At 40.9% G+C, this 72,089-nt stretch overlaps 1 protein-coding gene and 1 pseudogene across 4 annotated transcripts; both read right to left on the minus strand.

Annotated features, from left to right (window-relative positions):
• Positions 1-3,776: 3,776 nt before the first annotated feature.
• LOC117068317 lies at positions 3,777-4,872 on the minus strand (annotated as a pseudogene).
• A 9,756-nt stretch (positions 4,873-14,628) lies between these two features.
• On the minus strand, positions 14,629-55,668 carry ZNF334 (zinc finger protein 334). Of its 4 annotated transcripts, XR_004431264.1 has the most exons (8): positions 55,337-55,668; positions 54,043-54,101; positions 46,343-46,469; positions 45,940-46,032; positions 42,941-44,823; positions 38,744-38,989; positions 27,536-27,675; positions 14,629-14,805 (listed from the first exon to the last, which is right to left on the minus strand). XR_004431264.1 is itself a non-coding variant. In XM_033186627.1 (5 exons), the coding sequence occupies exons 2-5, from the start codon at positions 54,055-54,057 to the stop codon at positions 43,004-43,006; spliced, it is 2,055 nt and encodes a 684-aa protein (XP_033042518.1). In that variant the 5' UTR covers positions 54,058-54,101; positions 55,501-55,668; the 3' UTR covers positions 41,343-43,003. The 4 variants fall into 4 exon arrangements, 3 of the variants coding, with proteins under 3 accessions (XP_033042518.1, XP_033042517.1, XP_033042519.1); XM_033186627.1 differs by lacking the exons at positions 14,629-14,805; positions 27,536-27,675; positions 38,744-38,989 and having other exon boundaries at positions 41,343-44,823; positions 55,501-55,668; XM_033186626.1 differs by lacking the exons at positions 14,629-14,805; positions 27,536-27,675; positions 38,744-38,989 and having other exon boundaries at positions 41,343-44,823.
• Positions 55,669-72,089: the final 16,421 nt, after the last annotated feature.

A 72,089-nucleotide genomic window follows, 5' to 3' on the forward strand; every position in this document is an offset into this window, starting at 1 on the left:
TTCAGACAGAAAGTTTCCTCACAATGCGATTCGGTTACACATTTCTTGGCAGGAATCCTATATAAGGAATGTTGTGTTCTTCTTGGTATATCATGCTAGGTCAGTGAGATAATGTCGGTTTATCCCACTTCTGGTAAAAAAAATTTTTTGGCACAACTCTCCTTTATTAATCTACCCTTTTGGTAACAATTCCTTGATCACAAATCTCGCACAGGTAGCTGAAAGATACAAAAGTACCATAGACTTTGTATTGACTCAAGTTGGATGATGACTTTTACGCTAAAATTAACACATGCTGAAGAGATAAAAAGTTCTCAACGTTTACACATGTATAGGAATACAAAGTGAGTACAATTTTAAATAAAGGATGATTACTTTTCAAAGTATTTAAAGGGAAGCCTATCTTCAAACACCCTAGGAACAAGCCACTCAACACTACGTAACCTTGGAAGGGCTCTGAAAGAGTGTATTTTCCACCAGCAAACCAAAACACACACCAATTGGCAGTAGACAGATGCATGTCTTTTTACTAAGAAATGGATATTACACAAATGCATAATTTTACTTCATGTGAATAACTGCTAAAGCATGACACCAGGCGGGCGCGGTGGCTCAGGCCTGTAATCCCAGCACTTTGGGAGGTCGAGGTGGGCGGATCACGAGGTCAGGAGATCAAGACCATCCTGGCTAACATGGAGAAACTCTGTCTCTACTAAAAATGCAAAAAATTAGCCGGGCATGGTGGCGGGTGCCTGAAGTCCCCACTACTGGGGAGGCTGAGGCAGAAGAATGGCGTGAATCCAGAAGGCAGAGCTTGCAGTGAGCCGAGAGCACACCACTGCATGCTAGCCTGGGCAACAGAGTGAGACTCCGTCTCAAAAAAAAAAAAAAAAAAAAGGGCATGACACCGTATGAAGTAATGGTAAATAATGAAAAGCTTATTTAATGAATAACATAAATAAATTGAAACTAAGAAGTGCAAAACTAAAACGTAATAGAAAAATAATTTAATAAAACATAGTTAGAAGAATTACAAAATACTCTTCTGAATACCTGCTATGAAATTATCTACACCCATGAAGAACAGGCATTTTCCAATATTAAATTGGTATATTGTGGTCATACTCCATAATAGATACTGAAAAGCATCATCTGTAAAAATGATTTTTTGTTTTACCTGGGAAATGTGCTTCTTACAAAAGGGCGGCTGCCAAATACAAGAGACGTTGGCAACTGTTCGTCCAAACTGCACCATTTTGTAAGCCCCCTGCCATTTCGCAGACCTTGGTCAAAGTGAAACATTTCATGGGGGTTCAGGTCATGAGAAATATTCTTATCGTACCCTGACGGGCAAGGGCCCAACTGAAGAGACATCCCTATCATATCCTGCTGGACAAAGGTCCAAGGAACATCTTATCACATCCCACTGGAAAGAGGGCCGAACTGCTTGACCATAGGTACATCTTACCAATATCCTGCCGGGCAGCAAGTCAGATGGCCCAGACCCCTCCTGCCCATACCTATAAGTACCCCAGCCTGTAAGCGGTCAGACTCTGGCTTTAAGCTGACCCCCCATCTCTGCAGGTTTCTGCAATAAACCTGTGTTGCTGTTGAGCCCCCCCACCCTCTCTGTGTCTTTCTTTAACCCTCACCTTCCCTTCAAAGCCAAACAGCAACAATTACTTGTTTTTTACTTAAAGAACGAGTGGGATCCAAGGAACCAAGGGGTAGACCAGGAGCAGGTCCAAGTTATTTTCAGGAAACACAGCAACAAAGCACAAAGGGAAAATTTCTAATAGACATTCTTTTAATAACTTAGCTTGTCTCAGGGATTACCATCTCCTCCCCTTTAGCAGAAAAGTATGACTTATTACTGTAGACCAATTACTCCACTACAGTAAACACCTTAGAATGTAGTTTTGAATCACATCTGTCTACCTGAAAGCTCAGAGGTGGAATTAAGCAAATACCCACAAAAACAAACACAAAAAACTCAGTAACAAAACATCTCAAATGGGGACAAAGGTTTTTCAAAAAGTGCCTGGACTAGAAAGCCTAGATTGTAAACAGTAAATACAATTTTGTATCCAAGCCCCAGTTTGTGTTAATATGTAGGATAACCAGATAGTTTCAACTGTATGGCTAAGCCATTTCTTTATTTATGTAGACAGACAGAGCTAGCATTGCTTTGTCCTTTAAAATCTATCTGCCACACAAGGCTTAAACCGCTAAACCAAGTTTCTCTACTGAGGCTAAGAATACTGCATCTATGCAGGGATGAGAAGCTTATCACATACTCACACTCACACACACCAAGCTCTTGGGAGTCAACTTTCAACTCTCCATTGATTTTATGCCCCTCTATCTTTTATTTGCATTCTTTCTCAACTTTCCTATCATACAAAACATGGTAGGGCTGGGCACGGTGGCTCATACCTGTATTGCCAGCACTTTGGGAGGTCGAGGTGCGAGGATCAGCTGACATCAGGAGTTCAAGACCAGTCTGGCCAACATGGTGAAACCCTGTCTCTACCAAAAATACAAAAATTAGCCAGGCAGCCGGGCGCGGTGGCTCAAGCCTGTAATCCCAGCACTTTGGGAGGCAGAGACGGGTGGATCACGAGGTCAGGCGATCGAGACCATCCTGGCTAACACGGTGAAACCCCGTCTCTACTAAAAAATACAAAAAACTAGCCAGGCAAGGTAGCAGGCGCCTGTAGTCCCAGCTACTCGGGAGGCTGAGGCAGGAGAATGGCGTAAACCCGGGAGGCGGAGCTTGTAGTGAGCTGAGATCCGGCCATTGCACTCCAGCCTGGGCGACAGAGCGAGACTCCATCACAAAAAAAAAAAAAAAAAAAAAATTAGCCAGGCGTGGTGGTGCATGCCTGTAGTCCCAACTACCCAAGAGGCTGAGGCAGAAGAATTGCTTGAACCTGGGAGGGGGAGGTTGCCGTGAGCCGAGATCGTGTGACTGTTCTCCAGCCTGGGAGCCTGGGTGGCAGAGAGACACTCCATCTAAAACAAACAACAAACAAAACACATAATAGAAATCTCAACACATTCGCACCTGGTTCTGGTTACCCAGGTGTATTACTTGTGTACAACTAAGCAAGAGACCAAAATCACAGAGCAAGTGGACAGGGTGGGAATCACAGGGTAGGGAACAGATATAAAAACATAGATGTGCAGATTTCAGCAGAAACCTCAAGGATCCACACCCTGTGTTGGAGCAGAAGATTCTACAAGCGCACATCCCTTCAGCCATTGTTCCTATCCTTGGACCGGAAAGCAGGGCCACCGCTTTTGCTTTTGAACCTAGGGTCCTCAAAATGAGGGTGTGGAGTCCATAAATACAATCTGGCTGAAAACAGATGACACAACACACCTACGTGAACTGACTGTTAAATTCATGTTACAAAACACTAACTTCAGGATTTATTTTTGAATCTTTTTTCCACAGAGAAAGTAACACACTTCTTGGGGAAAGGTCATAGATTGAGAAGACAGGCCCTGGGTAAAAATTAAGACAGCACCTGGAGCTGACAGGCCTGCCTAGGAGAGAAACACGGGCACTGTCACACTGCCACAGGGGACTGCTGCTGAGGTCAACAGGCCAGTCCACATGCCACACAAGGTGGCTATTGAGCCAAGTCATAAAAATCTTCCAAATCAACATGGAACAAGTCCCACTCATTTTCAAAGTCTGTCAGTTCATCGTCCCCATCTGCCACGAGCATAAGCAACATCTCACCCAGCTCCAAGGTGACAACCTCTTCTTCATTGTTGTCAAAGGGGTCATTGTTCTCTCTTTCCTCAATGAACTCCTAGAAGTGGTTCCTTCACTAGGCCCAGTATCTGCTTGCCTGTCTCTGTGTATCCTTTCTATGGCCATCAGGGAATACCTGCTTGTAAAAACACATCCCCCAAGATAGGCAGCTCCCCTGTCCTTCATCAAAATCGCTGCACGCCTGGCTGCTCATTGCCTCCTTGACTTTCTGGATGAGTTTCTGCTTCTCTTCTTTCTCCCACCTGGTACTCACTGGGAATGACAAAGCTAGATGTGATCCGGCATTCTGGGTAGGACACTACAATCTTGCTCTTAAATAGCTTAGTGCCCTTCCACTTGTGAATACACTTGAGACAGTAGGTGTGGCTGCAGCTGGAGAGGATCCCAAAGCCACGCTCACTAGTGCTGGCTTTCTCACAGGCCACCTTCATGCAGATCCCACACACCGTATCCTTGCTGCACTGCATAGCCAGTGAGAGCTCTATTTCCTTCTCATGGGCCTCAGGGCAAGATTTTTATATGCTGTGGTCTCTGGACAGCATCCATTGGAGATAGGACCTGCAGCTTACATGATCATGACTCTCTGTGGAGATACACACAGTTCTACCCATTTCCTTCTCTCCCACTGCAGCCTAGGGGCAAAGCGGCTTCTTTGTTATCACAGCTGTTTGCTCTTTCTCTGATTCTTCCTTGGCCACTGCAGAAAGGGGCAGTACGGCTGCAGTAGAGTTGCCTGGGAACAAACTCAACAGTATCCACCAGTCCTCTGAACACGCTCCTACAGTTGCAAAGTTTGAATTGGACTCAGCTTCGCCTGTATTTGTTTCAACAAGCAGTCCAACTATGAATGAGAGACTTGAGGAAGCAGCAAGGGATGATTTTGTAGTTAGATCTGTAGCAGTTGCTTCTTTCCGTTTCAGTGGCTTGCTGAGTTCACATCTGCAGCGGCCTCCATAAACACAGTACCCTCGCTGAAAACACGTGCCCACTACGCCATGTGGACTGTCAGAGAGGGAGTGCAAGTAGCGACAGTTATCTCCTTCCTTACAAATCCCATGCACAAAATACCAGTAGGTGACCTGTTTAGTTCAGCCGTTGCTGCAGCTACTGCCACTCCTTCTTCCCAACCCCAGGGACGGGGGTGGTGACTGTGGGATAGGGGTGGGATAGCTGACAATGCAGGTCCTGCTCCTGATAGTGTGGCTGTTGTTTTGGGAGCTGCAGCATCCACTGTGACTGTTCATCCCACATTCCCATTTTTGGCAAGATTAACTTTGATCCCATGGTTAAGATGATGTGTAGGTCAATATACTTTTATATCAATTGTTTCTTTTCTGCTGCTGATGATAATAATAACTTTAAAATAGTAAGCTCCAGCCAGGCACGGTGGCTCAGGCCTGTAATCCGAGTTCTTTGGGAAGCCAAGGCAGCAGATTCACTTGAGACCAGGAGTTTGAGACCATCCTGGGCAACACAGTATAACCCCCTCTCTAAAAAACAAAACAAACACAGAAACACTAGAAAAAATTAGCTGGGCATGGTGGTACACACCTGTAGTCCCAGCTACTCAGGGAGCTGAGGTAGGAGGATCACGTGAGTCTGAGTGGTCAAGGCTGTAGTGAGCTATGATCGTGCCAGTGCACTCCAGCCTGTCCCAGCACTTTGCGAGGCTGAGGCAGGCAGATCATGAGATCAGGAGATTGAGACCATCTTGGCTAACACGGTGAAACCCCATCTCTACTGAAATACAAAAAAAAATTGCCGGGCGTGGTGGCAAGTGTCTGTTGTCCCAGCTTCTCAGGAGGCTGAGGCAGGAGAACGGCATGAACCCGGGAGGTGGAGTTTGCAGTGAGCTGAGATCGTGCCACTGCACTGCAGCCTGGGTGACAGAGCGAGACTCTGTCAAAAAAAAAAAAGCTGGGCACAGTGGCTCACGTCTGTAATCCCAGCACTTTGGGAGGCCGAGGCAGGTGGATCATCTGAGGTCGGGAGTTTGAGACTAGCCTGACCAACATGGAGAAACCCCATCTCTACTAAAAATACAAAATGAGCTGGGCATGGTGGTGCATGCCCGTAATCCCAGCTACTCAGGAAGGCTGAAGCAGGAGAATCGCTTGAACCCGGGAGGCGGAGGTTGCGGTGAGCTGAGATCACGCCATTGGACTCCAGCCTGGGCAACAAGAGGAAAACTCCATCTAAAAAAAAAAATTAGACTATGAAAAAGATGAAATTTCTGGGTAAGAGGGGGAAATCATGTCAGGAAACTAGAGGTGTTGGTGGGAGAGAGGATTATCTGTCTAGCACATACACCCTATAACACATAAATTTCATGTAGACTTTTGGCTTAACATTTTTAACAGTAAACCAGCAGGATTCTAGAGAAAATATAAAAAAAATTTCTTGCCTAATCTCCAGGTAAGAATACCAAGCCATCAAAGGCAGTGGCCACAAAAGAAATGACTGCCGAATTTTACTCTAGACAAATTTAAAATCTTGCTTTTAGAAAAAAACAAGTAAAAACACACTTAGAAAACACATTTGTTAAGTATATGAAAGAAATGGTTTGTTGACTTCATTTAATTATCTCTTACACATTTATAAGAAGATTACACTACCATAAAAATGATCTATGAATATGAAGGCTAAGTAATAAAAGGGAAATGCAAATGAAGAATAAATATGTGAAAACAGCCCATAAACTACAAATTAAAAATGCAAATGTTTATTTATTTACTTTTTTTTTGAGACAGAGTCTCGCTCTATCACCCAGGCTTGAGTGCAGTGGCTCCATCTAAGCTCATTACAAACTCCGCCTCCTGGGTTCATGCAATTCTCCTGCCTTAGCCTCCTGAGTAGCTGAGATTACAGGTGCGTGCCAGCAAACCTGGATAATTTTTGTATTTTTAGTAGAAATGAGGTTTTGCCATTTTAGCCAAGCTGGTCTTGAACTCCTGACCTCAGGTGATCCATCTGCCTCAGCCTCCCAAAGTGCTGGGATTACAGGCGTGAGCCACCACACTTGGCCAAAAATGCAAATGTTTACATACACTTTTTGGCCTTTATAGTTGGCAGATTATAAAGAAAAATGATATATAGGATGGGTATCAGTTTGGGAAAATGTTAATTCTGATAATTTTTTTGGAATATAATTTCTAAAACCAATTATATTTGTTGGAGGCCACTCCACACCAAGTTGGAGACCACTCCACACCAGATTTAAAACGAGCATACACTTTAATAGAGCAATTCTATTTCTATTAATGTGCCCTAAGGAAATAGCTGTCCAAAGATATGTGCGTAGGTACCTTTCTCACAGTTCATGTTAACAGTAATACACTGTTAAAAAACCTAAATGTGAAAAAAGGATAAAATAACTTGTAGGAATCTATAAGGTGAGATGCTAGGTACCCATTAAAAATTATAATGCAGGTGACTTCCTGCTGACAAGGATATAAAAGAAAACATATATAATGTAGGGATACTCTAAGTGATATGGGTGGAGTTTACAATATTTTTAAATAAAATATACTTTACACACAAAAATAAGGCATTGGTTTTTTTTTTTTTTTTGGTAAAAATAACGCATATTTCCTAAGGGTTTAAATATATATGTAAATACTAAACACAGGGAAAAAATTGAACCAAAAGAAAAATTAAAAATCGCCTTCATCCTCACACATAACAATAGTGCAGTCTATGCCAGGATTTTGTTTACAAAGGCCTAGGAATTTCAAAACCTGTATCATTCAACACTATTATCCCCCTAGGAATAGACATGGAATAGAGAGGAGGCATTCTCAGGGGCATAAATTTACATTATTTGTGGAATACATGCACGCTAATGCTGCCTTTTAAATTTTCTCAGCTTTAGATCTGATGTTGTATTGAGTGTTCTCCACTAAATTAACTGCACAGTGCATTGTGGTGTTGGTTTAAGCATCTTTGTAGTATATTATAACATCTAATTTCCACTTCAAAGTAATTGATCTTCATGAATTTTTTTTTAAACCCTCTAAAAGCTCCACTATTTAATGAATATTTGGATGGGACTGGTGTAGTAATTAAAATACTTAACATTTTAATAAAAGTAAATGTTAAAATAACTACGTTACAAAATCATTTAGAATATTCTAAAGCATTAGTAACAGTGTGTTCATCACAGGACACTAGCAGTCATGGCTCTGATTGTTAAATGAGTCTATTGCAGTTTATATGCTAAAGTGATATGGCCAAGTGTCATTGACGTAACCAAAGTTCACAATTAGTGTTCTTTACTGCTTATAAGTGATATGACTCCTTACAAATTTTGGAAACTTTGGGAGATCTGTATGATATTGAAATTCGTATTAATATTGATGTCGGGCAGGCAAGCCCCCAGATTAGGGCTTAGCCCGGGATGGTTTTTGGTGAGCTGGTGGTGTTGGACAGCAACTTTTACTGAGGTGGTGGTGCACAGCTGCAGCAGAAATACTGCTCGTGGAGTGGGGTTCCCTGATAGATGGTGTGCGCAGAGTAGCAGCTCAGGGGCACTTCCACAGTTGTGTTTATACCCACAGTTTTGTTTTTTTGTTTTTTTTGAGACAGAGTCTTGCTCTGTTGCCCAGGCTGGAGTGCAATGGTGCAAATCTCGGCTCACTGCAACCTCCGCCTCCCAGGTTCCAGAGATTCTTCTACCTCAGCCTCCTGAGTAGCTGAGATTACAGGCACCCGCCATCATGCCTGCTAATTTTTTTTTTTGTAGAGACAGGGTTTCAGCATGTTGACCAGGGTGGTCTTGAACTCCTGACCTCGGGTGATTTGCCTGCCTCAGCCTCCCAAAGTATTGGGATTATGGGTGTGAGCCACTGCCCTGGGCCTATACCCACTTTTAATTATATGCAAATTAACAGTCAGATTATGCAGAGATATTTAGAAAACGGGTGGTAATCTCCAGGTTGTCAGGCCGTTGCCATGGAAAGAGGCTGTAACTTCCAGTGTTGCCATGGCAACGGTAAACTGACATGGCACTCACTGGTAGGCATGTCTTATGGAGAGGGGCTTTTGCTTCTTCCCTGTTTCAGTTAGTCTTTAATCTGGACTGCAGTCTGAACCTGCCTCTGGAGTCAAATCCCACCTCCTACCTCAATATGAGACATAATTATTAATATGATCATTCTTTGGCCTCATTTCAAATTTGTAAAATTGAAATTCCTGTACTATAGATGGCACTGTACTAAGTATTTTCCATAGTTTCATTTGAAATGTATAGATACAAATACTTGGAAATAAAGTCAAGAATACACGCTGATCTAATGACAGTACTTATTTCTCTAGAGATGATCAATGTAAATGGGACTTCTTGCTAATATTTTACTCTTTTTATCAACAAAAACATGTACTCATTTTATTTGATACATAATTAAAAAGTGACCATGTGAAAATAATGGTATCAGTAGACAACACTATACCTGTAATAAGAAAAACCCAGAATCATAATCGAAAACTATCCCCCAAACTGGGAGGGAGCCAAGAGACCAAAAAATGAGTTAGGCAAGTCCGGTTTGGCAAGTAGATGAGTTTATTAGGACTTACATATGAGGCACTCCTGGACAGCAGTGGGACAGTTTTAGAGATCCACCCTGCCTTCCAGCCCTAAGCTACTTTTTTTTTTTTTTTTGAGACGGAGTCTCACTCTGTCGCCCAGGCCGGAGTACAGTAGTGCGATCTCAGCTCATTGCAAGCTCCGCCTCCCGGGTTCACGCCATTCTCCTGCCTGAGCTTCCCTAGTAGCTGGGACTACAGGTGCCCGCCACCACACCTGGCTAATATTTTTGTATTGTTTAGTAGAGACGGGGTTTCACCGTGTTAGCCAGGATGGTCTCGATCTCCTGACCTTGTGATCCGCCTACCTCGGCCTCCCAAAATGCTGGGATTACAGACATGAGCCACCGCACCAGGCCCCTAAGCTACTCTTAAGCAAATTTTCTGGCTCTTTGCCGACCATGTGTGCAATAAGACTGTTTTCTTGTAGATTCTTACTCTCTGGGATGCTTGGGTTCACAGGGACACCTGCTCCTTGGCTGGGCACCATGACCTTGGCTCACTGGCTGGCCTTCAGGGTTCAAGCAGCAGACATACACCTTTAAGCAAACTGATGGGGGACCCATCACACTAGAGTACCACACTTGCTTAACCATATTATGAATTGGGTTGGAGAATTCTAAGCTGTCTTTGCCCTTGGCTGGTGACTTCTCATATCTCATCCTCACAATTGCTACCCTTAAAATAGGGACAAGATTCACCTCACTCAGGCTTTTGTATTTAAAATAGTAGAGCTCCCAGAGCTCCTAGGATAATGTCCATCTAATATAAAATAGATGCTCCACAAAAGACAGTTAATTTCAACTTCTCTCATTTTACAGAGAAAGAAACCAGGGCCAAAGAGGGACAGTGAGTTTTTCAAGGCCCTACAGTAATTTTTATGAGCTAAGGCTGAAGCGTAGGTCCCCTGGCTGGCTGCCAATTCCCTCCCACTAGGAGATCTCCCACCACCCCCTTATTGGCTCCATCTTTCCTCCTCCTACCTCGCCTTCCACCCAAATGGTCCTTCAAGTGAAGCAAGCACTAATTCCAGGTCTCGGTTATTTCCTTCCATTTTACCAGAGAGGAACCCAAGGGACAGAGGCGGTTGAGACAAGTCCAAAGATAAACATTATCCTTTTATGCCAATTATATTTTACCTTTTCTTTACACTTTAACCACCCAAGCATGCATTCAAAAACACTCTATTTTATGCATCTGTAAACACTCTATTTTAGCTTTGCCTGTTACTTGAAGTCCAGGTACATGGAAAAACACTTCCCATGTTCCCTTGTGTCTATGTTTGTGACATTTGTTCATGTTACCATGTTTAGCATGTTATTTTTACTACTGTACAATATTTCAGTATATACTGCCATGTAATTATCCATTCTACTTCTAATGGATGTTTGAATTTTTCCAGTTTATAGACATTATAGTGCTACTATGAACATTCTTGTACACAAATTCTGGTGAACAAAAGCATGAATTTCCGTAAGATATTACCTATGACTGTAATTGCTAAGTTATAGGGTACAGAGATCTTCAATTTTAGTAGATAATGCTAAAATGTCTTCTTTTTGGAAACTGTAAAAATACACTCTTCACCAACAATGTGTGTGATTCCAGTTGTTCCACATTCTTGCCAAAACTTGGTATTGTCAATCATTTTAGTTTTAGCCAATCCTTTCAATTTTAGGTGGTTGTGTGGTACCACGTCATTTTGGGATTAATTAGATTTCTCACAATTACTGATGAGGTTGAGCACTTTTTCTACACCTACTGTCCATGTTGATATTGGGTGTGTGTGACGTGCCTATTCAAGTATTTTGCCGATTTTTAAAATTGGGTTGTCTGCTATCAATTCAAAAAGGTTTTGTGTATATACAGTGTAAGAATATCGTGTCAGGTGTATTTATTGCCAATACCTTCTTCCATTCTTTGGCTTGCCTCTTTCACTCTTAATGGTGTCTTTTGAGAACAGGAGTTCTTAATTTTAATGTAGTCAAATTTATCAATCTTTTCCTTTTTGGTTAATGTGGTTCTGTCCTATTTAAGACACCATTTCCTACTTCAAATTCATGAAAATATTGTCCTATTATATCAGCTAATGCTTTGTTTTACTTTTCACAATTAGACATAAATTCACATGTGATTGATTTAAGTATATGGTGAAAGGTAGATTTATTTTTCTCTCATATAATTTCCCAGATGACTCAACACCATCTATTGAAAAGATCATTCCTTCCTCACTGCTCTGCAGTATGGCTTTTTTCATAAGCTATATAGGTTTATTTCTGGGTTCTATATTTTGTTTCTGTCCTTTGGTTATCTGTTCTTATGCCAATACCATACTTAATTACTGTAATTTTAAAATAAATCTTAATAGCTGGTAGTATAAGTCTCTTAACTTTGTTCTTCAAGATTGGCTGGGCTATTTCTTGGCCTTTTGCATTTCTAGGCACATTGTAATGTCAGCTTATCAATTTCCACTAAAAACTTTGCTAGGAGTTTGATAGGGATTGCACTGAATTTATCAATTAACTTGTCAAATCTTGACATCTTTACAATATTTAGTTTTTCAATTCATGGACATAGTAATCACATTTATTTAGGTCTTTAGTTTTCCTAAGCCCTCCAAATGCCCACTCATGTCTTTCTGGCATAATAGCAAAGTCCTCACTTTGACTTATGGGGCCCTAAATGATCTTTTTCCTGTTAACTCTTTTGATCTTCTCCCCTGCTACTCCACCCCTTGTGAATATAGTCCAGCTATGGTGGCCTTATTGCTGTTCTAGACCCTGAGGAGACAGCAGTGAACATATGCAAAAAGCTCTCCCCTTACGAAGTTCCCCATTCCAGTGAGGAAAACAGATAACAAACCATATCAATAAATAAAATAGATAGTAAGTTAAATGGTGATGTGTAGAAGAGGAAAACATATACAGTAGGGAGAAGAAATACAAAATGGCAGGAGGTTAACATTTTAGATAGAGTGGCCAAGGAAGGCCTGAGAAGATGGCTTTTAAGTCAGTATTTTAAGAAAGCGAGAAAAATAACCATGTGGATTCCAGGAGGAAGGGTCTCCCAGGCAGAGAAATCAGAAAGTGTAAAAACTCTAGGACAGCCTAAATAGCTCCTTGTGTTCAAGGATTGGTAAGAAAGCTACTGAAGCTGAAAAAGAAGAGGGCTAAAGGATTAACAGGAGAATAGCTCAAGTAGGTAGGGTCTCATAAGGAAGAGTGAAGATTTAGGCTTTTAATCTGGCTCACGTCGGGGCCACCAGAATGCTTAGAGCAGTGAGTGACTCTGTCTAAACTCTGTTTTAAAGGGTTGCCCTGACTGCATGGTGGCAAGGGTAGAACCAGTAATCCAGATGAGAGACGATGGTGGCTTGGATCAGAGTCGTATCAGTGAAATCATAGGAAGAGGTCAAATTCTTAATGTATTTGGCAGGTAATCTGACAGGATTTGTTGATTACTAGATGTGGATATATTAGAAACAGAGAAGTCGGGGTTGACGCCTCAGCCTAAGCAACTGACTTAATTCTTTTGGTAGTTGTAGAGTTATTCATATTTTCTATTTCTTTCTGGATCAGTTAGTCAATTTTAGTAACTTTTATTTTCTAAAAGTTTATTTGGTCCACTTTTACTGGCATAAATTTTTCATCCCTCTCTTTTATGATATTTTAAATGTATGCATCATTTATAAATAAAACTTATTTTCATTTGAAAGGATTCATTTCTTCTGTTTATTAGGCTACCCTCGTATTCCAGTATTCATTATTTGTACCTTTCCTCTTCTGTTCTAAGTAAGTTTCAATAGTGTTAATTTTATTAGTCTTTTTAGTAACTGAATTTTGACTTTGTTGCTTCCTTGCATTGTATGTTTTCTATTTCAGATTGCTATTTGGTATTCTTTGTTTATACTTTGTTTTGCTGTTCCAATATCTTGAGATAAGTGTTTCGTTATTACTTTTTTCTTGTATTCTTTTCAATTGTATGCATGTAAGATGATAAACTTCTCCCTAAGAACAACCATCCTAGCTAACACGGTGAAACCCCGTCTCTACAAAAAATTACAAAAAACTAGCCGGGCGAGGTGGTGGGCGCCTGTAGTCCCAGCTACTCGGGAGGCTGAGGCGGGAGAATGGCGTAAACCCGGGAGGCGGAGCTTGCAGTGAGCTGAGATCCGGCCACTGCACTCCAGCCTGGGCGACAGAGCGAGACTCCGTCTCAAAAAAAAAAAAAAAAAAAAAAAAAAAAAAAAAAAAGAACTGCTCTAACTGTACCTTGATAGACGGTTCTTTCTTATGATTCAGTTCAAGCTATCTTTTTATTTCCTTTAGTCTGATAATCCCATTCAAGATCATTCATTCTTCATCTCCTTCTTTCCTCACTTTCCCAGATTTTAATCATGCATTTAAAAATGGAGAACATATTATCTAAATACAGGCTCCTAGCTGCTAAGGATACATTTGTCAATGAACAAGATAGACAAATCCTGGTCTCTCATGGGGTGTACATTCTAGTGAGGAAGACAAACCAATTACAAATGTATAGGGTAGCTATAAAGTTGGGAAACATGAGTAAATATTTTACTTTATGTGAGCATGTTTTATAATCAATTAACACCTGCACTTGACAGGGTAGGGGAAGGTCACCCAAAGTGAGTCTATTGGGATTGTATGTTACCCCATTATGCCAGAATGCAGAGGGACTGGTTTGATGATTAATTTTCAAAGATGGATTAGGTGATATGGCCACATGGAATTGGCTGTGCATTCTTCAGATCTTAAGCTCATCAATTACTTCTTCTGAGGGATGCTAAATGCACTGGTGAGTCTTGTGAAAATCAGAGTCAAGGACGGGCGCTGTGGCTCATGCCTGTAATCCCAGCACTCTGGGAGGCTGAGGCGGGCGGATCACGAGGTCAAGAGTTCGAGACCAGCCTGGCCAACATGGCGAAACCCTGTCTCTACAAAAAATACAAAAATTAGCTGGGTATGGAGGCATGTGCCTGTAGTCCCAGCTACTTGGGAGGCTGAGGCAGGAGAATCACTTGAACCCAAGAGGTGGAGGTTGCAGTGAGCCGAGACCGTGCCACTGCACTCCAGCCTGGGCAACAGAGTGAGACTCTGCCTCAAAAAAAAAAAAAAAAAAAAAGGGAAATCAGAATCAAAGCACACTGAACCACACGTTGCTAACTAGGGAGAAGAATCTGAATATATTGTAACATCAGTAAACAATTATAGATATGTATATACTCACCCATATCCAGGATTTATGGCCATCATGTAGACTGATGAGGAGTCAACGGCCAGAATAATTTGATCATGCTGATTCAAGGCCACATCTGTAGGAGTTTAAAGTCCTGTATAGAGGCCTACCACCTCTGCAAGATGCCTTGAAGTCTTTTTGCTCAAATTCTCCCTTTGCATGTTGGGGCTAAAGCAAATCTAGAACAAAGAATTACTGTTAAGGTTAAGTGTAAAGTATGTGAAGTATAAAGAGTAAAATGCTAAACAGACAGTCTTCAATAGATACAATGACTGAATAATGTATTGCTCTAACCAGGGCACCTTTGGGGGCAAATCGGGGTGCAAATAATTTCATTAATTGGCACAAGCTTCTATCACCTTGGTTAAATTAGGAGCTATAGTAACCCACATCAAAAATGGTAGTTTACTGAGAGAGATAGAGAGAAGAGAAGAGGGGGGGAAGGGACAGAAAGGAACAGAAACAGAGGCATAGATAGATTATCAAAGCTGACAGGAGCTTCTAGTATCATCCAGTACTTATTCTCACCCTGTGGTTTATATGCCCTAAGGAAACTGTGGGTCTATTCCAACAAGTAAAGGAAACCACAGGATTAACTTGGCATATCTCCTTGCAGGACAAATTATACTTAATGTCACATAATAGAAGCCATTACTATTCTATGAAAACTACAAATATGGAGCAAATCACAAAATCATTTATTTTAAAAATAAAAACTAACCTTTTCAACAAATGGTGCTGAGCAATTGGACATCCATAGACTTAAAAAAACAAACCTTGACTTAAACCTCAAACTTTATACAAAAATGAACTCAAAATGAATCAAAGACATAAATGTAAAACTATAAAACTTTTAGGAAAAGTAAAAATCTTTAGACTGGAAACAAAAACATGATCCATAAAAGAAGATATTTATAAATTAGACCTCATCAAAATTAAAAACTTTTGCTCTGTGAAAGACAAATGAAGAGAATGAAATGACAAACTACAAAGTGGGAGAACATATTTGCAAACTACACATTTGACGAAGGGTTGGTATCTAATATATACAAAGACCTCTCGACACTCAATAGCAGGCCAGGCGTGGTGGCTCATGCCTGTAATCCCAGCACTTTGGGAGGCCAAGGCGGGCAGATCACAAGGTCAGGAGATTAAGACCATCCTGGCTAACATGGTGAAACCCCGTCTCTACTAAAAACACAAAAAATTAGCCGGGCGTGGCGGCGGGCGCCTGTAGTCCCAGCTACTCTGGAGGCTGAGGCAGGAGAATGGCATGAACCCAGGAGGCAGAGCTTGCAGTGAGCCGAGATCCCACCACTGCATTCTAGCCTGGACAACAGAGTGAGACTCTGTCTCAGAAAAAAAAAAAAAAAAAAAATCCAATTAGAAAGTGGGAAAAAGACATGACAGGATATTTCACTGACAAGGACACACAGATGGAAAATAACCACATGAAAAATGTTCAACATCATTAGCCAGTAAGGAAATGCAAATTAAAACCATAGTGTGATATCACTACCTGCCTATCAAAATGGCTAAAATAAAAAACAGTAACACCATTAAGTGCTGGCAAGGATGTGGTGAGACTGGATCACTCACACATTGCTGGTGGGAATGTAAAATGGTACAACCACTCTGGAAAATAGTTTGGCAGTATCTTATGTGCAATTACTCTACAACCTGGCAATTTTACTACTGGGCATTTATCCCAGAAAATAAAAACATACGTTAACACAAAAACCTACACACTAATTTTCATAGTAGCTTCATTTGTAATAGCCCCAAACAGAAAGCAGCTCAGATGTCTTTCAAGGGTAAATCATTAAACAAATGGCATACATCCGTACCACGGAATACTTCTCGGCAATAACAAGAAGCAAATTATCAATACATATAGTGACTTGGATGAATCTCCAGGGAATTATGTTGATGATAAAAACCAATCCCAGAAGTTATATACTGTATGATAATATTTATATAACATTCTTGAAATAACATTTTAGAAATGGAGAAGAGATTAGCAGTTAATTGGGACAGGAGAGAGGGTGGGGGGACAGTGGGTGTGGTTATTGAAGAAGCAAATGTGGGTAACACCAGAGATCCTGGAGGTGATGAAAACGTTCTGTAACATGACAATGGTGGTGAATACTAGAACCTACACATGATAAAACTGTATAGAATTAACACACACATACAAATGAACTAAAGCTAAGGAAATCTGAATAAGATTGGAGAATTTTATCCACCTCAATATCCTGGTTTTGATACTGTACTATAATTTTGCAAGATGTTACCATTAGGAAAAACTGGGTAAAGGGTACATGAGGTCTCTATTTTTTCTTGCAACTGCATGTCGATCTACAATTATCTCAATACAAACGTCAATTATACAAAATAGAAGTTAGACTTAATGTCTTTTTCATATGTGCAGTCTCAGGTTATACCCACAGAACCTCTGATACACTTGTATTATGCTGCTGACAAAAAAAATGTGAAATAACCCAATGCCTTCATTTTAAAGATGAGTCACATAAAGGTTAGGCGACTATCCAAGCTGATAAAGCTTGTTTCATTTATCATAGTTTCTGCCTTTCTATAGTTATAATAATGATGGAGAATTTTATGTCAATGTTAAGATGTCCAGTCCTGGGTTCAGACAACTTTGGGATATATCCTATCAGTACTCAAACGGTCTCACCATGTGATCTTAGAAAAATAATCTGTTTGCATTTTCTACTCATTAAAATGAGGTAATAAAATAATCCCATACACCGATGGGATTTCAAGATACTGAAATAAAATAATTCATGATGGTACAGTGGATGGGTGATAGGAGACTCTCAAAATAATGCCTGTTTTCCGGCATATTAAGTGTTGGACACTAGAGCTAAAGGCTTTGAATACAAAGAGATAAAAGGTATAGTTTCTGCTTCCATAAACAGAGTCTAGGAGACAGAATAAAATAATATAAAGATAACTGCAGAGAATAAAACGTGAAAAATACGAGGGTACAGGGAATTGGTGGTTGAGGCTGGATAGGCAAATGTGGCAGGTGGGGAAGGCACCTTTTTAGGAATCGGCACTTTGGCTAGGTGTATGTCGTCAAAGAACCTAACAGTCTAGTCTTTTTTTTTTTTTTTTTAATTTATTATACTTTAAGTTCTAGGGTACATGTGCATAACGTGCAGGTTTGTTACATATGTATACTTGTGGCATGTTAGTGTGCTGCACCCATCAACTCGTCAGCACCCATCAATTCATCATTTATATCATGTATAACTCCCAATGCAATCCCTCCCCCCTCCCCCTCCCCATGGTAGGCCCCAGTGTGTGATGTTCCCCTTCCCGAGTCCAAGTGATCTCATTGTTCAGTTCCCACCTATAAGTGAGAACATGTGGTGTTTGGTTTTCTGTTCTTGTGATAGTTTGCTAAGAATGATGGTTTCCAGCTGCATCCATGTCCCTACAAAGGACGCAAACTCATCCTTTTTTATGGCTGCATAGTATTCCATGATGTATATGTGCCACATTTTCCTAATCCAGTCTGTCACAGATGGACATTTGGGTTGATTCCAAGTCTTTGCTATTGTGAATAGTGCCGCAATAAACATACGTGTGCATGTGTCTTTGTAGTAGAATAATTTATAATCCTTTGGGTATATACCCAGTAGTGGGATGGCTGGGTCATATGGTACATCTAGTTCTAGATCCTTGAGGAATTGCCATACTGTTTTCCATAATGGTTGAACTAGTTTACAATCCCACCAACAGTGTAAAAGTGTTCCTATTTCGTCTTTTTTTTTTTTTTTTTTTTTTTTTAAGCGACAGGGTCTCACGCTGTTGCCCAGGCTGGAGTGCAGTGATATGATCATAGCTCACTGCTGCCTCAAATGCTGGGGCTCAAGTGATCTCACCTCAGCCTCCCAAGTAGCTCGGACTATAGGCACATGCCACCATACCTGGAATTTTAAAATTGTTTGTAGAGACAAGGTCTTGCTATGTTGCCCAGGATGGTCTCAAACTTCTGGCCTCAGGAAATCCTCGTGCCTCAGCCTTGTAAAGTGCTAGGATTACAGGTATAAGCCACCATGGCTGGCCTAGAGCCCGGTCTTGTAGAGTCTGATGGATTTGAGGATGGAGCTCAGTGCTATCCCTCACCAGCTGTGTTACTGTGGGCAAAATTGCTTATTTTTTTAATCCTCCCTTTTCTCATCTCCAGAATAAGAAGATTGCAAAATAATAATTCCCTCTAGGGTGCCTGTGTCAGTTAATGAGATCGTGAATAGGGACATGCTTAGCACTCAGTATCTTCCTGCAGTTTGCTAAAATAGCCACAGTGTATGCAAAAATGTAAATATCTTTCTGTATAACTGGGCTACAAACGATGGTAGAAAACATAATCATACCACTCCAAGGTCATTTCACATCTTCATGTTTACAACAGACTATTCTGAAATAGTCAGTCGATTGAGAAATTAAATTCCCTGTTTTCAACATTCACATGTGCTCTCTGGTACATTCTCTCCTCTCAAGCACTCCCTCTCCCTTTCCTCTGATTTTGCCTCAGAATTACAGTTGTCAATGAAAAGAGTCAAACTCTGTAAAATATTTGAAGAGATGTATTCTGAGCCAAATATGAGTGACCAATGGCCCATAACACAGCCTTCAGGAGATTCCAAAAACATGTGCCCAAGATGGTCAGGCTACAACTTGGTTTTACACATTTTAGGGGCATAAAAGACATTAATCAATACAAATAAGATGTACATTGGTTCAGTCTGGGAAGGTAGGACAACTGGAAGCCAGGGGCTTCCAGGTCATAAGCAGATTCAAATACCTTCTGATTGGCAGTTGGTTGAAAGGGTTAAGTTATTGTCTAAAGACTTAGAATCAATGGAAAGGAATGTCTGAGCTAAGATAAGGGATTATGGAGACCAAGTTTTTATCATGCAGGCAAAGTCTCCAGGTAGCTGGCTTCAGAGAGAATACATTATAAATGCTTCTTACCAGACTTAAAGAGTATTCTCTCAGTAATTTCAAAAGGGAGGAGGGTATAATGAGGCATGTCCGACCCCACTTCCCATCATGGCCTGAACTAGTTTTTCAGGTTAACTTCGGAATTTACTTTGCCGAGAGGAGGGGTCCATTCCAGTGGTTGGAGGGCTTAGAATTTTAGTTTTGGTTTACATAGTCTTCGTGCAGGGAAGCACTTAAAAAAAAAAAAATGAAGGAACAAGGGAATATGTGTCAGGTCTGGGTGCTGGTGGCTGGGCCCTGCTGGCCTCTATAGGGGCATTTCATCCCTTTGGGTCTTTGGTTTAGGCTTCAGTCCTGCTGCATCCCCTGCTGGGGTCGTTTAGTCACCCTGGCCTTTGGATGCAAGTGAGCATCTGGGCTCACTATCCTCCTATAAGGCCTCTGGTCCAGATGTCCTCACCCTATGCTCACCTCACCCCATCCCTGGCCACCCTCAGTCTCTGGCTCTCTGTATCAGTTATCTATTACTGCTGGAACAAATGCCTGCAAACTTAGTGGCTCAAAATAAAAACTTTTCTTAGAGGTCTAGAGGTTAGAAGTCCAAAGCAGGTCTCACAGGGCTAAAATCAAAGTGCTGGCGAGACTTGGTTTTATACATTTTAGGGACACAAAAGACATTAATCAATACAAATAAGATGTACATTGGTTCAGTCTTTCTGAAGGCTCTAGGGGGGAACCTGTCTCCTTGCCTCTTCCTGCTTCTGGAGGCTCCCACTTGTCTTTTATTATCTGATTTTCTTGCCTCCTTCTTTTAAGGACCCTTTTGATTATATCAGACCCACCCGGATAATCCAGGATAATTGCCCCAACTCAGGATTCTGTAAGCCAAAACAAAAATCCCAGGCCCCCCAACAGACTGAACAGGGAGTTAAGTGAAACCTGAAAAATGAAATTCACAGTCATGATGGGAGGGAAGGGAGGTTGGACACACTTCGTTGTACCCTCCCCCTTTTGGAGTTCAGCAGAACTGACCAGCATTAACACTAAAATAGAGATCACGAGACTGACAAAACAGACTGTGGCAATAAGAGATCAAATTCCATCCTGACTCTGGTGTAGCATCACATGACAGATATCAGACTCTGAAGGAAATCAAAATATTTTACCCCAAAATACATTTCTCTGACATTTTGAAATGGCCCTTCAAAGCTGTCTTTTGTGGGGAAAATTCCGCATCTGTAGAGAACCTCCATTAATGCAGCCCAGTCTTTCTGGGATCTAGGAGTGATTAACTAAGAGTCTGACAACTTTAAGGTCTGAAAAGAGACATTTACCATCTATTCTCGCCGAAGCCTGCTGCCTGGAGGCTTCATCTACATAGTAAGAACCTTGGCTTTCACAATTCCCCCCACCCACTTATCTTAACTAAAGCATTTCTTCCTACTGACTTCAAGTCTGTAGTTTACCTCTTTCAACCCATTGCCAATCAGACCACCTATGAATCCACCTATGACCTGTAAGCTCCCCAACTCTTTGAGATGTCTCACCTTTCCAGGCCAAATCAATCTATTCCTTACACATATTGATCTATGTCTTTGCCTGTAACTTCTGTCTCCCTAAACTATATAAAACCAAACTGTAACCTGACCTCCTTGAGCACACTTTCTCAGGGCCCCCTGAGACTCTTCCTGGAGCCATGGTCACTCATATTGGCTTAGAATAAACTCCTTTACATATTTTAGAGTTTGGGTTTTTCGTTTACAATTATTAATCACGTTTGCCAAGTAAGGTCACATATTCACAGGTTCTAGGGGTTAGGATGTGGACATCTTTGGGGGGCAATTGTTCCACCTTCCATACCATCCTATTATTCCCAATCCCTTTCTGGGACAAGCAGCACACACTGGATTCCCCCATGTCACTGATGGGTCATGGGGAAGTGGAGGTGCTACTTTATGCTGTCCTATTGCTCAAAGTGCCAAACTGCCTCTCCTCCTCCATGCAGCTGCTTCGTGGGGGTGAGAGGCACCAGGTGAGGCCTCTTATCTCAGATATTCAAGTGGAAAGAGTGGCACAAGCCTATCTGGGGTGTGTGCTATATGACATCATGCCTGGGGTACATAGTAGGCATGAATAAAGAGCACTGGGGAATTTTCAGCCTAAGCCTTGATGTGACAATCCTGCATTCCCCAATCCTTCCCTGTTCCCACTATAATCAGGACCAAAAGAGATGAATCCTGCAGGTAGTGAGCTGGGCTTGATTAGGAAATGAGAAGGTTCTGGGTGTGATGATCTAGGTTCTACATAGGTAGGCTCAGAAGCGCGCTGGGCCTGCTAGCTGTATCAGAGTTGATCTTTCTGAGAAGGTGAGTTCAAGCTCTGTTTCAGTGGGTGGCAGGGAAAGTTTTGTTCAAGGCAGATCTGGAAAACAGAGTCCCACACTTTGACACATAGGGAGAGACCCCAATATCCAAAATCCCAGCTGCTGCAGCACACCCGTGGGCTCTCCTGAGGGCCCAGAAGGAGAGAGAACCTGAAGGCCAAGGTTGGTATGCTGTTACAGATTTCTGGTTTCCTCTGTGTGTGTGGTTGGGCATGGGGTTGGAGTACCTGGTTTCACATACTTCTGTCCTCAGTTTTAAGGTGTGGCTCCTCAGGAGTCTGTGTTCCCTGAGAACAGGAGGTGAAGAATGAAAAGGAAAACGGCTCGGTCATTTCTAGAGGTGATATCACAGGTGAATTGCTTACTTCTGATTTCCTTCCTAAAATACCAATTTACAGCGCTAAAGACATTTTGCATTTGTTCCACAATGGTGCAGTTCCCCATTCTGGTGATGAGGTGACAGTCAGAGGGGCAACAGAGGGGACCTAAATAACCCAGAAGCTTTCTTTAGTGACCCAAGATTTAGTATTCATTCAACAAACTGCTCAAGCTCTGACCCAAGATTTAGTATTCATTCAACAAACTGCTCAACGACTGCCCCAAGATTGAGGATTCATTCAACAAACTACTCAAGGACTGACTGACCAAGGGGAGTCATCAGAGCAGGTCTTCTAGGCATGAATTTGTTTGAAAACTTTCAGGCTGAAAAATAGGAGTCCCCGGGGATAGTGAGTTCAGGCTGAAGTTGAACAGCTTGCATGTGTTGGGGGTGCAGGGAGCAATGGCTTAACTTGGTGTCAAATCTATGCAGGAGCTGGAGCAGTGCACAGGCAGTCAAGTGGCTGGGATGAAGGTGGAGGGATGCCCCCATATTTCTGGGTAACAAGAGGGCACTGGTCCTGACAGACTTAAAATCCAACACATCAAACTATGCTAATTAAAATAACATAGAAATTATAATACATTGATGGGAAAACAGAAGGCCAGATACACATTGTGGTAGAATGAACAATCTCCCCCACTCATTGCAAGATGTTCCCATCCTAGTCCCCATCCTGGAAGCTGCGAATGTGTTATTTTACATGGAAAAAGGGACTTTGCAGGTGTGATTAAGTTGAGGATCTTCAGATGGGGGTTTCTCTTGGGTTGTCTGGGTGGGCCTGAAATGTAATCACTGGGTCTTTGTAAGAAACAAGCAGGGGGATGCTATGTTGCTGGCTTTGAAGACAGGATAGGGCTGGCCACAAGCCAAGGAATGCAGGTGGTTTCTAGAAAGCTAGAAAAGTTGAGGAATCAGATTCTTCCTAGAGCCTGCAGTGGGGACACAGCACTGCTAACCCATATTGTACTTCTGAATTCCAGAACTGTAAGATTATAAATTTGTGTTGTTTTAAGCCATGAAGTTGGTGGTAATTTGTTACGGCAGCAGTACGAAACATTCGTTTCCCACTAATCCACATATTTAGGGCCACATATTTAGAACTGAGTAAATGACGGAGATCATGTTTACGTTAGAGGACAGGCTGATTTAATCGTGGCATTAAATAACAATGTCCAGATATAATAGCTAGAATTCCACTGAATCATAAATGAATTCACCAAAACATCTTTTAAAATGAAGTCTAGGCTGGGCGCGGTGGCTCAAGCCTGTAATCCCAGCACTTTGGGAGGCCGAGACGGGCGGATCAAGAGGTCAGGAGATCGAGACTATCCTGGCTAACACGGTGAAACCCCGTCTCTACTAAAAAATACAAAAAACTAGCCGGGCGAGGTGGCGGGCGCCTGTAGTCCCAGCTACTTGGGAGGCTGAGGCAGGAGAAGGGCGTAAACCCGGGAGGCAGAGCATGCAGTGAGCTGAGATCTGGCCACTGCACTCCAGCCTGGGTGACAGAGCAAGACTCCGTCTCAAAAAAAAAAAAAAAAAAATGAAGTCTGAAGACATTTTCATCCCTCAGTCAGGCAGACCTGAGTTAAATTTTACCTCTGTAATTTTTAATTTTTGAAATTATATAAGAAATCTATCAATGTATGATGTTCTTTTTAACTATGCAGATGAAGAATTTTTTCAAAGTCCTTTTTAATCGCTAACCCTACTCACCACTGTCCTCAGTTTTATACACAATAGATCTTTTTTATTGATATGTCTATATTCTGTAACTTTTTAAGTTTTGTAATTTATTTTGGAGATGTTTCCATAGCAGTACACATAGATGGCCCTTATTTTATTCTCTTTTTTTTTTTTTTTTTTTTTTTTGAGACGGAGTCTCGCTCTGTCACCCAGCCTGGAGTGCAGTGGCCAGATCTCAGCTCACTGCAAGCTCCGCCTCCCAGGTTCACGCCATTCTCCTGCCTCAGCCTCCCGAGTAGCTGGGACTACAGGCGCCGCCACCTCGCCCGGCTAGTTTTTTTTGTATTTTTAGTAGAGACGGGGTTTCACTGTGTTAGCCAGGATGGTCTCGATCTCCTGACCTCGTGATCTGCCCGTCTCGGCCTCCCAAAGTGCTGGGATTACAGGCTTGAGCCACTGCGCCCGGCATGGCCCTTATTCTCAACATCTGCAACGTGTTCTGCAGCGTGAATTGTCTTGTTTTTGGATCTTTCTCCTGTTTATAGGTCTCTAATGTTTGCAGTATTTCAGTGGTAGACATAATGTCGCCATGAAGTCTGCATATTCTTGAACTTTAAGAAAGCTATCTAGACTTAGAATTTCTGAGTCAAGGGCATTCACCTTTAACCATTTGAGATGTTAACAAGTCATGCTCCAAAAGTACTATGCAGACTTTGAAGTCCACAAATCGGTGTGATTGACAGCTTGGTTCCATCCCTTAAAAACACTGGATAGTATCCAGGTTTTAAACGTTGTGACTGTCTTGCCAAAATAAGCAAGACTTGCTGCTAATATTATGTGCACTTAATTGAGAACAGTTTGTCGACTTATTATTTGTATGCTTTCTTCAGTGAACTTTTCATTCATTTACTTTAGGCATTTGTCTAGTCTGCAGCTTCTATTCTTTTTTCTTATTGATCTGTATAAATTCCGAATTGGTTCCTTGTTGGTTGTACAACATACTAATTTGTTTTTTCTGTGTCCCTTTTATTTTTTCAGAGAGATTTCTTTCTCTTTCATAAGGTCGATTTTATTATTTCCTTTTATCTGGCACTTGAGTCTTCAAGAAATTTTTCTATTGTAAGTTTGAAAATCCTCATTTTCAAACATTTTAATAGTTTTAATAATTACTTTTATTTCATCTGCAACATATTCTCAGAGTCAGGGAGGGACCTTGCTCTCCCCCTACTAAGGAATATTCAGTTATTACCACAGTATTCATTGACCTGTTTCCCAACAGACTTGCAGGTCATCTTTTTTAGGTAGTAAACATTTCTATATTTGCATCTGTTTCTGGGCTCTTTCTTTGATCTCATCTGTGCTGATGATATTCCTAACCCACTCGAATTACTACAACTTGACTCCACACTCTGGCAAGAACAAGACCTTCATTAACTTTTCATGTAAAAACTAGTCTGTCACATTTTTCCCTTGTGTGAAAATCATGTATCCATTTATCACAATTTACAAAAATAATCTTAATGGATTTTTTTAAATGGAGATATTATTGAATTTATGTATATACCTGGAAGACCTGACATGGTTCTAGTATTACTTGCAAAGAACTTTTGACTGCTCATATTGAGAGACTCTGTCAAATCTTTAGTTTTGACTGATTTATAGTACCGGTCCAAAACCCAGTATGTTCAAGACACAAGAAGAGCTGCTGCTTAAGTTTCAGTCTGAAGCAGAAAGAGACCGATGTCCCAGCTCACACTGTCAGGCAGGACGAATTCCCTTATTCTGCCTGGGTGGGATTCTGACTTAGAGGTATTTGGTCATAATCCCACAGATGGTAGCTCTGCCCCATTGACTCAGCCATGCATGTACACCAAATGTATGTTTCCTTAGCTGTTACTTTATCATGAGGATAAGTAATTTTGTCTTCCTAAACTCTATAAGAGTAAATCATACCTTTATTGTTTGCACTTTGTTATAGTTTTTTGGCTACATATTCTAATGTATCCTTATATCCTGTCTGCCTCCTCAGAATGCCCAATTTGAAAGATATCTACTGGGGCCACCTGGAGGCATGTATACATACAAAATATAAATTGTTATTTCAGAAGTTGGTGAAATTTAGAGATGTGGCCGTGGTCTTCTCACCAGATGAGTGGGATCATCTGAACCCTGAACAGAGAAACCTGTATAGAGATGTGATGCTGGATAACTGTAAATACCTTGCGTCTTTGGGTAAGGAAGGTCTTGTTAGTTCATAACTGCCCATGGGAGGATTTTTTTGCTTCTGTGCAAATATCTGCAAAACTCCCTGAAAATGCTCAGCTGAATTTTATAACTTCATATTCTTCAGTAAAGCATTGTAGCTCTGTTTTAAGAGAAGACATTTTCGTCTTGGGATGATACAAGCTTCCTATTCCCCACTGTCTTCAAAATCATCACACCATTCTCCAAAACTATAGTCTGAGGCTGTCATATGCCTAAGAAACAGCTGGGGAATGGTTTAAAATGTCGATGGTCTTTTTTTTTTTTTGAGACGGAGTCTCGCTCTGCCGCCCAGGCTGGAGTGCAGTGGCTGGATCTCAGCTCACTGCAAGCTCTGCCTCCTGGATTTACGCCATTCTCCTGCCTCAGCCTCCCGAGTAGCTGGGACTACAGGCGCCCGCCACGTCGCCCGGCTAGTTTTTTTGTATTTTTTAGTAGAGACGGGGTTTCACCGTGTTAGCCAGGATGGTCTCGATCTCCTGACCTTGTGATCCGCCCGTCTCGGCCTCCCAAAGTGCTGGGATTACAGGCTTGAGCCACCGCGCCCGGCCTAGATGGTCTTTTATATAAAAACACTGCTTTAGAGGTTCTGGGAAGATTGAGATGTTAATGAGATTCCTCATCACCAAAAATGTGGGTCTAAATTCTGTAATAACCACAGCATGGTCAATATCATTTATTTTTCTTAGGAAACTGGACTTATAAGGCACACGTGATGTCCTCTTTGAAGCAAGGGAAGGAGCCCTGGATGATGGAGAGAGAGGTGACAGGTGTTCCCTGCCCAGGTAAGAAGCAGATGGAAGTCATCACAGCTCACACCTCAGCTCAAAGTAACCTGGACACTCCCCCTCCAACCCCCACCAGGAGGTGACAGGAGAAGAGCTTTCCCCTGGGCTTCTGTCCATGAGTTTCCAAAGGAATCTTTACCCCACATTTATCACTATCCCTGTACCCTTTTTGTTATAACTCTAGTCTTAGGACAGTAAATGGTGTGCTGGTAAAAGTTTGGAATTTAAGTTACTACCCAAATGGATAAAAGGATGAATAGTTGAATTGGTCAAAAAGCTTGTCAGTGATTACAATGAATGAATGGATTAGCTCGGAAACGTGTTATAGAAGGGTTTTTTTGTTTTTTTTTTTAAGGAAAATTCTGGAGAGAGACTTACTTTCTCTTTAGATTATTAGGTTAGAGAATGACAAATGAGAAAAACAAATTTACCATCTAGTTGGAAAGAGATGACTACCTTCACTAACAGAAGGTAGAAATTGCCAGAATGTAAGATGATCCAGAGATTTCAGAGAAACTTGTTTCTCGAGTTTCAGTGCTGACATCAGGGAAGGCAGCTCATTCACAGGCTCCTGAAAGGGGATAAAAAGCTGGGTTAGATGATGATGAATTTCGGTCTGGAGTATCATCTGATCTGAAGAGTAAAATACCAAATGCAATTAAGCTATGGGCATTTTGGAAAGTGGACTGGAATCCACTTATTAAAGATTTTATAAGAATTGTTCACAAGAATTCCACATAACCCTGCTTATTCTTTAAATACTTAATAACTTGGTCCAAACTCCTCTCCTACCCCCAAACTACTTTTCTCTCCCTTAAACTTCCATTTTTCTGTCAAGTTATAGTCACTTTCAAATTTACTGCAAGACGTTTTCTGATCTCTCCACTGCCGCCTTGTGGCTTTAGAACACAAATTCATTTACTTTGTTTTGTGACATATTTGAATAAAACCATGTATCCTGTTTAGGGCTGGTAATGTGATAGTGGGAGGGTTAGAAATTGGATACAAAAATTGAGTCAACTGTCACTGTTGCTCTAGTCAAGACTCCATGATCATTTCTAATTCATTATGTCATTCTCTATGTGCTAGACAGCTGGTCTAATATCTTTTCTACATTGTTAAATAGCTGGGTGTGGTGACACATGCCTGTAGTCCCAGCTACTTGGGAGGCTGAGACAGGAGAATCGCCTGAACCTGGGAGGCAGAGGTTACAGTGAGCCAAATCGTGTCACTGCACTCCAGCCTGAGCAACAGAGTGAAACTCTGTCTTAAAAAATAAATAAATAAAAAATGCATATACTAATTGTAAAATATGCACGATTTTATATATGGCTGCACTCTTCTAACAGCATGCTGCAAACATCTAACTTCTTACCTTTCTACTTGGCTGTTTCTGAAATCTTTACATGTTATGTCTAAATGTCTTTTTAGTGTAATATAGTATTCTTTAATATGCATCCATCACACAGCCAGTTTTATGGAAAAAAAAATTCCTAAGTCTCTACAGTTCCTTCTGACCCAAATCTCACGTGTTCCCTTTAGAATCTATAACAATTTTCTGGGTCACAGGGCATATTATAGTTTGATAAAACATACCCAGATTACTTTCTGGACATTTGTGAATTTTACACTGTACCCACATAACTTCTCTTTCCTGCATCTCACCACTGCTTGCTAACATTTGCATTTTAGTTGGCTCCATTTTGGTAGATTTATCTCCACCTGCCTTTATGGTGTTGCTGTCATACGTTTTACTTTCATCTGTTATAAGCCCCATAATACATTATTTGTGTTTAATCAGTCATTGTTTTCTCATTTCCCTAATAGTAAGATGAAGCTCACATGATATTCTTGTCATCCACTGACTATTCAGCTTTTTTGAATTGCTTCATGTTCTTTGCTCATTTTCTAATTTTTTTTTTCTTTTCTTTGTGGAATTGAAGAATTTTATGTTATATATAAGGTATTTTCTGGCTTAAAATGTATGATTACTCCTGTCAATCTGTCATTTGCCTGTTGACTCTGGTGCTTCTCTTGATCAGAAATCCTTCATTTTGATCACATCCATAACATTTTTGACTTGAGTGTTTGCTTACTGTCTTTTTGTTGTTAAGAAGCCCGCTGTATCCTAGACCACAAAGACATTCCCCTATCAGCATTATGGGTTTAAAATTCACATTTTAATCTGTCTATATTTGTATATGGCATAATGGATAACCAGCCCCATTTTCTCTGAACAACGAGCCAGCTTTTATAATACTACCCACCAAAGCATCCATCCTGTCCTCACTGACTTATGATGCCATCCTTACACATAAGCCATCAGAAATATATATCTACAGAAATCATCTTCTGAAACTTTTGATTCCATTCGTGTATTTGTCTGTTCTGTATGAGTATAATATTCTTTTTTATACTAGTAAAAATATTTTTTATACTAGTGTGGTTTTCTAGTTATCCATCATAGTGGGTTCTTTTATTTAAAATTAGTTTCCTATTCTTGGAGTATATTCTTTCACTGGTAATCTTGCTTCAAGTATTTTGAAGCTCTGTGGGTGCATAAACACTTAGAATTATGCTCTGTTAATTCCTTATTCTTATGAAATAAACCTCTTTATCCCTAGAAATACTTATTACTCTAAAATGTATTTTGTCTGATATTAATATAGCTACTCTAGCTTTATTTTAACTGTTAGCATGGTATGTATTTTCCATCCACCTACTTTTTAACCAATTGTGTCTCTAAAGTGAGTTTCTTGTAGTTAGCAAATAATTTGGTTTTACTTTCTCATACAAGCTTGATAATCTCCACCTTTTCGTTGAGGTGCTTATACCACTGGGTCTCAATGGGGAGAAGAGAAGACCTTGCCCTCTAAGGGCACCTGGCAATGTCTGGGTGATCTTTTTGGTGGTAATAACTGGGTATGTAGGCATGCTGCTGGCATCTAGGGTGTAATAGCCAGGGATGCCAAGATCCTATATGCACATGATGGCCCCATAACAAAGAATTCTCTGATACAAAGGTAAATAGTGCTCAGATTGTGAAACCTTGTGTTTTTATTTTTACATTTACTGTGATTATTGATATGGTTAGTCTTGAGCCTAAATCAAACAGATTTCTATTTGTCATATCTGTTCTTCCCCTTTTTCTCCTTTATTCTGCTTTATTATCCTTACCCTATTTTGGATTCTCTTTTTTTTTTTTTTAGGATTCTATTTTACCACCTTTGTTGGCTTATTAGCTGTAACTCTATTTTAGTGGTTGTGTTAGGATTTGAGTTTCTAGTATCTGTCTTTAACTTATCACAATCTACCTGCAAGTGATAGTATACTCTTTCATGTACAGTATAAGAATTATACTGTAGTTCTTATATTGTAATTCTTACACTACATATATTATACTATAATTTATCTCCACCTGCCTTTATGGTGTTGCTGTCATACATTTTACTTTCACCTGTTATAAGCCCCATAATACATTATTTGTGTTTAATCAGTCAATCTTTTAAAGAGATTTAATAATAATAAACCCATACATATTTACCAGTTATAATTTCAGTTGCTTTTCATTCCTTGGTGCAGGGCCAAATTCCCATCTGGCATCCCTTTTCTTCTGCCCTGCAGGACTTCCTTTAAAATTACTTGTAGTGCAGCTCTGCTGGTAATGAATTCTTTCAGTCTCTGTATTTCTGAAAAGGTCTTTTGTCTTCGTTTTTGAAAGCCATATGCTGGGCATAGAATTCTAGTTAATAGGTTGTTGTTGTTGTTGTTTCTTTTAGTACCTTAAAGATTTTGTTCCATTATCTTTTTTGCTTGCAGTGTTTCCAGTGAGAAATCTGATGTCATCTTTGAACATAATGTCTTTTTCCTCCCTCTGGTTGCTTTTACAGTTTTCTCTTTATCGCTGGCTTTGAACAATTTCATTATAATGTGCCTTAATGTAATTCTCTTCATGTTTCTTATTGTGTGATTTCGGCTTCTTGGATATGTGAGTTTATAGTTTTTACTGTGTTTGAGAATTTTTTGCCCATTATTTCTTCAAATATTTTTCTGGTCCCTGCCGCCCACCCTCTTCCTCCTCTATTTCAGAGACTCTAGTTGCCCAGATATTAGGCCACATGATGAAGTTGGTAAATTTTCTACACATTTTTAATAGGACTCACATTTAATGGATAGTAGTGCTTTCTTTTAATCCTGACTTTTCTTTTACATATTCTATTTCTCCAGTTCCTTCCCTCTAAAAGAATTCTCCAACTAGGTTTTCCATGCTGCTATTTCATCTTTGGCTATATAATGTTGCTATAAATGCCAACCATTAAGTTCATTTAAACATATCTTCAGGGTGGGCATGGTGACTCATACCTGTAACGCCACCACTTTGGGAGGCCGAGGCAGTTGGACCACTTGAGGTCAGGAGTTTGGGACCAGCCTGGCCAACACAGCGAAACCCATCTCCACTAAAAATACAAAAATTAGCCGGACGTGATGGTTTGGACAGCTATTTGAGAGGCTGAGGGAGGAGAATCTCTTGAGCCTGGGAGATGGGGCTTGAAATGAGCTGAGATCATGCCATTGCAGCCTGGGTGACAGAGTGAGACTCCGTCTCAAAAAAAAAATTAAAAACCATATCTTCAAACCAACTGTTCCCACTTTGTCCCTTTTATTACCACTGATTGTGTCCCATGTTGAAATATTTGTTTTTGAAAATATTACTCAAGTATATTTATAAATATTCCACTATATCTATACATTTTTCTAAGCACTTCAGTAGCATTTCAGACTAGAATGAGGAAGGTAACAGAAACCCATGCTGGTTCTGCATCTTATCAGTGGCAGATTTTTTTGTCTGTATTAACATATATTTTGTATGTGTATAGAAATGCTCAATCTATAATTCGTATGTGTGTAGGAATGCTCAAATTTCTTTCTTCAGTTAACCAGTTTCTAGATGTTTTTATTACAAAAAAATGCTAGAACTCATGACACCACAGTTTTATATAAAGGTAAGTTTGATAGTCTAGGGTTATCAAGGTACTGGAAAATAATGGCGTGTTCATGCAATATAAGAACTTGAGTGCAGTGCATGTATATACCAAAAATATAATTGGGACTCTCATTTCTAAGCATCGGTACTAGAATATACTAGAATATATTTCAAATTAACAAAGATGTAGATTTAAGATTGCTCTTAATGTTCTTAGCAACAACAAAAATAAGTATAACTCAAATATCCAAATAGAACACTGGCCCAATCAATAATGACCCTGTTGCACAGTAAAACATTAAATATCAAATTGATAAGACAGATGTATATTTACTCACAAACATCCCCAATTTTGATGTTCAAAGGAAAATATTTAAAGTGTAATCACTTTCACAAATTGCTATACCACACAGAAATATTTTAAAGGGCATTAATGAAAACAAAACTTTAATCCATGCTTAGGATTTCACGTGATTCTTTTTAGGTTCTTTAAGCTTTTCTGCTTTGGTTATTAAAATTTCATTGAGCCATTTTTGCAATCACAAGTATAATTATTTCAAGTTTAAAGAAAGAGAAAAAAATTCAATGGCCACTGTTGATCACTTAAATCATTCTTGTACTTGGAGAAGCAATTATCTGCCTCTCCACCTCCACAAACTCCCAACTTCTCATCCTACCCCTCTAAAGTGTCCAGTCACTACACTCTTCTTTCCCTCACTTTCCTAATTAACTTGGTATATGTTGCAGTGTCCAGTTCTGATTTTCTTTTTTTCTCATATTGTTTTCCTAACAGCTTGTCAACCAGCACTGGCAACGTTTCGTGCCCTCAGTGAATCTGCGAATGCCTTCAGACAAAGCTTTCACCATGGAGAATACCGAACACATCGTACTTTTGTCCAGCGTTATGAATGTGATGACTGTGGCATGGCTTTTGGGCATATCTCACAACTTACTAGACATCAGAAAATCCATAAGGTAGGGGAAGCCCACAAACATGGTGAAAATACAAAGGGCTTTAGGCATCACTCATCATTTACAATACTCCAGAGAATTTGTATGCTATATAAACACTTTGAATGTAACCAATGTGGTGAAACTTTTAACAGACCTTCACAGGTTATTCAACATCAGAGCATGCACCGTGGACTGAAACCATACAAATGTGATGCATGTCAAAAGGCCTTTAGATTTCTCTCATCCCTCTCTATACATCAGAGGTTTCATGTTGGCAACAGACTAAACCTGACTTGGCATCAAAAAACTCATACTCAAAGGAAGCCCTTTTCCTGTAACTTTTGTGGAAAAACCTTTCCCTGTTTCTCAGAAAAAACTCAACATCAATTAATTCATACTAGAAAGAAATATTATCCATGTAATTATTGCGAAAAGGAATTCAATCCATACTCCAAATTTATTCTACATCAAAGAACTCATACAGGAGAGAAACCCCACAAGTGTGATGTTTGTGAGAAATCCTTTAAAAGCATCTCAAATCTTAATAAACATCAGAAAACTCACACTGGAGAGAAGCCCTTTTCATGTAATGAATGTAAAAAAACCTTTGCCCAGCGCACGGATCTTGCTCGCCACCAACAAATCCATACCGGAAAAAAATCTTTTATTTGTAGTAGTTGTAAAAAGACCTTTGTCCGTCGGTCACATTTAACACAACATCAAAGAACTCATACCGGAGAGAGACCTTACCAATGTACGACTTGTGAAAAAACCTTTAAATTTCGGTCAAACTTGACTAAACATCAGAAAACTCATTCTATAGGGAGGCCCTTTGCCTGTAATGAATGTGGAAAGACCTTTCGCCTTAACGGGGAACTTAATCAACATAAAAAAATTCATACTGGAGAGAAACCCTATGAATGTGGTGAATGTGGAAAGCGTTTTAACAATAATTCAAATCTTAATAAACACAAGAAAATCCATACAGGAGAGAAACACTTTGTATGTAATCAATGTGGAAAAGCTTTTAACTTAAACTCAAAGCTTTCTCGACATCAGATAACTCACAATAAAAAGGGGAACTCCTTTAAAAGCATCTCAAATCTTAATAAACATCAGAAAACTCATGCTGGAGAGAAGCCCTTTTCATGTAATGAATGTAAGAAAGCCTTTGCCCAGTGCATGGATCTTGCTCGCCATCAACAAATCCATACTGGAAGGAAACCTTTTATTTGTAGTAATTGTAAAAAATCCTTTGTCCGTCTGTCAGATCTAACACAACATCAAGGAACTCATACAGGAGAGAGACCTTACCAATGTACGACTTGTGAAAAAACCTTTAAAAATCGGTCAAACTTTACTAAACATCAGACTCTTTCTGTAGGGAGGTCCTTTACATGTAATGAATGTGGAAAGACCTTTTGCCTTAACTGGAAACTTAATCAACATAAAAAAATTCATACTGGAGAGAAATCCTATGAATGTGGTGAATGTGGAAAGTGTTTTAACAATAATTCAAATCTTAATAAACACAAGAAAATCCATACAAGAGAGAAACACTTTGTATGTAATCAATGTGGAAAAGCTTTTAGCTTAAACTCAAAGCTTTCTCGACATCAGATAACTCACAATAAAAAGAAACCCTAAAAAAAGAGGAAGATGAAGAAAGATATTTAGAGATGACTTACCCTTTGCTAAACTTAAGAGATCAATGCAGAAAGATTCTTAGTCGAAGCCTAATTCTTCACGGATTCATGCTGTATGGAATATCTTGGAAATACAAATATGTAAATGTTGAAGAAATGGAGATGTGATCAGAAATGTACTTTTTAAAACTGCACTGACTTGAGTCTTTGGCCAGGCGTGGTGACTCACACTTGTAATCCCAGCACTTTGGGAGGCCAAGGCAAGTGGATCCTGAGGTCAGGAGTTTGAGACCAGCCTGGCCAACATAGTGAAACCCCATCTCTACTAAACATACAAAAAAAATAACAATTAGCAGGGTGTGGTGGTGCACACCTGTAATCCCAGCTGCTTGGGAGGCTGAGGCAGGAGAATCACTTGAACCCAGGAAGCAGAAGTTGCAGTGAGCTGAGATCATGCCATTGCACTCCAGCCTGGGCGACAGGGTGAGACTCCGAATTAAAAAAAAAAAAAAAAGAATTGTTAAATGTGTTCAACTAAATTTGATATTGGACAAGGCAGTTCCTGTGGTAAGCAGTGATAAGCTAAGAGGCAGCTAGCAGGCTGCAGTGAACATTCATTTTGCTGTTTGTCCATAATTTACTTTCACTGAATTAAATAGAAGCAGCTATCTAAAGATGCCAACTTTTGTAGGTTAGATGATACAACCCTAATTTAAGCATAAGTAAGGAAAACAAAAGCCATCTCTTCTGAATGAATTAGAAGTTTTGGAGAACTTTGCTTGTAGACAGGGAAAAGCAAAAAGCTGATCATGAATCTGAACTAAAGGGCAAAGAGTTAGGAGGGGTGACATGAGAAATCCAAAGGCCTTGGGTCTGTGGATAAGATGGTTTCTGCTGCCTTGTCTAAATGGCCAGGCGTGGTGGCTCACACCTGTAATCCCAGCACTTGGGGAGGCCGAGGTGGGTGGATCACTTGAGGTCAGGAGTTTGAGCCCAGCCTGGCCAACATGGTGAAACCCTGTCTGTACTAAAAACACAAAAATTAGCATGGCATGGTGGCATGCGCCTGTAATCCCAGCTACTAGGGAGGCTGAGGCATGAGAATCGCTTGAACCCAGGAGGCAGAGGTTGCAGTGAGCCGACATCATGCCACTGCATTCCAGCTTGGGTGACAGAGTGAGACTCCGTCTCCAAAACAAACACACACAAATAAATAAATAAATAAATGAATGAATGAATGAATGAATGAATGAATGGATATAACTGAGACACCCAGCTTCCCTGAATAGTTTGCACCACTCTTACGTTTCTCAAGAATCAAGAAGAAATGGAATAATTGCAACAATTCTAGGCCTTAGATTCAGAATATGGAGAACCTATTACTGGGAATATTATGTTATTTGAAATTGATTTCTTGTTGTATGTCTTAAAAGCTAAGCTTTCTAGTACATGCAAACACTAGCATGTAATATTGAATACATTTGAGCCCTGTATCAGAAGTCGAATTACACTTTCCCGAATTTGTTCTCATACACGCCTATGTTTAGCCAAGTGGGATGGGCATAGGTAGGATTGGCCTCAATCCATAGACGCTATTCAGTTTCTTCATGCTCTCGTCTTTCTTTGCTTTCTCAGATATGACAAGAGCTGCTGCAGAGCTCAAGTGTTGTATAATCCCCAGGTGTGCCTCCTTTTCATCTACCTCATTACTTGTGCGTTGAGGCATCAGTGTGTTTGTCTCTAAGGAAAGGTGTATGTATACATAGCTCACTTCTTACAAATAACAGACACATTAGTTTGATAGATCTCAAGTTATATATAAGCCAAAAATGCAACTGAAATAATTTAGCTGAGTACAAAGAAAATATTATTATGACTATTATAAAAATGGGAATGGCTATTGGGATAAAGACAAATTATGCACTGGACCTGTCATCTCTAATTTTGGTGCTTAAAACCTTCGGTGAAAACAAAACAAAACAAAACAAAAAACCTTGGATTAAAGTTAAACAGGAACCATTTCATATGTTTCAAATATATAAAGACTTTCCAACACGGCTCCTATCTGGGTCAAACTGCTAACTAAAGTCTATAGTGAGAAAAGAAAAGATTTCTAGGACACACCAGAACAACTTGTTCTGAAAAGCCTCATAGCCCAAATTTGCCATCACCAAACTCAAAAATTTAATTTTCTATTGACATCTAACACTTTGTATCTCTGCCGTATTTCTAAGGAACTATCACTAATTCCTAACCGTAATGTCTCCAGTTGTGTAAAAAAGATAAAAGAATAGCCATCATGTAAATGTTAGGTTAAAAGAATAGCCATCATGTAAACTTCAGGCCATTCATAACATTCTCATTGGAAAGTTTCGTGGAAAGTTTTATATTTTCATTGGGGTTTTAATATTAAAATCACATGACAGTTCTATTGTTTAAGCAAAAATAACAGATGGGAGAGAGAAGTTAAATACTTCAATTTAGGCTTAAAATGTCATCTGCACACTAATGTAAATGATGTACCTTTTGCATTTAATAATTCCTTATATTGTTTTCATTCTTACATATTTGAGGAGATACAAATCTAAAAGAACGTTTGTGGATTGAATATCCCTCCCTAAAGATATATTGAGGTTTTAATGCCGGTGCTCATGAATGTGACCCTATTTAAAAATAGGATCATTTTGAAGATGTAATCAAGATCAAATACTAGATTAGGGTGGTCCTAAGTTCAATCACTGTCTTCATAAGAGGGGACACAAGATAATGGCTGTTGAATGAACGCTTTAACTCTTTTAAAGATTAAATTATCTCTGAAGATAACTTCCATAGAATGCAAAATTGGAGTCAGCACAGAATATGATCCATGTACCTCATATAAACAATGTTAGGTATCTGCATCAAATCACTGGCTATCTCTTATCCCCCACCTTTTGACCCAAAACATATCTAGTCTGGATAACTTTTAAATTATCATGGCCTACAAGAGTATTCCCTCCATTGTCAGGGAACCAGTACAAGGATTCTGCCACTAAGTCTGTAGCATTCTGGGACTAAGAAATAACTATAGGATTGGTGTGTTTCCACTGGCAGAAGCAAACCCTCTGGGAGTTGGATTCAGGCCCAGACTCATCTATCTCCCGACCTTCGTAAGTCTCCACTCTGATTGTGGGCCACTGTAGTGTTTGGGAATGGCAAGAATTCATATAATCAAGGCCAATATCCAAATCCCCATAGAAGTCTGGGTATGTCCTCCCTGATACATGGCCATGGTGATAAGTGACCACAGATACCCCTGGGAAGGCCTGGAGGAAGAGCTGCACGATGTTTCTACGGCTACATTGCAGGAACCTTCTTAAAAGGTCTTCCTGTAGCCACTTTGGGTCTAGGAATTGGCTTAAGTCTCAAAGTTGAGTAAGGTGCTATGAATTCCCAATATAATCCCTTAAGTCATATTTCTGCCCAGGAGACTCAGAAATTGTTCACCTATATGTCAAACTGCTCCTTCAAAGGAGGCCCATGTAATTTCAATATAGGGTCTCCATGATGCACTAGCTGTACTGCCAGGCCAAAACCTGATTACCACTCTTTCCTAAGGCATGTTACAACAGTGTCTGCTTTGTCTCCAAAGGTGAGGTGCTGCTGCATGGCCTCTTCCACTCCCCAGAACCTCATTTTCATTTTGAGGATCTCTTTCCTGGGGCCATTTCTGGTACCAGTTACAGAATCAGTCCCATTAAGAAATAGCTCATTTGAAAGCAGTGAAAGAAAATTGAATGAAGAGACTCTCTACAAAAGTGTGGGAAGGGTTGCGGGAAACCAACAAGGGATTCACCATCCCTAGCCCTGAAGGGAAAGCAGGAGTGCGGTGCCTTTGAAATGTGTCACTTTGGCTTAGCTGAATTCTATGTTCCCTAGAACTCCCTTCCCTATATGTTTCCAGTGAGGGTGGGTCACAGAGGACATTTTGGTGTGAGATCTGGAGGGTGGTGGCAGAGGAGAAATCATTTTGTCTTTAGGCTTAGAAAGGCTTCTGCCCTCAACACGTTTCTTACCTGCTGGTTCTTGGTGGCGTGGCTCAGTAGACAAGCCTGTGGCTGCTCTCCTTTCCTCAGGATCTCCTCCAGCTCTTCTAGCTCCTGGGCTATGTGTGTGCTTAGCAACACCACAAATGGCACCAACCTCTGTAGGACACCCACATCGTTTAGGGAGAAGACAGTAAAAACTGCCACAGCTTTGTCTGGGGGTTCCAGCTTGTCTTTGTTCTCTCTCTTAGTGTTCACTTTTCCTACTTGCTTGGCCTGCAGAATTAAAGTGCCAGCATCAGCCATGAAGACAGTCACATAACAGGCTTCCCATAATAGCCTGGAGTCAAATCTTGATAACAATTTTGTCATCTATAGAACATATATATGGCTCTGCTGCTCTGATTGAACTCTAAGTGATGCAGGAAGGAAATGACTTTTGGGATCTTGGAATAGCTCTAGCTGCAGAAGAAGAGAGCCACAAATAAGGTCTCAATCAGACACTTGATGGCAAGAGACCTCAGTTGATGCAGTTCATAGAGGTCTGCCCCAAGCATGAGGAGTGGGGCAGACAGTGGTTCTGGAGGGACAGAGTATCCAGGAGCATCAGGCTTCTGAAGAATAACACTTGGTCTAGACATGATGGAACAATGTGTTTTAGGATATGCAAAGAAAGTTAGCTGGGGATTTCTAACCAGTCATACTAATCTTCAAATATACGTAAAGCCCATAGGCAAACTATGAACATATAATAATTCAGAGACTGATATGTCCATCTTAAAGACTAAGCTCTCATTTTAAATTAGATTCCAGGTGAACAAGGAGAGAAGACGGAAGAAGAGATTATCAACTAATTTCATTATTGACTGACAGTAAGAAACTAATATACTATCTTCCCTTATTCCCTGCAAATAACAGGGATATTAAGGCACTATATAAAGATATCAGTATATTAGTAACTGACAGAACAAAAATACAAATGCTCCACAACACTGTAGTGAAAGACAAATGGGAAGATAAAATAATCTGGCAAAACAAACTAAATGTGTCATATCAGTGATACCGATTTATAACTATCCCATTCTCTCATATAATCTTATCCTATCCCCCATTTCATTGAAAAATAGGAACAATTCTAAAATAAATTCACAACTTTTACCACATCAACCCATATGTGTGAGCCGGCATGGCACGACCATTGCCTATTCTCTTAAAAAGGTTACCCTTCCCCCTTACATACAGATTCCGACCTATCTCACCTATGCAGAACATTACTCCAACATCTCCCCCTCTCTATGGAAGATTTCTCATAAGTGTATAAACATGCATTTATCTCTATCTATAGAAAGAAGCCTCCTTTGACTACACTTTACTCTCGAGCTACAATGCTATTTCTCTTGCCTTTAGTACGACTCCTTGAAAAGGCTGTTTGTACTAACTCTTTTCAGCGTATCTCCTCTCACCTTTCTTGAAACCACTCCATGCTTATGGTAGTTTCCTATGGTAGCTAGCCTGTGACATGGCTCCAGAGGTCTCTACCTCCTGGTACTCATGCTCCTGTGTGATCCCCTTTGGCACTGTATCAACGTTGGTCTATGTGACTAATTAAATACAGTGAAAGTGATAGTTTTCCAAAGCTAGGTTATAAGGGAAACTGGCTTTGGATCACTCACTCTGAGGAATGAATGCCGGCTGCCATGTTGTGAGAAACTCAAGACACCCTAGGGAGAGGTCGATGTGATGAAGAACTGAGATCTCCTGCTAACAACTATGCGAGACAGCCATGGTGGAAGTGGATCCTTCAGTCCTGTCAAGTCTTTACACGACTGCATCCCTGGTCAACTTCTTGACAGCAACCTCAAAGGCCTTGAGCCTGAACCACCTTGCCAAGTTACTCTACAATTCCTAAACCACAAAAACAATGAGATAGTAAATGTTTATTGTTTTAAGTTGCTAATTTTGAGGACAATTTGTTACACAACAATAAATAGTACATTAACCTGTTACGGGTTGAATTGTCTCCCCAAAATGTGTGTTGAAGTCCTACCCCTGAGTACCTCAGAATGTGACCTTATTTGGAAAGAGGATTGTTGCAGATGTAATTATTTAAGATGCAGTCATACTGGAGTAGGGCAGGCCCTTAATCCAATGACTAGTAACCTTATACAAAGGGGAAATTTGGACACAAATAGGCACACTTAGAACGCCATGTGAAGTTATGCTGCCACAAGCTACAGAATTATCAGAAGCCAGGGGGAGAGGCCTGGAACAGATCCTTCAGAAAAGAGTATAGCCCTGCCAACACCACCCCAACCTGACTTCTGGCCTCCAGAACTATGAGATAGATCTGTTGTTCTAGAACATCCAGTCTGAGGTACTGTGTTAGGGCAGCCCTAGGAGATGAATACACCCTCTATATCATGTCTTTGTTCTTTGGCTACTTTTAAGATATTCTTTATTAAACTAGTTTTGATTTATGTCTTGAAATTTGGTATCTGGTTGTGCTCTTCATTTTTATCCTGCTTGGGGTTCATTAAACTTCTTGGACTTGTGAATTTACATTTTTCATAAGATTTGAAAAGACTGTTCCAACATTAAGGGATAAATTTAGATAAATTTGGCACAAAAATTAGGTATTTTTGTTTTTCTTTACTCCATTAGTGTCAAAGTGAAAGGTAACATAATTCCTTTCACAATAGCAACCAAATCTTTGAAGTGACTATGAATACATTTCACAAGACCAAGATCAGTATAGGCACACATACATTTAAACATATGTATATACTTATATATATTAACACATGTATATGTGTGTACACATACATTTATCTGTCCCAAAGGACATAAAAAGTGAATAAATTGATAAATCATGTTCACATTGGGTTCTCTGAAGGGCCCCAAATAAATAGCACAATTTCCACCCCCATTTAAACAATAAAAAATTAAGTAGCAGACAGGGGGCAGGATGAAACTTTTATTACTGATCAAATTGAGTTGGAGGATGCAACTTATTGTGACCATTCAGCTAATGGGCCAATTAGCTGAATGACAGAATTAGACCAATTTACCATCACAGGCAATACCTGTGACAAGAAATTGTGCTTGCAGGACAGCCCACAATGAACAGACAGTTCAGCTGAGCAAACCCAGTTACCCATCACTGTCTTACCAATTAGATAAGGCCACTTCATCTTCCCTGGGGCAGAATGCATAATGTGGCAGAGAGGCTAGGAGTGGGTATAGGGAAAACCCCACTCATGGAAATCAGGACTTAAAAGGTAAACATTTCCCAATAACCCCATAAAAGTGGCAATCCTACCTCATCACATATATCCATACAATGTAATCCTAATCAGCATCCCAGAGGCCTTTTGTTCTCAGAATTTGATCAGTGACTTCTAAAGAATACCTCTAATGAACATGTTGATTAGGAAATCCAAGAGATTTTTGAAAACATACTAATTGACATAATCAAACCACTGGTAGATGGGGTTGAGTGGATATTAGAGAATACTAAAACCAGAGAAATAAACACTTTTTGGATTCAACCATCATCCAAATTCTCTTTGTTGTTCAAAAATGCTTATTTTTCCATGTTTTTCCTACTGCAATTGCCGTTTTCTTGACTTGGCTGAAAGCTTCAGGATCACGAACTAGTTATTCTGTGCCTACATTCCATTAGAAAGGTCTTAGGAAGGGCTTTCATTGGCTCAGCTTTACCAAAGGCTCACCTGGGGTATAATTACCATGGGTGCATAGAGTACCATGGTTAGTGCTCCTGAGTTGTCACCTTTGCAGATAAAGGTATATAGTCTGCTACTAGAAGACTATGGAGTTAGCAGACAACAAAAAATCTGCCAAATCTGAAAATATACCATAAATTGAGAAACTGCAAATTACTCAACTATCAAACAATGGTATTGATTTGAAATGAAGGTCAGATCCTCACACCTCATAACATACACTATCAAGTAACACTGTAGGGAGGAACCATTACTTAACAATTTAACTTAAATAATGTTTGTTTCATTATTTTAAAAGGGAGGCACATTTGGCATAACCTTTGAATTGCTGTTGAATATTTTCATAGTTCACAATGAATAATACAATTATTAAACAAAGTATTTCTTTCCTACATGATTTCTCTGATGTTATAGTGAGGGTGGACTTATGGCAGAAAATTTTTCCATACTCATTATAAGATTTTACTCCTCTATACATACTCACAGTTTCGCATTGTGTAACTTATTTGATTTGTTGCTTTGTTGGAATTTATTACTTTGCTGGAATTTATTCCTTGTGGGATTTCTGATGTAAAAGGAAGTTTGATTTGTGGCGAAATGTTTTCTCACATTTGTTACATTCATAAGGTTTCTCTCCTGTGTGTATTTTCTGATGTTCAGTGAGAGTCCACAGGCGACGGTAGGTTTTCCCACATTGATTACATTCATATGGTTTCTCTCCTGTGTGAATTCTTCTATGGACTCTGAAGGCTGACTTATGGCAGAAGGATTTCCCACATTCATTACATTCATATGGTTTCTCTCCAGTGTGAGTTCGCTGATGTTCAACAAAGGAGAACTTCTGACAGAAGGTCTTCCCACATTCATTACACTCATAGGGTCTCTCTCCTGTGTGTGTTCTCTGATGGTGAGTGAGGGCTGACTTCCGGCAGTAGGTTCTCCCACATTCATTGCATTCATATGGTCTCTCCCATATAGTTCTCTGATGTACAATGAAGTGTGAGTTTTTGCTGATGGCATGCCCATGTTCACGACACTCATAAAGATTCTCCTTTGTGTTCATTCTCTTACACTGACTGCAGTTTGACTTCATGATGGATATTCTACCACATTTATTAAACACACCATGTTTCTCTCCTGTGTGTGTTCTCTGATGTATAGTGAGTGTTGACTTATGGCAGAAAAATTTCCCACATTCATTACATTCATAAGACTTCTTTCCTCTATGAGTTACCTGATGTGCAATGAGGGCTGATTTCGTACATAAAAATTTTCCACATTGACTGCATTCATAGGGCTTCTCTCCTGTATGACTTCTTCGATGCACATTGAGGGCAGATTGACAAAAAAAGGTTTTCTCACATTCACTACATTCATAGGGTTTTTCCCCTGTGTGAATTCTCTGATGTGCAGTAAGGGCCGACTGACAGAAGAAGGTTTTCCCACATTCCTTACATTCATTTGGCTTCTCTCCTCTGTGAGTTCTTTGATGTACAACAAGATACGATTTCTTACTGAAGGCATTTCCACATTCCTTGCATCCATAAGGCTTCTCCCCTGTGTGTGACCTGAAATGTTCAGCCAGGGCTGACTTCCGAAAAAAGGTCTTTCCACATTCATTACACTCATAAGATTTCTCCCCTCCATGAATTTTCTGGTGTACAATGAGGGCAGATTTGTCAATGAAGGTTTTCCTGCATTCACTGCATTCATAGGGTCTCTCTCCAGTATGAATTCTTTGGTGTCGAGTGAGGCTTGTCTTCACACGAAAAGTCTTCCTACAATCATTACAAACATACGGTTTCTCCCCTGTATGAATTCTCTGATGTACAATGAGGGTAGATCTCTTAGAAAAGGTTTTCCTACATTCATTACATTCATTTGGTTTCCTTTCAGTCTGTCTCCCTTTCTGTGTAATGAGAATTGCCCTCTTGAAGAAGGTTTTCCCACATTTACTATAGTCAAAAGGTTGTTTCAAAATCTCAATGTTCTGGTGAAGAATAAGACTTTCATTTTGATTGCTGGCTTTCCTCACTGGATTGTATCTGTAATTTTTCATTCCTGAATGACTTTTTTCATGCTTAGTATGGAGTAGCGGCTTCCCAAATCCACTGTATTCATCAGGAATCTTTCTGTTTTCTTTGCTTTTCTTTGCAACAATTACTTCTGAATTAGTTTTCAAACTGTTTCCTCCTGGATTACATTTATAGGGCATTTTTCTTGAGGGAACACTATTCATGCCCAGATTAAGTGTTTTCCCAAATACATTCTCTCTTTCTGTAATCAGTGTTTCGTTGCTGAAGAATACAGTTTGTGTCAAATGTTTATCCTGGATTTTCTTGTTCTTCTCTAAGGCATCATCAACTTCTAGAAAAAGGAACACAATTAACAGTAATTGGTGAGTCTTTATGTATTTGCTATGAAATGAGAATTCCTTAGAAATGCACTGTTTTGGGGGTTAGACTTCAGGCCCAGCCTTCAAGATTAAACAAATTTCAAGTGCAAATATCTCTTACTTGGTTGATTTGAAGAAAAACAAAAACAAAAAATACTAAAAAGCAAATCCATCCATACCAGCCACTATTTAACAGGGGTAAAGGAAGAGGAACCTAGCAAAGAATACAAGTACCTTTGACACTTTACAAATAGCACTAAACATTGAGTGGAAAAAGTAAACAGTCACAAGGAATAGTACACAAAGTATGCTGGAAGTGTGGCTGATGGACTGTTGAATAAAACAGACAAGAGTCAAACAAGCACTTAGAGAAAGAGAGCCATACAGTGAGACCAGGTAAAACAGATGTCAGAAAGATGGTCAGTTATTATCAAAACACACAAGAAGGAAGGGGTGAATGTGAAATTTTTGCAGTGACATGGAACTCTCGAATTTGTACAATGCAAAGGGAAGTAAGATTGTGGGCTGAGCAGAGCTGGGACTAGAGGAAGGCAAGCAGGATACCCAGGGCACCTGCATAATCCTGAGAGTTGAGTGTCTTCCTAAATTTTGCATGCCAGGCACCTTGTTTGCCTCACCCTACTCCAGATCCCGGTGAAGCTTAGAATGGAAAGGGAAACCGTGTTACTTCTGTTAAGTGATGTAGAGAAAAACTGAAGACAATTAAAAAGATTATGACAGATCTCTGAATGTCTGAAATATAAACCAAGCCTATGACAATGGTGGGTGGGGCAAGGTAGGCAACAGAGAATGCTACAGAAATAAAGTTTAAGGTGTGATAAAAGAGGAACTTGAATTCTGGGGATAGGTAACTTAGTGGCAAAAATCTTTATAAATTTCAGTTATTTATTTGGGGAGAATGTTTCAGATGTCCATAGCATGACAGTTAATCAACCTCAATCACTTCTAAAGGTCTGGGGCCAACAAAAAGAAATTCATGAAAAACATTACCATGCCAACTATTACCAGTGACCAACATGGAACTCTCATTTCCATTGGTTCCACCTGTTCAGTTATCATTTACTTACCTGGGTAGTTCTGATTTGAGAATTCCTCCACTATCCATGGTTCTTCTCCTTGCTCCAATTTGAAAATCACATCCGGTTTGCTAACATGATACCCTGTTAATGGGAAATTATAGAACTTGGACCAAGATCTTTGGACATCAGGGACTCTGAAGAATGCACAAAGTACAGCTTCAGAAGCTGTGCAATGAAGATGCCCAGCAATAGCTCAGTAAAGCTAGAACATTTTAGTGAAGGGTAGGGGAAGGGCAGTGAATACATACACAAACTTTACCGTCTAAAAGAGTTTAATCATCTTGCTCCCCTGATGCTCAAAGCTAAATAATTAAATTCTAGAAATCAACATGTTTTTGTAACACGGAAGAAATGTATGCTCTTGGGAGTTGTATAAGGAAACCGTCCTTACCCACGGAGACCAAGTTGCTGTAGTTCTCCAGCATCACATCCCTGTACAGGAGCCTCTGAGCAGGGTCCAGTTGCTGCCATTCCTCCTGGGTGAAGTTCACAGTCAGGTCCTGGAATGAAACTGATCTCTGAAAGAAAATGTTTAATCTGGGGTGACCAAAATTGAGTGATATCAAATGTATGGTAACATAAACTATAAGCAGACCACTGCCATGGCTAATGGAAAACTATAAAGAGATATAATTGTGGGAGGGCAGAAAATTAAAAATACGTCACTGTGTTCATTTTTAAAATGAATTTTAAAACTGTACTGAGCTTATACCATGTCCTGGAGCTATACCAATTGCCTGGATTACTAATCACATAAAATACTAAACTTGCTCTCAAGAAGCATATATTCTGACAGGGTGACAAAAATAGAAATGTACATCTTTAAAGAGCAATGCTGGACATACACAAAAGATGAAGGGTGATCACAAAAGAAGAAAGCTTGCTCCATTTTTGTTACCCCTTCTTTGAGGGCATAATAATTTTAATCCTGAAATATAAACAGTACACTTTATAGGACTGTAGCCATTAAGAAAATACACAGACACAAAACACCACATGGGGAGTTTGAGAACTACAATCTCTCCACAGGAAAGGCTAGTGAGGAGTGGGACAGAGGCCAGAGAATAGAGGAACTCTTTTTCCTAATTAGTAGTCTTAAAATTCAGATAGTACAACACATCAGCAAAACATTCTTGCATATACGCTAATGTACATTTACTTAAGAATTGTAGTATATTTCCAAGTTAGTTCCAGCTATACATTAATTTCAATAAAGCTTAATTATTTTTTCATTCTTTTGGCTGAAATACTAACAAGAATAGAAGTCCAGTGAATTGCTGGGGTGTTCCCTATCCTCCACTTTGGAGACCACTGTTGTAAATAATGGAAATCCATAAAGAGGTATTTGTAAGCAAGGACTGGAGATTTGTGACCAAATGTGTACTTTGAAACAATGCTCTAGAGCACAGGGGTTGGCAAACTACAGTCCATGGGCAAAATCTAGGCCACTGGGAGCCAAATGTGGTCATGATCATTTGTTACACACAGTCGGTGACGGCTTTCATGTCACAACAGCTGTGCTGAGGAAATCTAACAGAGACCACAGGGCCAGCAAAGCCAAAAATTTTGACCTTGTACTCTAAAGAAAACATTTGCTGTCCCCTACTCTAGAAAAATGGAAACTGGCTTAAAGGTCAAATTAGAGGGGAAGAAAACTAAGACACCACTAACGGACATGAGCACAGGTAGTTCCTGGGAAATGGGAAGGAGAAAATCAGTCCTACATAATGGGAGACAAGCAGAGTTGACCACTACTTGATGTGCAGATGTATTGTGCAGATTATTTCACATGATCAGCTGGGCTGATGCTAGTAGTATATGTGGAGATTAGGAAAACAAAACAGAAAAGGGAATTGAGCATAGGAAACGAAGGCACTGATGTTTACCATGCTGTGCTTGAAGTATCTATTGAGTAAAGAAGTAGAAATGTCTAGCTGGTAGTTGGATACATCGTTCTGGAGCTCAGAGGAGAGATACCACAGTGATCAGAAGCAATATTTGAAAGCATAAATAACGAGGAAGGTCTCCATGAACTGATATGAAGTGAAAAAAGCAAAGTATTAAAGAATATCTATAATATTCTACCTTTTATGTAAGAAAGGAGATGTAAGAAAACACACACGGCCAGGTGTGGTGGCTCACACCTATAATCCCAGCACTCTTGAGAGGTTGAGGTAGGCAGATCACTGGAGCTCAGAAGTTCAAGATCAGTCTGGGCAACATGGCAAAACCCCATCTCTACAAAAAATGAAAAAAAAATTAGCCGGGCATGGTGGCATGTGCTACTCGGGTGGCTGAGGCAAGAGGATCACTTGAGTCTGGGAGGCAGAGGTTGCAATGAGCTGAGATTGTGCCACTGAACTCCATCAACTTGGGTTGACAGTGCAAGACCTCATCTCAAAAAAAACAAAAAAACCCCACCACATATAACCACTACATGTGCAAAAAAAATTATGGAAAGGATACACCAGAAACTCATGAAACCGGTTACATTCAGGGGAGAGGTGGAGACAGATGGAAAGAATAGATGGATGGGAAAAGAGTAGAAGAGATGAGAAGGAGTGACACTTCTCTAAAACATCTTTCTATATGGTTTTGATTCTTAGAAAAATGGTAGGCCAGGTGTGGTGCCTCACGCCTGTAATCACAGCACTTTGGGAGACTGAGGTGGGAGGATCGCTTGAACTCAGGAGTTCAAAACCAGCTCAGGCCACATAGTGAGACCTCATGTCTCAATTTTTTTTTTTTTTTTGCCAGGAGTGGTGGCGCATGCCTGTAGTCCCAGCTACTTGGGAGGCTAAGACAGGAGGATTGCTTGAGCTGAGGAGATCAAGGCTTTAGTGAGCTATGATTGCACCACTGCACTCCAACTTGGGTGACAGAGCAAAACCCAGTTTCAAAAATTAGGCAAGTTAAGTAAGTTTAAGTATGTAAAAAGGAAAGAAAGAAAAGAAAGAGGAAAGGAAAGGGAGAAATTAAAGGAGGGAGGAAAGAAAAGGAAAAGAAAACAAAGGAAAAGGAAAACAAGGGAAAGGGAAGGGGAAGGGGAAAGGAAAGAAAGGCTAGGATGAACCCTGCAAAATAACTAGCCAGCAAAGTGTCAAGGTTGTAAGTGACAAATAAGGACCATTGTGGGTTGTAACAGGCTAAGGAGACAGGACATTTAATGCAACTTGGGTTCCTAGGTTGGATCCTTGAACCGAAAAAGGATATTCATGGAAAATAATTAGCAGAATTTGAATAAGATAGATAATAGTACTGTATTCATGTGAATTTCCCAGTTCTGATCACTATAATATAGTTTTGAAAGATCAGGGGAAGCGAGGTGAAGGAAACACAGGTATTTTGTGTATTTTTCTCATTCTTCATATTTAAAAATAAAGCAGTAAAAAATAGGCATGCTGCCTCCACCTCCGCAGACACCTGGGCTTCGGCCTGCTGTATGTTTCACCTCACCCACATGACCATCCTAGGTCACCCCAGTCTTTCTTTTCTTTGATCTGCTATACATCTTTCTACTGACACACTTCATTAGGTAATTCAATGAGGCCTTTCCTGTTATCACCACTTAACTGTCTCTTACACATAAACTAGAAGTAGTTACATTATCCATTTTATTTCCTCCATGAATTACTTCCTCTAAAGGACCTATAAGTTTCTTTATTTTATTTTATTTTATTTTTCAGATGGAGTCTCGCTCTGTCTCCGAGGCTAGAGTACAGTGGCCCTATCTCAGCTCACTGCAAGCTCCACCTCCCAGGTTCACGCCATTCTCCTGCCTCAGCCTCCCTAGCAGCTGGGACTACAGGTGCCCGCCACCATGCCCGGCTAATTTTTTTGTATTTTTAGTAGAGATGGGGTTTCACCGTGTTAGCCAGGATGGTCTCGATCTCCTGACCTCGTGATCCGCCCGCCTTGGCCTCCCAAAGTGCTAGGGTTACAGGCGTGAGCCACCGCACCCAGCCTAAAGGACCTATAAGCTTCTTGAAGGTAAAGAGTATGTTATAATTATAGGCACAACAATAGGCATATAAGGTCTTAATGACTAGAAAGAATGGCAAAAATACTAGAAACAAAACGCCAGGGGAAAGAGTGCCAGGGAAGAGCCCTCACTAAAAAGTTCTGTACTCGCTAAGGCAGACCCAGTGCACTTCACAGCAGAAAGTCCAAAGTAAGAACAGTGAATGTGTTCACTTTGTGAGAAACTGAAAGGTGCTTATGACAAAGAAAAAGAAACTCGATTCTCCCGGTGACTCAGGTCCACTCTGTAAGCACCACTGTAAGTAGAACGATGATCCCTTCAGAGCAGAGGAGAGTTCACTGTTTCACACAAAACAAGACTACCCACAAAAAAGAAATGATGAGCACTACTATGAGCAGGCATACGGCTACTGAGGAGATATGCCCACACCTTTAAAGGCCAATAGTCTTACTTGTGAGGTAGACAGATAATGACCAGACCCTATACGTAATGCAGAGATGAAGAGGGCCAGCATTGCTCTGTAAACACAGTCTGTGGACACAGAATATGGGGACAGGAATGGGTCCTATGACGAGATGGCTCCTGGCTATGGTCCCAATGTAGACAGAAAAGGGGTAGAATGTCAAGGAGCAAACAGTGGAAACATGATTGAAAGCAAGAGTGTAAAATTTGGGACATGTTCAGGAGACTAAATGCAGACCACCATCATTCTTCAGAGGGGCTCAGTGTGGGGGGTCCCTCCCACCAGGGGCATGTAGCACATCTGTGGAGACATTTTTGGCCATCGGGGTTCTGTGGGATGCTGCTGGCATTTGGTGGAGGGAGAGGGAAGGAGGGATGATAGAGACATTGCAACATGCAGTACCTTCTCCTACAGGAAAGAAATGCCCCAAGTCCTGTATAACTTTCTAATCTTAAATAGTCATATAAGCGAAAAATATGTTTATAATGATCTGAGCCTAGAATCTTATTCCATTTGGCACTTGGACATATAGTATATATATGTATATTAAATTTTCTTCAATGTAATAGTGGGTATATCAAGGACAATTTGATTTGAACTGGAACTTTAGGGATTTTCACTCTTGAAAATATCACAAATGGCAATGTTATGTACAGTATTCGAATCATAACACATCACTCCTGTATCAGTGAGAACCTGTAATTACATTCATAGAGATTTAACCTAAAAGTAGTCTGTATAAACATGAGACTTCTCTTTTGACTTTTACTATAGTTATATCCGGGCAAGTCTATATTAAGATACATATCATTTTAAATTACTTTATGTTTTTATTTTTCCTCTATATTGAGTTCTATCGATTTTTAAAAAATTACACAAGTAGGTTATATTATCTATGATCTCCAAAATAGGATAAAGGGAGGATGGCTTTTAGTTGGGATTTCTAGAAAACAGAGCCTGAGGCAAGGACTCAGTCTGTATCATTTTATCTGGGAACTCCAAGCCAGGGCAGTGAGGGTGAGGGAAGTAAGGAAGGGAGGAAAGAAAGGATGTAAACAATGAGATATGAGAGGCATTAGCATGCTGCCCACCACCTCACTACAAGCCCAAAGAGGGGCAAGTTTCCTTAGCAGGAGCATGGGGTCAGCACATGGGACACATTTGGGAGAACCACCAGGAGAAACTAATCTTGAAATAGTGCACAGAAGAGAGAAAGGATGGTGAATTCATCTGCCCACCTCCTTCTCATTTTCCATTTCCCTTCATTCAAGGTTCACCCAGTGAGTTAACCTGCCCACACTTCCAGGTTGCATCATCTGGCTCCACCATCTGGCCCCTCAGGAAGCTGGTACCACACCTTATGGTGTGTGGTTTCATCCAAGTCTAAAAGAGGAGGCAGCCTGGTGTGAGTGGGTGGCATTAACTAAGAGAGATAAAGGAGATGGCTGAATATGGAAGGTTTGCATCCCAATATAGCTCATAAGAAAGTATGTTCTGTAAATAGATATGGGTCTGGCGGAGTTGAGAACCACCTCAGCAGAGTTTGAACTGTTTGTGTAATATCTTTCTTTTTCACTAGCATGTGAGCTCCATGAGGACAGAGACAGTATCTCCTTCATTCAAATTGAATGTAGACCATCTAGCATAGCGTATGACACACACTTGTTGGATCAATATACAGTTATTGAGTGAAAGGTCCAGAGCGGTAGGAATTAAGAAGAAGCAGGAAACGGTCATGACATAAATAGCCTTACATGTCATACCAAGGATGCTGAACTTGTATTCCATAAGTGGTGTGGAACCTCTTAAGTCATTTCTGTATTAAGATATGATCACGCTGGCATTTTGGAGGAACTGGTCAGTGTGAACAACAGCCTTGAGGTGGGAAGAGGAAGGGGCCAGGCAGACTGCTGAGAAAGCTATTAATATTATGATGACCCACGAGAAACTGAGGCAGGAGAAGGAAGTGAAAGGACAAATTCAAGAAATGTTATTAGCAAGCTCGACAAACAGGTATGGTAGGGGGTGAGGAAAAGGAGAATTAAGATGGATTTCAGGCTGGGCGCAATGGCTCACGCCTGTAATCCCAGCACTTTGGGAGGCTGAGGCGGGCAGATCACGAGGTCAGGAGATCAAGACCATCCTGGTTAACACGGTGAAACCCCGTCTCTACTAAAAATACAAAAAAATTAGCCGGGTGTTGTGGCAGGCGCCTATAGTCCCAGCAACTCAGGAGGCTGAAGCAGGAAAATGGTGTGAACCCGGGAGGCAGAGTTTGCAGTGAGCCGAGATCGCACCACTGCACTCCAGCCTGGGCAATAGAGTGAGACCGCCGTCTCAAAAAAATAAAAAAAGATAGACTTCATTTTCTGGCTTGATGGAAGCAGCACTGATAGGGAATCAAGAAGCAGCAGTACATCAAGCAAGTTGTAAATATTATTTCCATGTTGGATACAAGGACTCCATGTGCCTTCTGGACATCCTTGTAGAGATGTTCAGCAAGAATCTCAAGCTGAGGTTCTCAGAGGCAGAAATATTTCAGAGCATAAAGACTCACAAGTGAAAAACCACAAAGGGCATGAAAAAAAAATCAGAAAGAATAATGGGCTAACAATGGAATAGCAATGTTCATGAAACAAAAGAGAAGATTGTATAAAAGATATAAAAAAGACACAATTACAGGCTGGGCATGGCAGCTCACACCTGTAATCAGCACTTTGGGAGGCCAAGGTGGCAGGATCACTTGAACCCAGGAGTTCGAGACCAGCCTGGGCAACATAGTGAGACCTCATCTCAATTAAAAAAAAAAAAAAGAAAAGAAAAAAGACGTGATTGTAGAGCTACAAAGAGAATCAAGTGAGTGATACCACAGACATTATCAGAGATGCATATTAGGGAGAGGGCAGTCATACTGTCAAATGCAACGAAGAGTTTGGTAAAGTATGAACTGAAAAGTACTCATTGGGTTTGAAAACATTTAGGTTACTGGTAACTTTTTCCAGAACAGATCCATCAGAGTGGTGGGGGCAGACATACGACTGTATCAAGTGGGTTGAAATGAGACAGGCAAGTGAAGAAGTTCTACCTACAGAATATTGAATTGTTCCCTCTAGAACTTGTTTTATAAGTACAGCTGCAATAAAGTTATAGGGCATTATTTGAAGAATATTATTCTATTTGTAATAGGTTTTATCCATTTATTCTAGGTCTTATCACTGGATCATAGACATCACAGAGAACCTTCCGAATGCTGCCTGTTCGGATGACACTGGATTGGTTCCCTGTAATTACTGTGCTCTGCCTGGGTACAGAAGTCACAGGAAACCCATAGCATTTCTTTCCCAGCTGTTATTGGCAGAGCTGCCTCTACTTCACTTACTGAAAGATCATCCAAGAAAATTTTTAGATAATTGATGGGAAAACCACACAAAAATCCAGTGTAAGGGCTATCATATTGTCTGGGCTTTCTGGAACCATTTGAGTAAGTCTATAGGAATATATGATTTCTGTATATCTATGTCCACTTTTCTAGTAGTGATCGAATACTCTGATGCTGAATTTTATAATTTCAGTTTCATCTGCAAATTACTCTAAACCTCTTGAAGTTCACAGTATAATGTGAGAAGTAAATCCCTGAGCAACTTACCTGAAATTTGTTCATTTTCAGGTTCTCCTGAGAAAGGGCCAAGAGTGTTGAAAGCAGAGCTGGGTAAGGAAGAATGGGGAATGGCATGAGCAATCTGGCTCACACAGCAGCTCTACAGTTACCTACAAAGACAGCCACGCACCCATTTAAAAACATGGCCCTTTGACCAGTCTGGTTCAGGAAGCAACAGCTTGAGGAAACGTTCACTTGTCCATTTATAGTTCTAGAATGGTCATACAGAGCTTTTCTTACTGTCAACAAATGGTTTCTACTGAATTACTGGGAATTTACGCCTCCTTTGGAAAAAAACTGAAAACCTCTGAGTCCAATTAATAGAAGACTAGGTCAACGAAAGTTAGTATATACAAAGCCTGGAACACTATTTTGGCATTAAAGTGGATTCTAGGATTAAAAGATTTCTTGGAATAGGAAAATGATATTTTGTCACTTACCTACTTTCCTACTAATGTATTTAGCCACTAGAGATGACAGAATCCAGAGAGAATGAATGAAAGTGTTTAAGGTGTTTGTCTTTTTGACAGTTTGGTCTCCTTTAGCTGCAGTTTCACAAGAGGACCTTTTACTAAGAAACTTCTTGTGGTAGGTAACTTAAATGTGGTAGATGACAAAGCCCTGACCGGTACTCAAAGGACCAGAATTCAGTTATTGGCTTTGTCACTAGCAAACTGCATTACTGAATAAAATCTTTATGAAGTCGTAATTTTAAAACAAGATAAATTGGTTTTTAGTCTTTCCTTTACCCCTATTGTGTAGCTCTGTAAGGGGTAAACTCAGTAAATCCCACGTGAGGTGATGAACATGGTTGGTGCAGCTCAGAATAAACAGAGGATGGAGATGGTAGGAAAGGACATGTATGTGTTTAGGAAGTGATGAAGAGATCATTTCCTTATTTATAACTAGTACGCCTTCCTTCCAACCCAGGACTCTCGCAGATACCTCCAGTGAAGTGTCTTTTCCTGTCAAATCTGGACCCTGCCCATTCCAGCTCACATCCTTCTTCCGAAACGTGATATGAACTTTGCTGAGCTATAGTAGTCAATGGTTGCAGGACTAAGTGCATCAGCAGAAGTTCTGGAAAGAGGCTCTAGCTACTTGGATGCGCAAACCTTTCACTTTCACCAAGCGCCTTCTTCAGGCAAATCAGGGCCCTAGAGAGAGCCCGCCCCGTGGCCTGCAGGTCAGGAGCCCAATCCTGCCCTGGCTGCCTCGCCTCCCGACAACAGGAAATCCTCCCTCCAAAGACAAGGAGAGCGCGCGTCCACCCTCCGCTGACCCGAGGACAGCTCCGCCCGGCCCCACCGTTCCCTCCGACGCCCGAGTGCTGGGAGCTCGCCGCCAGCCCTTCCTATAGGTGGTGGGTGCACCCGCTTCGCCTGCAGTTCGCACCAGGTCCAAGTCACAGTGGGACCAGGCATTCACGGGCTGAAGGACCCTCACCCGGAAGAGCCTGTCGAACCGGAAGCGCGTCCAGGTGAAAAACAGGAACGGCACATGCGCAGAAAGGCCCCCGGGCCGCCTTTCCCGGGGCTTTCCCGAGACCCGCGCCGGCTTTCTGGACCACAGTCCCCAGAAGGCGTCGCGGCCGCCGCCCTACCCTGAGGGATCTTTGAAGAGCTTCTGCTTTAACTACAGAGCTTGGGTGACTGCTGTGAATCACCAATACGAAAAGTAAAGTTTCATATCCGTTTCACCGAAGGCTGTAGATGAGAAAGGAAAATTCTGCGAAATGAAAATGACTGCGAAATATATTCCAGCAGAATATTAAGGGAATAATACTAACGACCTGCAGAAAATTTCTCGCCAACAGGATACAAAATCATTGCTGGCTTTCAATACGTGAAAGTTGAAGATAAATCAGAATACCTCTGAAGAAAATGATCTATTAGCTGTAACCCCAATTCCCAGAGATACCCGGGTTTAACATTAGGTGCACATTCTTCTGACAGTTTTACAAAGAGGAACTGATATGGGTCTAATAATTTGTTATTTTTAAAATTAGCAATATAGTTAATATACTTTAATACTGATTTGTTTTTCTAAGACCACCAGAGCGAGCACAAAAGAACCAGCGAGTAGGCAAGGCTAAAAGCAAAACTGCAAATTTATTCTTTGGTCATCTAGCTCCAGAGAAAAAGGTATGGGGGGAAGTCTGTTGGCCTCCGGCAAAGGAGGCCGAGAGAGTCACCCAGTAGAGCTCTCGGGCAGAGTTCCTAATGCATCGACAAAGGTAGGGGCTGAGGAAGCCCGCCCCGTGCATCTGCCGGGAGTGGCTTTTCTAGGAGTGGAAGGGCAATAGGCGGGGCACGGACGCGTCAGGGGAGCGGGGGGGGGGGGGGGGGGGGGGGGGAGGTGCCGCAGGTGCCACCAGGTAAATCTTGATCTCTTCGGATTGACATCACCTGGCGCATGCCTGGTTGGTCTGCACCTTCCCGGGCGCCAGCTGCATCCTCGCGCACACGGGGAAAAGTTGGTGATGAAAAACCCGGAAATGCACCATCTTGCCTCCGTTCGTCAAAACAAATACCACAAATCATCTCATATACATTGTGAGTAATATAGAAAATAGTTTTACATCCACAAGGAAAATACATACAATCATGCATGGTTTAATGATGGGGATACGCTCTGAGAAATGTGTCTTTAGGCAATCTCGTCTTTGTGTGAACATCATAGAGGGTTCTTACACAAATCTAGACGATATGGTCTACTACACACCTAGGCTGTATGGTATAGCCTATTTCTCCTAGGCTACAGACCTGTGTGGCATGTTACTGTCCTGAATACCGTATGCAATGGTAACACAATGGTATTTGTGTGTGTAAACATATCTAAACATAGGAAAGGTACAGTAAACGTACAGTATTATAAACTTGTGAGACCACAGTTGTATATGCAGTACATCGTTGACCGGAACATTATGTTATGCATGACTGTATATGAATTGTATTCATGTTGACTAAATAGAACTGTATAAAACTTTACTCATTGGAAGGCATGAAAATTTCTGACAAAGTTATGATGTATTCAATTTCAGAAAAGAACAGTTAGCGACTGGTGGTAGCTAGTCTTCAAAGATGGCCCCCAATGAACTAAACTTCCCAGTATTCCAGGCTTGTATATTTCCCTCCCACATTGAATTTGGCTGACTCTGTGATTCTCTTTAACCAAAAGAATGCATCAGAAGTGACACTGTGCCACTTCCAGAAAATAAGCCATACAAAGTCCTGGAAGCTTCAGCTTTGCCCTTTGAAGAGTCCTTAGACACTAAGACATGCAGCTAACCTGTTAGACCAAATGGAGAAACCAAGAGAAGTAGGAAGTGAGAGGCCCTGAGACCACATGGAAAAAGAGATGCCCATCTTTCCTAACAACGCAGCTATCCCAGCCTTCCAGTTATCCTTGCCTAGAGACATAAGACATATGAGTGAACATTCCAGGCCAGTGAAGTTCCTAGATGACTTCAGCTCCAGATGAAATCACGTAGCTGATCCCAGTAAACATACAGACTACAAGAAATAATAAATTTTGTTGTTTTAAGCTTCTAAGTTTTGGGTGGTTAGTTATACAGCAATAGCTAGCTAAACACCAACAAAAGATGATTTCCAAGAATATGATATGAAAAACTGCCATTTCAAATCAGTGAGAAAGGCTTATTGTTAAATAGATTATTGAAAAAGTGATGTGGGTCAACTCACTAACCATTTGGAGTAAAAAACTAAGATTAAATTCCCATCTCACACATTATAATCAATGTATTTCACATTGACATATAATTTGAAATGTTAAAAGCAAACTCTCGGAGTAAGTGATTTTTTGCATTACTTGCTAGGAAAGCTCTTTTATTGAAATTTTATCAAAGCAAAGTTTCCTAGTAATCAAGAAAATGGAATATATTTCTATTCATTCAAGTTTAGATAGTCTCAAATGTTTTGCTACTTTTGTAATTTGGAACATTTTTCTATCTTATTTTCATTGCCACGTAAAAATGATACTGTAGAGAAAATTATTGATCAATGTGGCTATGAAAAATTGAAAAAGTCTTGCTTCAGAAAAAAATAGATTTAAAAAGAAATAAATGGAGAAAATAAAGTGGTTTCACCACATATGAGAAGGATTGAAATAGACTCAATTTATTAACATCTCTTTTAGAAATCAGTAAAGATGAGGATTCAAATTTTTTTTAAAATGAAAAAAGAACATGAACAAGGCAATTAATACAGAAGAATTGTAAAAGAGCCATAACTATATATATGAGGTAATGGCCAATAATACTCTAGAGCAAAGAAATGCAAAAAGTTTTTGATTACATACTTTTTTGGCAGACTAATTTGGCAAAGATTAAATGGAATAATAAAGTATTGGCATGAATTTGGAAAAAAATTTGTTCCCAGACAGGTTGGGTGGGAGTATAATTTCTATGACATTTCTAGTAGACATTCTGTGCCCAAATTGAAGATTACACGCCCTTTATTCCAGCAACTCAGCTTCTAGGAACATCTTAATGAAATAATTAAATCAGTACAAAAATATGCATATCAAGAATGTTCCTTACAATGGTTTTAATCATAATCTTTTTTTTTTTTTTCCATAGACGGAGTCTCGCTGCGACGCCCCGGCTGGAGTGCAATGGTGTGATCTCGGCTCACTGTAACCTCCACCTCCTGGGTTCACGTGATTCTCCTGTCTCAGCCTCCCAAAAAGCTGGGATTACAGGTGCCTACCACCATGCCTGGCTAATTTTTGTATTTGTAGTGGAGATGGGATTTCACCATATTGGGAACTCCTGACCTCAAGTGACCTGCCCACCTCTGCATCCTAAAGTGCTGGGATTACAGGCATGAGCCACCATGCCCAGCCAATCATAATAATTTTTTAAAAGTTAGAGGGAAGCAATCAAATGTCTACCAGCAATGTGAAGGTGAAGGTAGAATATAAGTATGTAGGGTCCAGCCCCACAGGGTTGGTGGTTTTTTCTCTCCGTGCGCGGAGACGAGAGATTGTAGAAATAAAGACACAAGACAGAGATAAAAGAAAAGACAGCTGGGCCCGGGGGACCACTACCACCAAGACGTGGAGACCAGTAGTGGCCCTGAATGCCAGGCTGAGCTGATATTTATTGGATACAAGACAAATGAGCAGGGTAAGGAGTGTGAGCCATCTCCAATGATAGGTAAGGTCACGTGGGTCACGTGTCCACTGGACAGGGGGCCCTTCCTTGCCTGGCAGCTGAGGCAGAGAGAAAGAGAGGAGAGAGAGAGAGAGAGACAGCTTACGCCATTATTTCTGCATATCAGAGACTTTTAGTACTTTCACTAATTTTCTACTGCTATCTCAAAGGCAGAGCCAGGTGTACAGGATGGAACATGAAGGCCGACTAGGAGTGTGACTACTGAAGCATAGCATCACAGGGAGATGGTTAGGCCTCCGAATAAACGCGGGTGGGCCTCTTCCACAAGAGGTGGAGGAGTAGAGTCTTCTCTAAACTTCCCCCAGGCAGAGGGAGACTCCCTTTCCCGGTCTGCTAAGTAGCGGGTGTCTTTCCTTGACCCTGACGCTGCCGCTAGACCATGGTCCGCTTGGCAACGGCATCTTCCCAGACGCTGGCGTTACCGCTAGACCAAGGAGCCCTCTGGTGGCCCTGCCTGTGCATAACAGAGGGCTCACACTTGTGCCTTCTGGTCACTTCTCACTATATCCCCTCAGCTCCTATCTCTGTATGGCCTGGTTTTTCCTAGGTTATAATTGTAGAGCAAGGATTATTATAATATTGGAATAAAGAGTAATTGCTACAAACTAATGATTAATGATATTCATATCATCATATCTATTATCTATATCTAGTATAACTATTCTTACTTGATATATTTTATTATACTGGAACAGCTCATGCCCTTGATCTCTTGCCTCGGCACCTGGGTGGCTTGCCACCCACATAAGTAGCCATTTTTAATTTATTTGATGTAATGTTTGAATTACAAATATAATTTTCATGTTTTTTCAGATATAACTACTCGTCTTAATGTGATTTATTGAAAACATCATTTTTTGCCCACTGCTTTGCAATGTCATCTAAATTCTTACATACCTCTTGTCTATACATGTTCCTGCAAGGAACCAGCATTTAACTATTTTACAAATTAAAGAAATTTTGTACATATTAACATTAATCTGCTTTTTCTAAGATTTTCTGGATGTATTTTAAATACTCTGTGAAGGGAAACAAAAAAAAGCAAGGAAAGCACCAAAATTTGCCACTGTTTTAACAGAAATGTTATTAAACAAAATTTTCAATTCTTCAAGAAAATGAGATATATTTCTATTCGAGTTTAAATATTTTCAAATGTTATGCTGCTGTTGTAAAAGGGAACATTTTTCTATCTTACTTTCATTGCCATATAAAAAACAATTGAGGCTCTAAAACAGTGTTGCCAAAAATCACTATGTTTATTAAAAACAGAATTTTAAACATGTACCTTCATGATCCTATCATTGTAAAATTATCAAAAAGCTGTGAATCTACCATGAGGCATAGTCATTTCTGGAAGGAAGATAACAAGTGATATCTGTTCTGCTTTTGATCTATAGTTTCAGATTTATTTACAATGTTCTTTTATTAGTTATATATTGTTGTGTAACAAATTGCCCCCAAAATTGGTGGCTTAAAACAACATTATTTATGGTCTCACATTTTCTCGTGGTAAGGAATCTGGGCACTGTTTAGATGGGTTCTCTGCTTTGGCATCTCTCTCCGCAATCAAGATGTCAGGTGTGGCCACACTCATTTCAAGGCCAACTCAGAAATATCAGCTTCCATGCACACTTTCATGGTTGTTGGCAGGATTCAGCTCCTTGCCACCTGAGCCTCTCCATAGGGCAGCTCACAACATGGCAGCTTGTTTCATTAGAACAAATGAGAGGGAGAGAGAGAGAGAGAGAGAGAGAGTGTGTGTGTGTGTCATGGTCTCATAAAACCCAACCTCAGAAGTGATATGCCAGCACTTTTGCTATATTTTACCCGTTAGAAGTCATTAGGTGCAGCCCACACTCAAGAGGAGGGGATGGCACAAGGTCATAAATACCAGGAGAGGGGGATCATTGGGAGCCATTTCAGAAAAAGCTTCCTGCTGTATTGAGCAACTGAGAAGTTCAAAAGCTAGCATAGTATTACTAGTTTTTTTATTCTGGTGGCAGATTTAATTGCTCATGGGTTTTAATCTCTTATTGTAGTGCAAGGTTATATTTTGTTAATAGATGCTGGATTTGATCCTCTATGGCAGGGATCCCCAACCCCCATGAACTCTGAGAAGCATGTGGAATGCTCCCAGAATTGTCTCCTGGGGGACTAGAGGTTAAGACATTTGTTCATCATTGTTTCCAGTGGAACTGTCCACCACCTCCAAGACCCAAGATCTCTATCCCAACAAAGTTAGGAACCGGGCCGCACAGCAAGAGGTGAGCAGCAGGCGAGTGAGCACTACTGCCTGAGCTCCACCTCCTGTAAGATCAGTGGCGGCATTAGACCCTCATATGAGCGGGAACCCTATTGTGAACTGCACACCTGAGGAATCTAGGTTGCACACTCCTTACAAGAATCTAATGCACCCCAATCCTGTCCATGGAAAAATTGTCTTCCATGTAACTGGTCTCTGGTGCCACAAAGTTTGGGGACCGCTGCTCTATGGGATCAATTAATCCTACCATACAAGGCATCAGCCTAAAGCAGCCATCCTGATAGAAGTATGGTATTACATAGTAAAGGCTCAGCTAAGGCAGAAGTTTTGGTATGACACTCTAAGAGTTTTGGGTGTTGTCTGCCAGGATGTAGCTTATGTATGGAACTAGTGGCTGATATATGCTATTGTATCCTCAAGTGGCTGGAAACGAAGAGATGACAGTAGAATTAACCTGTTTCATCATCACTCTCAGTTTCTGAATTTGTGCTTTTCTTCCCTGTAACTTTTATTATTTATTTATCTATTTACTGAGAGTCTCGCTCTGTCACCCAGGCTGGAGTGCAGTGGCGTGATCTTGGTTCACTGCAACCTCCACCTCCTGGGTTCAAGCAATTCTCCTGCCTCAGCCTCCTGAGGAGCTGGGATTACAGGTGTGAACCACCATGTCCAGCTATTTTTTTTTTTTTTTTGTATTTTTAGTAGAGACAGTATTTCACCATCTTGGTCAGGCTGGTCTGGAACTCCTGACGTCAAGTGGTCCACCTGCCTCAGCCTCCCAAAGTGCTGGGATGATAGGTGTGAGCTACCACACCCAGCCCCAATAACTTTTGACTTTTTTGGGATAGAGATTTTGGGACTTGGAGATGGTAGACAGTTCCACTGGAAACAATGATGAACAATGTTGTAATCTTTAGTCCTCCAGGAGATAATTCTGGGAGCATTCCATATGCTTCTCAGGGTTCTTAGAAGAATCAGATCCCTGTTGTCCATAGCAGGGACCTTAATTGCACCTGCTTACGTGGGCATTTCTCCTTCTTTATCTCATTATCTCCAGTCCCTCATCCCTGCTTCCTGGAATCACCTTCCAAATAAACTCTATAACCCAGGCACTGTATGCATTTTACATAACATGTACATGACATCTTACACTGTACCCTGCCCTCTCTCTTCCTAGTATTTCTTTTTGAACTGGAAGAGGAAGCAAGTGAAGATTTGACTTGAAGATTAGAGAGCTGAAGTAATCTTCATGTATTCACTTTGGATGAACACTGTATGGTCAATAGCTAGGTCTTGGCGTTCTAATTACTAAATAGATACTATGTTTATGGTAAATGACTGTAGGTCTGTCTATCCTCAAAGGAAGCAGAAAACCTTGGATCCTGCTGAGTTTTTATCCAGTGGGAGATTTCCTCAAAAAAGTTTAAGGAGTGGTGGAAGACTAAAATTTGCTACTTAAAAATTATTTCTTAATATGTGCTATTTAGCATACCAGCTACACTGACTATCGGGGCATGGTTCAGATGGGTTCTGTCTGTGCTTCAGGGTCTTTTGCTGTAATCCAAGGTGTCAGTGTGCTTGCACTTGAGCTTTATAAGGACGTGTGAAGTGGTCCGTGGCCTGTTAGGAACCGGGCCACACAGCAGGAGGCTTTGTTAATATTTTTTAAAATTTAGCTTTTGGTTTGGTTAATCCTTTCTATTGTTTCTTTTTGCTATTTCATTTATTGCTTCCTTTTATCTGTTCTTCCTCATCATTAAAAAAAATTATTCTGTTCTTTGCTGGGCACAGTGGCTCACACCTATAATTCCAGCACTTTGGGTGGCTGAGGTGGGTGGATCACTTGAGGGCAGGAGTTCAAGACCTGCCTTGGCAACATGATGAAACCCTGTCTCTATCAAAAATACAAAAATTAGCCAGTCTTATAATCCGGTCTCTAATTAATTAATTAATTAATTAGATTTAAAAAATTATCCTGTTCTTATTTTAACATCTTGAGTTAGGCACAGTCAATATAAGAATTTAGGACCAGGCACAGTGGCTCACACCTGTAATCCCAGCATTTTGGGAGGTTGAGGGGGGTGGATCACCTGAGGTCAGGAGTTCTAGACCAGCCTGGCCAACATGGTGAAACCCCGTCTCTACTAAAAATACAAAAATTAGCCAGGCGTGGTGGTGGGTGCCTGTAATCCCAATTACCTGGGAGGCTGAGACAGGACAATTACTCAAACCTGGGAGGCAGAGATTGCAGTGAGCTGAGATCACACCACTGCACTCAGCCTGGATGACAGAGTGAGACTCCCTCTCATTTAAAAAAAAAAAAAAAAAGAATTTAAGGTTCTGGATTCCCTGCAAGCTTTTTTTAGTGACCTCCACTCAAATCTACATTTTACTTGATGAGACATACAAAAAAAAAAAAAAAAAAAACCCTGATACTGCAAATGATTATTTAATTTAAAGTGTAGCAAAGGCTACAAAGGAGAAATTCACGTACTACAGGAGTAGACCATGTCTGTGGATTAGAGAAAGCTTCTTCTGGGAAGAGATATTTGGATAGTGCTTCAAAGGGTGGTGCAGAGGAGGAAGCGGAAGAACACTTGAAGCGTAGTGTGAAGTGAAGAGAACTATAAGGTGTTCCAGAGCTAAAGTAAATGAGGAGAAGAAAGACTTGCTTCCCACTCTGGAGGTCTTTCTGAGTCTGGAGGTATCACAACCTCTCCCTGTTGCAAGGTCCCTGGTACCTGAAAGAATTTTGTCGCACACACTAGCCTACCCCTTGTGAGTCCTCCCAGCCCAGCTTTCAAGGGTCTGGCCCCTAATTCCTTATTTTCCTATAAAGGTCAGTCAGAATCTGGAATGACTCTTACTTCCACAGAGCTTCAAATCCCACCTCCCTCTGAGGTAGAAGACCAGCAGGGCTTGTTTTCTGGTCACTACCCTGCTGATCAAACCAGGATCTGGTCCAAACAGGATAAAGTGAAGAAACCAGCAGGAACCAGCAGATGGGGACAAATGTGATCCCTGGCCGCCCTCATTGCTCATTATCATAAGATACTCCCACAGTGCCATGACAGTTTTAAAATGCCGTGGCAATGACCCAGAAGTTACCACTCATTTCCTAGAAAGCTATAAATAACCTGCCCCTCAATTTGCATTGATCCACTCCTTAATTTACATGTAATTAAAAGTGAGTTTACATGAGTATAAATAGTTACCAAGAGTCTATAGGTTGCTGACTTAGGGCATACTGCCCATGAGTTAGCCCTGCTCTGCAAGGAGCAGTACTGTTGAATGAAAGATTGTTGTCTAAGACCATCAGCCCACCCTTGAATTCTTTCCTGGGTGAAGGCAAGAACCCTCCTGGTTAAGCCCTAATTTGGGGGCTCAGTTCTCCCACGTCACCTTTGGTGAGAGGAGGACCAACTGTGGGGATTGTTAATTCAAACCTTCTGAAAGCTAATGTTGATGGGAAGTGAGCCAGTGAAATGGAAATGGTACCTGAGGCAAGACCCTGTCTGAGTAGAGTGTAGCCCTTTGCAGGACAGATGCAATGAGTGCTATGAGGGAGATAAGGACAGGTACCGTGGGCAGAGAGGAGATGGCCACTCACCCTGGACAGTGGGTTCAGAAGCAGCCTCCAGGAGGAAGTGAACATTCAGTGGGGATCTGATAGGTTAGAATTGGCAGCCAAGGGTGAGGAGGATTCCTCTGGTCAGAAGGAACAGTATATGCAGAGGCCAGAAAGTGTGGTGCAGTTTGCCAGGTATGAGCTGCAGTCAGGCCTATGAATGACATGGCTGACTAGTTGGTGCCTTGTTTGTTATGGTGAAGCATGTTATATTTTCCAAAGATGCCCATTACCATATCTCCCATCCTACTTTCTCTTCTTACTGCATCACTCCCCCATCAAAAGGTGGACTCTATGTCCCCTCCCGTATGTCCCCTCCCCTGAAAGACCTTCATGACTGCCTCAACTAAAAGGATATGGTAGAAGTGAGGCCACGTGACTAACAAGGCTTGGGCATAAAAGGCAATACAATCTCTGCTCAGCTCTCTGTTTGGGAATAGTTGCTCTTGGGACCTGGACGCCATGCTATGATGAAGCCCAGGCTACATGAGGAAGCCATGTGTGGAGGTTGTGGGTAAAATTCCCAGCTAAGGTCCTAGCCAACAGCCATGTGAATAAGAAAGCCTTCAAGAGGACTCCAACCCCAGTCACCACCTGCCTGAGTGTGGACCGCCTATAAGTGAACCTTCAGAATCATAAAAGATAATAATAATAAATGATGTTGCTTTACACCAACAACCAATACAGATGGTCAAATAGTGATCGAGGAGAGGAATTCTAAGCCAAAGAAAGGTATAGGTAGGGTTTACTACCAGACCAAAGAAGGAGAAGCTCCAGAATTGCAGGAGGGGAGGGGAAGAGAGGGAAGGAATGGAGAGAGAGGGACAAGGAAAGAAGGCAGACTGGCAAGCCCACATTGGATAGTGCAGTTTCCATGAAGGCCACTAAGTGGCAGCATTGGCACAGGTCAGTGGTTGTCAGACTGACTTTGTTGTTGCTTTGTCAGGGGACCTCGCTGTGAAGGCTCAGTGTCTGTGGCTGCAAGGTAAAGAAGGCCTGGCTGACAGCGAGTGCTGAGGAAGACCTGGGAAGGCCTAGATCTTGCTGATACATCAAATAATGTCAACCTCCCACAGCTATTAACCTGAGTCCATTCATTCATGGTAGAGGTGTTGTTTTTTCTTCTGGTTCTCCTTTTTCTGATAACAAACACTTCAATTTTTCTTTGGGGAACTATACCACCACCACTCAGGTCTCCCATATACACTCTCATAGGCTGTGCACTGCATAACTCCAGAGAATCCATCCATTCAGACTGTGCTGAGTGGTGCCTACTGGAATTGAGCAGTGCCCAACCTGTATGACTGTCAGTAACAGCCCTTGAAAGATGGTCCAAGTTGCCCATTGTACTCCTGGTCTAGATACAAGCACATTGTCTGAACCAAGCATATCATGGGTTTGATTTTGAATCCTGAGCAGAATGTTCATCCTGTTCATCCCGACATGAATGCTGTGAAGCAACTGCCCATTAGCTCCAGCTACATGGATCTCCAGAGTTCTCCCAGAAAGTTCTCTTTCTTTCTTTTTTTTTTCCAACTCCAGTAGAAATCAAATTCCCTTTTGATTTAGTTAGCTAGAGATACTTCCTCTTACTAGCAACCAGAGAACTCCAAAAGGTCACAATCTGTGCCTCAAACCTTTCTCAAGGAACCAGATTTCAGCAAAAGATCTTGGGTATTAAGATTATGGCTGGTCTTTATTCATTATCCATTCATTTATTCATCCAACATATATTTTGTGGGTACCTACTATGTGCGAGGCATGGTTTTAGACTAGAGGACTCAGCGGTGAAGAAGCCAGACATGCATGGTCACTGCCCACTCAGAATCTGGTGAGAAAGACCACAGTACGTAGATGATTACGGAGAGTTATAGAATTCCAAATGGGGAGAAGTATTGTGAAAGAATAGAATGAAATGCAATGTGGAAGATATTTACACATAGGTAGCCTTTATTTTAGGCTTGCTACAAGCAAGCACTTTCTACCCCTTATAACAGTTAATCCTCAGAACAATGCTACAGGTTAAGTACTACTATAGATCCTATTTCACGGATGTGTAAACTAAGCATACATTAAATATAAATCTACATCTAATAACTTAAAAATACAAATAGAATTTTCCCAAGACTTGGGTATTTCAATGCTAAAAGTGGGACAGTCCTGGGCAAACAGGGACAAGTTGTCACTCTAATAAATAACTTGGCTATGACCACACTGTTAGGGAGTGGTGGGGTAAGTATTCACTTCAGGTCTAGTTTTACCCTGAAGCTCGTGCACACAATGACTACCTGACAGGTGCCCTTGGATGTTGTGGGCAGTGTGGGGGGAAAGCGGGGAGAGTAGGAGAGGCTGGAGGCAAGGAGGCCAAAGAGGAGACTGAGGCAATGGCCCAGCACGCAATGGGCATGGAGAAGGAAGTAACTGATTAGATGTGAGGGGTAGAGGGGGCAGGAGATCTGGGATGACCCAGACTGTTAAGTGACATAATATAATGTTCTGTTATTTAACTCATTTTTAGCTGGATATTCTGTCACTTGCAGCCCAAAACATCAAATCAATATGGAGACTTCAGGCACAGTATGATCAGGTCTGGCTCTGATTCTTTTGGATTCTTTACACTCTGCCCCTTCTATGTATCAGCTTCATGCTCATGGTGGTGTCTCTTACAGCTGCAAGATGGCTTCTAGAAGCATCCAGGGATACCTGTGTCTTGACTCTCATCTGGGAGGAAACAGTATGTTGATTCAACAAACAGCAAACAAAAGTCTGGAGCCAATTGCATGGTTGGGGGAATTCCATGTGCTATTAACTTAGCCTGATTTATGTACCTGGCATTGCCCTGATCAGTGAGTCAAAGAGATGAGAACACCCGCATTGGCTAAGACCAAGCAGACCTAGTCCCTGAAGCTGGGGTGAATGCCTTCTACCCAATCAGCATAGCTAGGCTGTGATTCAATGGGAAGGGCAGTGTAGATTCTGGGGAAGTCACCACAATGTCCACTGCAGCAGAGAAACATAGGGTTTGGGCTCTGCCTCCCCTTCCCTCTTTGACAAGAACACCTCCACTTTGAATCCACATATAATTTCATTTTTAAAGGGCTGCATAGCTTCAACTTCCACTTTAGGGAAAGAGCAGAGTACCTAATGGTGTCTGGAATCCAGGTTCTAAGATCATACAGACTTGGAGTTCCAGTCTTGACTCCATCAGTTTATCTGTCATGTGATCTTCAGGGAGTCACTTAATGCCTCCAAGCTTCAATTTCCTTACCTGTAAAACATGGGTGCAAATACTACCTATCCTTTTGAGTTGTGAGGAAGACTTGAGGTGAGGGTTATAAAGGAGTTAGCACAGTGCTGGACACATGGACATCAGTGTCAGCCATCATCACTAATGATTGCTACTATCATTGTCATATAAAACATGGGGCTTTTCAAGGTGACTTACTGGATCCACAACACTCTGCTAAAACAGTCAGAACAAGACTGTATCCCAGGAAGTAGGGCCTCAAGGAAGCTCGTACAGAGTTTGAACTCAGATCTTCTCCAATGGCTTTGACATCCTTTGAGCCTCATCAGGCTGACTGTTGTGAGTGAGACCCAGGAGACTTGAGCAGTCACTGCCTCCAGAGCTAGGTGATCCAGTCCAGCAGTGTTCACAGACTGGAAGCCGTAAACCTGCTTTATTTAGTCTGTCATTTTTCTCCATTTTAATAGAGTCAATATTTTAAAGAACATAAGTTGCACATCAAAATCTATTCTGGTTTCTTTAGAAAACAAAAGACCGAGCCCCACTGGTCCTGCATTTCCCAGGACAAATGCCTGGAGTAGGAGGAGCACCTCTAGGTAGCCATACTCCCTCCCCCAGGTCCCACCTCTCTCTCTTACCTTCCTAGCATCTGTCTGATCTTCTGCGTGGCCACAAGGCTTCCTCAGGCTTCATTCACTCTTTTTATTGATGAGAACTTTTTTTTTTCATGACAACAAAGGCAATGGGGATTGCAGGTAAATTACCAGCATGTTCCTGGTCTAATGCCTTCCTGACTGCACTCTCACTGGTTGTGGACCTTTCCCATGCAGTCCTCCTTTGCCTTGTTCCCAGTAGACAAATTCGCTGCCATCATCATGTCTTTAATGAGGCCCTTCTACATATAGGGCAGGCTGCTGGGCATCGTAGGCACTACAAAGATGATGCCAAGAGGGTCCCTGCTCTCAGAGCTCCCTGTTAGGTTTTGAAGGGAAGGCGAGGGTTAAAGAAAGACACACACACACAAGGGGTGGCTCAACAACAACACAGATATATTGCAAAACCCTGCAGAAGTAGGGGACCAGCTTAATGCCAGGTATGGGCAGGAGGGATCTGGGCAGTATGGCTTGCTGCCCAGCAGGATATTGAAAAGATGTACTTATGATCGGGTAGTTTGACCCTTTCTCCAGTGGGATATGAATAGGGTTTTCCTTGGACCTTTGCCCAGCAGGATATGATACAGATGTCCCTTCAGTTGGGTCTTTGCTTGGTGGGGTATGATAAGAATGTTTATAGAGGCTTTTGAGGAAGCACGGCCATACTGAGAGCTTGACTTTGGACTTTGATCCTCCAGGACAGCAAAAGAATTAACTCCTGTTGTTTCAAGACATTCAGTTTGTGTTAATTTGTTACATCATCTCTAGGAAACTAAACACATGACATGCTCCTTCCTGCCTCAGAGCTTGCGTACTGGCTACCATCTACCTGGAACTCTCTTCTTCTGACTCATTACATGGCTGGTTCCATCTCACCCCTTCAGGTCTCCACTCAAATCTCGTCTCTTCAAAGATGTCTGCTCCAGCTGTTCCAGCGAAAGTCTCTCCCTTAAGTTGCACTGTACCACAATGTCTTGTGTAATTTTCTTTATAAGATTTATCACTTTGAAATTATTTTATGGATTTTTGAGTATGTGTGTGCTGTTTCATCCCAAGAGAGTGCAGCTTATATAAAGAAGCACAGCTGTATACCCAAGACCCAGACATGTCCTTTGTATATTGGAGGAACTTAACCAACATTTGTTGAATGAACTCATCAAGCAAAGACTCACAATGGTCAAAGAAGGAAATTTGCACAGGGTCACACCACTAGGAAGCCACAGACTTTTTATTTAAACACAGGCTGTCTGAGTCCAGAGCCCAAGCTCATAATTATTATGCAATAACACTATACTAACTTTGATGCAAAGGAGAAATAAAGACAATTTGGGATGAGGTCTTATTAGTAAGGGAGGAGACAGAAAAGAGATTAGTCGTACTTCAGTTTTTGGGATTGAGATATTACACAATCAGTTGGAAAATAAGGTTTGGTTTGTAGAGAAGCCCTGACCTGGAAGATCAGCCTTAATTTAGAGCCAGAAGAAATCTCAGTAGAGCTTAGGGTAGCTGTCCTTGACCCCTGGTGCTGAATTTAATTTAATTACCAAGCTGGTGCTTGGTAAAGCCACCTCGTGGCTTTTGTGTACAAGGTCTCAAGTCATTCCTCCTGGGTGCTCATTCCCCCTCCACTACCCGACCTTGTTGGGGCAGCTCTTCCGTCATTGCTTCGCTTAATTCCTGAGTTGGCTTATTTAGTCCACCGGGCATCTTCCCTGTCCCCTGTCCCAGCTTCAGTCCGGTTTGGGAGAGAAAATTCCCCTTCACAGAATATCTATAAATGAACTTATAAAAGATTTGAATCTATTGGTATAAGATAGGATTCACTTTACAAAGGCATTAGAGAAAAAATAAGAAAAATTTTCACCACTACTGGACATCGATCATTGGTTTAACTTCTGGTTTTTCTTTCAGCAGGAGAAAGGCACAGCAGTTGTTTTCAAAGAAGTTCAACAATATCTCCTTGCTGACAAAGCTTCAATTTTAGCTCTTGCAAGTGCTTCAGATCCCCTGAGGGCTTTCTGAGGCTGCTATTTGGTCTGCATTTCAGTAGTCCCTATATAGGCCTTGGATATAAGATCCCTTTACCCCCAACCCCCTGCCAACTGAAAGAGTACCCAGTGGTCAAAGCTAGAGCAATTCGGTAACAAAATAAAGTGGCATTAGATTATAACCCAAAGTATGAAATAAATATCTATGAGCCCATACAGATAAAAAATAAGTGACTCAATAATAAATAAATGAGGGGAGAATAGATAAATCTTATGTGAGAATTTCAAATCATTTATGTAGCTACTTCTCCTTCAAGGAGGTAAAGTATTACTCCCCACCTCTTAATGTAGGCTGCGTCTATGACTTCCTCCCAAAGAGGAAGGCAAGGAAGGAAAAGATTAACTTCACAGTGAAGTAACCTTCTGGCAAACACTCCCTCAGCTAGATGATGAAGGCTACATCAGCAGTGGTAAGTCATGGTGATAATATGTACCCTTGATATGCTGTGTTGAGAATAAAGTCTCTCCCTTTATGGGGTTACAACCTTATTACTTTGCAGTCTTTGGACTAGTCGTGCCGAGCTGTTCCAGCTCATACTCCTGCAACTGCTGGCATTTGGAGCGAGCTGAAGGTGGACAATAATTTGAAACCAGCCTGGGCAACATGGCAAAACCCCATCTCTACAAAGGACACGAAAATTAGCCGGGTGTGGTGGCATGTGCCTGTAGTCCCAGCTACTCAAGAGGCTGAGTGCATCTAACAGTCTCTGCTGTTTCCTAAAATAAACCTTTTTCAAAACAAAAGAGCTATTTCATGCTCTGTTCCACAGCCTGTCCATTATTAAGGCAGTAGGTCTTTGGCTTCATCTTATTCAGGGAAATAAATGTTTATACTGATGGCTCAGAATGCAGTGGTCTAGAATGAAGAAGAATGTGGTACTTTTACTAAAGGTAAAACTGCAGATGTGCCACTAGAAGATAGCTCTAAAACGTTGTGGTCTTTTAAGCCAGTCGTTGATCTTTCCAGCTGCTTTTTTGTAATATCTAAGGGCAATATTA

This window comes from Trachypithecus francoisi, unplaced genomic scaffold (assembly GCF_009764315.1).
Source record: "Trachypithecus francoisi isolate TF-2019V2 unplaced genomic scaffold, Tfra_2.0 Lachesis_group21, whole genome shotgun sequence".
NCBI classification, from domain to species: domain Eukaryota; kingdom Metazoa; phylum Chordata; class Mammalia; order Primates; family Cercopithecidae; genus Trachypithecus; species Trachypithecus francoisi.

What these genes read in the sequence shown, in the direction of transcription:
- ZNF334 (XM_033186626.1), bottom strand. Translation starts at nt 55,478, where the DNA reads ATGCCTGGTCCCACTGTGACTTGGACCTGGTGCGAACTGCAGGCGAAG. An exon ending in TGAAAATGAACAAATTTCAG is followed by an intron (nt 46,470 to 54,042) that starts GTAAGTTGCTCA and finishes ATTTTCTTTCAG; the next exon opens with AGATCAGTTTCATTCCAGGA. An exon ending in CAGCAACTTGGTCTCCGTGG is followed by an intron (nt 46,033 to 46,342) that starts GTAAGGACGGTT and finishes TCCCATTAACAG; the next exon opens with GGTATCATGTTAGCAAACCG.